Raw genomic sequence first — 59,954 nt, forward strand, 5'->3', positions numbered from 1 at the left:
TATTTATCTCAGTTGTTAAACAATCTGCAGCTTAGCTCATCTGGTTGTTTGGTATGTGAGTTCTCCAGTGAGCCGGCCAGGGGCGCAGGTTCGAGCCCTGGCAGCCCACTTTTGTCTTTCAAGTTTTTTGTTTGATTTAAGGTTTTATTAATTAAACTATAATTAATAATAAACATAAATTAATATTATTTTTATGTAACCGACACCTTATATTGACGTTTAGTCGTCTTTGTATTTTTAACTATTATATATGTAGGATTAGGTTCATTTCAGAAGTGTTTCTTGTTGCAAGAAGTGCGAGAAATGAGTCTGACCAATCATAATTTTTTCTTTTATTTTGTCATTTATTTAATAACAAGGGTGCTATAGTAAAATATGCATCTTTTCATATTTGGAAAGACATAATGTATGGAGAAGTTACAATTAATTTTTCTTTTTGGTTTTTAAAATATAGCCAAATCAACTTATATTAAATTATATTTTTTTTATTATTTTATCAAATTCAATTTTGTTGATTTATCAATATTTTTTTTTTCTCGTAATTTGAATTTCATACATTTATCCATATAATAGTTCTTAAATTCAATAGCGTCGATAAATTACACAATACATAAATGAACATACACATGAACCAAATTACACACACACAATTCGAAATATCACCTACATACTACATATACGAGCCTATATAGTACATAAATGAACCTATACACGATAAAAATTATACATACACCATTGGAATACCACCTGCACAGTAATATATGAACCTATATAATTCATAAATGAACCTGCACACGATAAAATTTATACATACACCATTGGAAATACCACATACACAGTAATATATGAACCTACACATTTCATAAATGAACCTACACACGATAAAAAATACGCATACACAATTCAAATACTAGATACACAATACATATATGAACCAACAACTTTTTTTTATTTTTCATATTATACAACATATAATAAATACCAAATTATATTAATAGCCTACAATTGTAAAATTTTCACATACGCATTCGTGATTCCATCTTCACAATATGCATGTGTTATAATACATAAATTTGTGTAGGCAATTTGAGAAATATGATTGAAGATATTATAGTATTTTATTAAAATTATATTTGTTTAACATTACTTTGATTAATAACATCAATTAAAAAATAACAATTAAAAAAATTTAAAGGAACTTTCAATTAGATAGTAATAATAACAAATTAATGTTATTAATGACTTAAATTTCAATTTGGAAAGTCAAAAAAACAAATACTAAACTACCCTTTTTAATTAAAATATTAGTAGATTAATATCTTCATAATTACAAGTTTGCCATAACTTTTCTAATCTATTGATTAAACATAATCAATGGTCCAGATTGATTTCTCGCACTTCTCGCTGTAACTTGACTTCTCGCAAGATCCATCCCCTATGTATGTATATGTATATATATATATAATATGTATATATATACACACACGTTTTTGTTATTAAATAAATGGTATAATAAATGTAAAAAAACGTTAACTATAATTTTCCGTAAACCGTTTTTTGTTAAAGATTCGAAATACGTTTTCATTTAGAATATTACATACTACATTTATATAGTCATTTAATATATTTATATAAACGTTATTATATCATATTATAATCAATTACTTAAACATTTATCTATTTAAACGTTTATATACTTGTATTTTCTTTATTCATAAGTATATTCAATTTTATATTAATCATAAGATTTATGTTATTTATTTAACTATATATTTATCTAAATATTATGTTAAGGATATTTGATATTAAATTTATTAATTTAAATTATTTAATTATTTGTTCTATCAAGTATAAAATTGATGGTATTTTGAAATTAATGAAAGTAATGATTTGTTCTTCAACCAAATGATAACACTAATATTGGTTTTGCAATAATAATCACTATAGGAATCTATCGTTCGAATTCATAATATTTTAATCCCAATCATAACTCAAATCACATCGAAATCTTAATTTAGTAAATCATGTTAAATCGTCATAAGTAATCTCATTACCATTAATAACTAGGAACCCTTGTCAATGCATCCGAGAAGCTCAGACTCATTTAACTTATTTTCTATCACCGTTTCATCTTTACTTGTTCTACTTTATTAGGTGAGTATTACACTCCCCCTTTAACTCATTTTTACTGTTTTGTCGACATATGCGTTTCTAATTATTTTATTATTATTTAATACTCAATTGCAACTGTTAATCATGTGTGTATACCAATTTACGCCTAACGTGTTATATGCTTATATGCTTATTTGGTTAAACTTCGTATACCGTCGTAGTAGCCATCGCTCAGTTCATCTGGCATCGAGCTTATCAACAACTTATTTACTTGCTTATTTGGTTAAACTTCTTATACCGCCGTAGTAGCCATCGCCCAGTTCATCTGGCATCGAGCTTACCGGCAACATATTTACTTGCTCATTTGGTTAAATTGCTTATCTCACTTGATACAATTTGCACATTTTTCTATACTTATTATATATTCACTTATATGGTGTTTTACTCACTCAACCTAGTGTTGACAAAATTATTGCATTTTTAACGCATATGCATGTCACCGTATGATATGATTATCAAGATTTGCTTGAAGAAACTTAGGGTTGCATGTTAGAGAAGAATATACAAGCTTTAAATTTGGATTATATTTTATTTGTTTTATTCATGAAATTTTGTACTTTGTTTATTTGAACCTTGTTGGATTATTTGAAATTGATTAATAGATATTATCATTTAAATATTACATGATAGTACCTTGAAAGCTGTGAGCAATCAGCTCACGCCCCGACATTTTCGCCTTAGGTTGGGGTGTGACCACTAACGTAACTAAATCCATATAGAGAATTAAATTAGTGTTTGATGATAAAAGAGTTTCGCAAATAAATAAGATATTATAACCTCTTTAAGGGCTATCAGAGTTTGGTGAGATTCATGACTCGCTCATGTTTTTTTACTATAAAATTATTTCTTAATTATAAATAATATTTTTTTTTTAAAAATGGGATATTAATTTTTAGTACATTGAAACCGTATTTATAGGATTTGCAAATCATATCTTTGGTGAGATTGGTTTTTAGTGTAACACTTGGCAAAAAATTTTTGCTAATGAATTATGATTAGCAATTAAATATCAATTTATGAATAAAATCTTTTCTCATTAAGATTCAAAATCTTGCAAAGTAAAAAAAGTCCAAATTTCGCCACATAACAAGCATTTTGTGAAATAACCTCGAGCAGCGGGCCATAAACTAAATAAATTATTAATATGACTAAATGGCCCCAAAATTTTAAAATATATGTTAAAACATTAAAGATAATGTATAAACATAATTTTAGAAGGCTCGAATCGCAAAAACTGAAAAAAAATAAGTAAACGAAAGCCAATACAGGAAACTGAAAGGACCCGGCACAAACTATTTTCAGAAATAGTTTTTATAGTCTATATTGTCAGAAAATTGATTTCGTTCAAAGCCTGACAAAAATTACTAAAAACGGGATCCGATTGATTATCTAAAACTCGCAATACGTTAAACCGATTAGCCAAACTAGATATTATTTAACCCAACCCTTTCACCTCTCCCCCCCACCCATTTGGCCGGCCACCCCTTGCCACCTTATCCTCTCCATCTCTCTTCTCCCCAATAGCCTTCCACCATTCCACCTATCCAATGATTGCCATCCTTCTAGAAGCAATGTGTTGTAAGTAATCTAATTAACCCACATTACCTCTAACAAATTACTCATCAATTCTACTTCTCCCTTTTCCTCTCTATATTACGGCACACACACACACATCGCCATCATCCCCAAATTCAAAATTCAAAATTCAAATCAACACACACACACATTCAAGCTTAGAACAAGAACAAGATGGTGATTAGCAACTAGGAAAGATGATTAAGAGGAAGGAACACCACACACATTCATCACATTCTTATCTTCATCCTAGGATCTTCAAAAACTCAAGTAAGTTATAATTATGAGTTGATTTCTATGATTGAATGGTTATATTATGTGTTATTGGTTGAGATTGATCTTGGAGATTGGAAATTATGGATACGTGTGTGTGTGTGTATGAGCCGCGTGTATGTGTGTATGTGTAAGGGGAAGTATTGAACCCACCCATACATGCATACATTCATCATGAAGATCATATTTGGATTGTTGAGACTGATTAGAAGTGTTGTTAAAATATTGGATATTTAGGTGAAATCATGGATGAATTTGATGTTTGAGTTCGATGTTAGGATGAATTTTGGTTAGTTAATGATCAATAGGATTAATGATATGAATATAAAACATTGAATTGCTTGTATTGAAATTGAATGTAGCAAGAACATGTTCATATTTTGCAATTTAGGGATTTTTGGATTACTTGGATAATTAATGATTTTGATGAATTGATGAAGTTAGAAAGTGATATGGATCGATGTTAATTGATATTGAGAATAAGATGTATGCTAGAGGATTCATAAACTATTAAATTAAATAACAATACTTGAAGATTATTGTTGAAATTGTTAGATTGCTAAATAAGGAAACTTTGTTAGATGCATAGTTGATTTTTTTTATTATGGCATTAATACTTAGCATATATGACTTTGATAAATAATAAGGTAATTACTTGGATTAGGATAAAATACACCATCAAAGTATACATTGGATTATTGTATGGATCATTTGTCACCTATTTGCTAGAAACAGAAGCTTTGTAACTTGAATAATGGAAGCATCAAAATCTAAATAGAACAATAAGTTGCATGAAACTTTGTCAAACTAGTTGAATGAGATAAGCAAGATTCATACTTGACCATCATTGAAAGATTGAATCATTAAAGATTAAAAGTTACTATTTTAGGAAACTTTGTTGATTGAACACTTAGAAAATTCATAAGTTGATTAGTTAATAATGAGATACTTGAACTTGTGCATAGATAATTAGATGATTTGATGATTTTATGATGATAGGAATAATCATATGATTGTTGAATTGATTAAAAAAGAACACAAATGATTAAGCATGCATGTTAGAACATTCTAAATAGGAATAAATAATATAGTTGAAAATTGTAAATTTGGCTTGTTGTGAGGACCATGATGATGATTCAAATATGGATTCTTAAGTGTTATAATGATGTTTGTTCATATATGTATTGCTAAGTTTGATTATTGCCATTATTAGTAAACTTAAAGTTATGAATTAGGAGCTTAAATTGTTTTAAATGTGCAACATGAAATTTTGTGATCAAATATGAAAATAATGGTAAATTATATGTTATAATGTGTATACTTAGTTTATAAGATAATTGGTATTAACTTATTTGGTTTATATTACATGTCCCTAAAGTTATCAAACTGAACTACTTTATTAACAAAACTAATCAAACCGAACGGCTTTTTAACAAAAAAAAATCGAACTGAACGACTTTTTCAACAAAAACTAATCGGACCGAACTACTTTTTAACAAAACTAATCGAATCGAACTACTTAGTTACAAAAACTTATCGAATCAAACAACCTTTTTATAATTATACTAACTGAATCGAACTATTTCTTTAACTAAAATAATCGAACCAAACTACTTTTTTTTAACAAAACTAATTAGTACGATTAGTTTGGTTAAAAAAATTCGGTTCAATTAGTTTAATTAAAATAAGTAGTTCGATTCGATTAACTTTTGTTAAAAAAGTAGTTTGGTTTGATTAGTATTTGTTGAAAAAGTCGCTCGATTCGATTAGTTTTGTTAAAAACATTCGTTCGATTAAATTATTTAACACAATAGTTTGGTTCGATTAGTATAGTTATAAAAAAGTAGTTCGGTTATATTAGTTTTTGTTAAAAATTAGTTCGGTTCGATTAGTTGTTTTTTAAAAAGTAGTTCGGTTCGATTTGTTTTTTGTTAAAAATGTAGTTCGGTTCGATTAGTTTTGCTAAAAAGTAGTTCGGTTCGATTAGTTTTGTTAAAAAGTAGTTCGGTTCGATTACTTTTTGTTCAAAAGTTTTAAAAAAAATAGTATAAAGGGAAATTTTTATTGAGGGACTATCACTGAGCACAACCACAAACCATATGGACTCATATGAATCTTATGAAATGGCATATTTGTAATTTTTACCTTTTCATGGATGGAAGCTTAACGATAGGGACTCGTACAGGGCACTTTCGAAACTACATGGACTCAATCAGTTCAATATTTTTCTAGGGACTCAATGTGACTCCGTCCTAAAACCACATGTCCGTCCTAAAACCACATGGACGCAAATCGTAATTTTCTCTAATAACAGAGTCAACCTAAAAACTTGAAAAGATACGTTACGTGGGGCATCCCCCGTGATCTCCTTTAATTTTGCACTTGACTAAACATGGTAAAGTTAAAATACAAAGTGAAATAAAAATGAGAAGTGTGAGAAGATTAATTTGTGACCACACAAAAAACCCTTTTATAAATAAATTCAAAAAAATAATAAAAAAATCATAACTCAAAATATAAATAAAAAATTGAAAAATGAAAATGTTTCCGCCATATTTCCTTATAAAAAAATATTAAAAAAATACAAAAAAAAATAAAAAAATTGACGAAAAGACACAATGCCTAGATCAAAGACACAATTATGAACATGAACAAAGACACAATTATAACTAAAAAAGACATAATATATCGCAAAATATAACACAATGCCAAACAAAATATAACGCAATGTTGAATAATATAACACAATATAAAGTAAAAAAAAAAACACAATATCAAGTAAAAAAGACGCAATCAATGACGAAACAAACACAAAACACAATGATTAAAAAAAGACACGACGAGTTTTTTTACTTTTTTTTTAATATCGAGAAAGACGGTGGAAACATTTTGTGTTTTTACTTTTTTCGTTTTTTCATTAAATTTTGAGTTATGAATTATATATATATATATATTTTTTACAACTTTTTAAGGGATTTTTTTCATGTGACTAGAAATCCTTCTCTTTTTTGTTTCCCAATAACTTGACCCTGACTAAACAAACAAACTAACATAATAATTTGAAAACAAAGAAGATGTTGAACTGATCCATGCATGCATTGCATAGGCTTATTTTTGTTCCTTGGATCCAACTTCTTCCTCCTAGGCCCTAGGCTGACTTCATGGACTTCGGGTTGAACAAATAACAATTACGTGTAAGCCTAATTTTGAGAAATGTTACGGAAAAACGGTCCGGATTGGGTTGAACACTCTTGCCTTCAAATTGGTTCCCCATGCTTATTTGGTTTGGCCAAATCGGTTTTGACCAAAATTTGACCAACCCGGATTAATTTACTGCCCGAACTAGTCTGGGTGAATGAAATGATTTGAACATGTCTACCATCACCCATGCTGTATGAATACACGCCAAAATAAAGTGGGTAACAAAACCAAAAGGTAAATAAAGAGTTATATTGGGAAGTTAAAAGTGAATAGTAGAGGTGAAAAAAACCCCGAACCCGGAACCGAACCCCAAAAGATTACCCGAAACTTGTTTTTTGATATCCAGGATTTTAGTACCCGAACCCGTACCCGACCCTACCCGTAGGGTATAGATTAGGTATGCATTTCAGTACCAAAACCTGTACCGGAACCGGACCCGATTTATACCCGTAATACCCGAAAACCGGACCTGTTCCATACCCAGAACCGGGTTTCTCCAATACCCGAAACCGGGTTTTTCAAATACCCGATCTATACTCGAAATTACCTGAAAAATACCCGAAAATCCCCCTAAAAAGTGTAAACCCTTAAAAAAATACAATCTATACCCGGAAAAAAGCCTGAAACCCCCGAAAATATGGTATTTTCAATACCTAGAAATATGGTATTCATATACTCGGTTTTAGAATACCAGGTTTTATACCCGACCCGAACCCGATGCATAGGGTATGGTTTTTAGAGACAATACCCGGGCTCGAACCCGACCCGGGTATTACCAATACTTGATTTTCCAATACCCGTTCATATCCGAACCCGATTCCATACCCGAAACCGGGTATTTGAAAAACCCGATTTGTGCACTTGTAGTGAAAACTACTAGAAGCCCCTGAAGTTCTTCGTATGGGTTGGGCCTAGTGGGCTTTCACTAATTCGCTTAGGAAAAAAAGATGTTACTAGTACTACGGTTGAACTTATAGATCTAACGATTGACTTTTTCTCAATACCGTTGAAATAGAAAAGTAACTTATACAAGAGTAACGAAGAACGCTAAAAAGGTGAGGAAACCCGTCTTTCTAAAAAAAGAAAATTTTCTATTTGTTTTACCAAGGTAATCAAACTTTTCCTGTCTCTTTAAAGTCACCAACCTTTATTTGTTGTTTTGTTTTTACGCATCTATCATGTTAGCAATTGTTAGATTATTTTTAAAAACACACTTATAGGATATATGAAACGGGATCAAATACATTTTATTCTTAACATGAAAACGGTGAGAATCAATTTGTTATGATTAAGTTTATTTTTATGGGTGTTTGCTACTATTTTTTGTTCGTATTTGCTAATTTTCAATTATGAGACGTTATAAGTATTTGCTTATTTATATTTTGTTGTTATTATTAGATGTTTTCTTTTGTTGTTATAAGTATTTGCTGGTATATGCTGTTATTATTTTGTTCTTGATTTTGATTCTTTTGTTGTAGTTTTTAGATTCTTTTCTTTGTTATTATAAGTCATTGTTTATGTAGATTGATATTGTAGTTGGTATTGTTTCTTACATTCGCATTTTTAAATAAATTGACATTACTTCCTACGTACTCATGTTAAGATCAAAATGTACATGAACCTTCTCTTAAGATATATTACATTGACAAGCATAATATAGTAAAACTAGGAAGGTGAAACACCAAGAGACACAAAGTTACAATAACGAAAGGAATCAAACAAAAGAAATACTAAGAGAAAAATATGCATAAACAACCCTGAAAATGGTTGTTCATCACAAAGATAACAAGAACTACATTGGAAAGATGTGAATAATGCGGTTGGAGTTCTAATTTACAAATCAGAACCTATAATTTGAAACTCAAGTCCAAAACACATGAGTCGAATTTGATGATGGTACTTGGTGATGGTGGTGGCTGGATTTTATCGTGGTGGTGGTGTTTTATTTATTATTAAAATTATAAAAACAAATCCAGCGTAATACGCAGGTTATAAAATGTAAATATGTATTGAACTCGTTGCTCATCTGTAAAACGAACTCAACACAACACATATAAAAACTCGTTAATAAATAAACACAAACAAATAATTTGAGACCTTAGCTAAAACAACTAAATACAAATTAATTCATAACATAATAAATGCACAAACAATGAATCCAAACAATATAAAACACTAAATAAAAAACCATGATCTAAGCGCACAATCAAAAACAATCTAAATATCAAACATGCATAAATGTGTACTCAAACACACACTTCTTTTTCTTTCTAAAACTCTAAATCCAAACTCATTTTATAATCAATATAGTTGAATTAGTAGTAAATAGGTTTGAGATTAAAATTGACGCTTTACATACTACAAATTTGCTCATAACTTTTTTTTCTTAAAAATCCTTCTTAAATAAAAAACGATTATTCTTTAGCACACTTTAGACAAATCTCAAATCATACGTTTGGACGCAATCGAGACTTGCGCATCTACTTACCGCACCAAGTCAGCCAAAAAGGTATGGACTTGCCACATACAAAAGCATAATGTATCCTTATTACCACTTTTGGCCAAGGATAAATACACTACCAATCAGTCCGTTACATGAACTATGATAGAGAAGTGAAAGTTATACTCCTAGCTCCATTTTGGGGGGACAAAATAATAACATTTATATACGCACATGAAATGATGAATCCAAATATATAAAATGAGTATCAATCTCCCCTTTCTTATGAGAGTATATTCAATACAATTTCAACCATCTCACATTCAATACATATACACTTCTATTTTTACAAACTCTACTTTTCAAATATTGTTGGAGGCTGATGAAGGAGATAGCACCCACTCTATGGCAAGGCTAACAAGTGTTTTTTTGTCTGCACCTAGCCAATTGATAAACCAGTTTGAGTATCCATCAATGATAACTACTGAAGATCCGTGTCCAGTTTGTCCTTTGTGACAAATGTTATGTTCAAACAAAAAATACTGAGTAATACGTAATGTTTATTCTTGATGACGGGGGTAGCCCAAAGTCTGATAAAATGGCTTTCACACATTAACGCTAAAATGGTTAAAAGGTTCGTTTTCCCGCTCAATTAAGGAAAACAAATACGTGAACAGTAAAAGCGCGTAACAGTAACACGTCAAATCACTGTTCACATCATCCCTTAGCCGTAAAAGAGGGGATATGCTCAGAAAAGTATTATTATTATTATATATCATTAACCGTATGGCAAAAACCTCCCGCGCATAAATGGGTCAACCCTCTACCAATCTGGAGGTTCATTAGTTTATCAATCGGACAAAAGGCTTGCATTCCTTTCTCTATAAAATGACATAACTCAGCCATAACAAGAACACACCAGATTTGAGGGTTAATATATACTCTCTGATCTTCTCTTCTTTCTGGAGAAACTTTACATGCTTCTTTCTTACTCCAAAAATTACATAGTTTCACTAAGAACTCGCATCCAAAACCAGTTCCAAACATCTCGATCTTGGATCCTTAGTGAAGAATAACAATAACAACTAAACTAGTGAACCTCTCTCTACGTTTTGCAAACATAGAGGGACACGACGACCTGCGTTAGGTTAACCAGAACCCTTGAAGCCTGTTAGCCTAACCAATCTATTCATTATCATTGGTCTTGTAATTGTTGTAGCAACAATTCTCAACCGACATTATAATATTTTGAGTGCATTGCCTGTGGATAAGAAAAAAAAACTATATATACAAAAAAGAAGTATCCGGTTAAACTTGTTTAAGTAGGAGTAATAATATAAGATGAATGACATCATATATGTATGATGATTTCACACAAGCCACTTTATAGTTAAAACGGACATTTATTTATTAATAGGATGATATATACTTCTGATGTTACATTTTAAGTCTCTTATATATATGAGAGTTTAAATAGGCATTGTCTCCTGTTTCACGAACATCATCCAAAGTCGATACGGTCCACCCATCGCCGATCAGCCAGACAGCCACAAGCCTACATAACAACTCTTATGACTCATCTTTTGCAGCTGGTTTCTGGTTATTATATTATTTATTTATTTTAGCATTATTATATGTTAGCTACTCATCAAACACGGAGTTCTATATATTAATTACTCATTTTGATTTGATATTGCAGTACGTTCTGTTCATAATTGCCATGATATAACGATTTGAGAAACACGAGAGACCCTTAAAATGAAATGAAATGAAATGAAATGAAATGTGGTAACGAATATTATATATAAACAGCAGACTGAAGACATGGTAAAATAAAGGGATTAGAAAAGATCCAAAATAATTTGTAGTTATTCAAGAAATCATAACTTCTTTTTACAAATTAAGAGTAATATGATCTATTATAAACACACCGTTTATTCATTAAAAATATACTCCGTTTTTTGGGTAACTTTAATTCGAATATCACTTGAAGAATTTTGTATCATTTTTTCTAACGTCAAGTTATTACCCTATTTTGTTCACTATACGTTTTGAACCCTTGTCATTTAGAAGCGACCCCACCTTAATAAACACATTGATATCATTGGACTACAAGCTCATTGATTTTTTAGCTAGTTTACTTTATTATGGAACTACGGTTAGAACGAAGATAAATCAAATAATGTATAGATACTGAGTACAATTAATATATCCAAAAATTTATAGAAAGCGGAGTTGTTTGTTACGTAGTCTACGTATACCCAAAACACATAACGCACGCTGAACGTACAAAGGAACACGTAATACACACACAACACATCGGTATACTTGAAAATAACATAGTATAGCGTCTTGAGGCTCTTATATAAGTGTAGTGTATACTTAGTATCACCATGCACATATCATCAACTATAAGTATTTAAATTATTTGTCGTAGTAGAAGGTTTGTGGACAATCTATCTAAAAAATGTTTGTTGGTGATTTATTGGAAAACGCCTAAATGAGACGTTTTTTTTAATCGCAATCATTCTAACTTTCAAATAAGGGTAATAAAATGATCCTACTACAGTAGAGAGACAGGTAAACGACTAAACGGGCAACAAGTTGCGTTGTCACCTCCTTTTGAATGGTAAATCCAATCGTACTGAAAACAAAGTTATCGTTCTTCAGATGAGTTACTGTGTACGACCCACTAAGACGTTGGAGGAATTATAAGTAATCGTCATTGTATATCTCGTCGATCGGTAATACCAGTCGTTGGTAATCTGTCAAAAATCAATCGTCCACCCCCAGATTTCCGACAAAATATCTTGGACGAAATATATATCACCAACGGATTACAGTTGATAATCACCTTCACTGACGGATCTAACTGTCAGTGAAAGTCATTCATTTTGTATATATGGTACAAGCCATGTTTTAAAAATCAGGCCATGTATACCGGTTAGTTAATAAAATAAATTTAACTAACCGATTTTGATTAGATCAGCAAAGCGGTGAAACCCACGGATTCTTATCGATCTTCTTAATTTGTCATCCGTACAGAAGCTGCCGGTTCGACTGTGGTGTAAGTGTAACTCTCAAGTCTCAAGATACTGGTATTAACTATCCATGTGACTAATATGATTTAGATGATTTTTAAATAGTTTATTATTTATAACGCCGTGCCTTGACAAATAGTTAACTTTAGGTGTATGTTAAATTGAAGATAGAACAATAAAAGCTCATTATTATTTTATTATACCTTAAGACTAGCAACGTAGATCCGACGGACTTTCAGGATTTTGCTCACATCCTTCATTCCTTTTCTTCTTTAAACATGGGACAGTATATTAAGGGAGAGTAAGACAGATTATAAATCTTTTTCTACTCATCTTATTTTACTTTCATTTGACCAACTTTATTATTAAGAGAAGTTTGATGTATAACCAAAATCAATAACACAGTCTGATGAATAAAACAATATTAAATTTATGAAACTATCATAGTTTTGTAACTTGTTTTTTTTTTTAAATAGTGCCACAATCATCATGCCGGTTTAAACTTTCGATAATCTATCGATGGTTGTAGTATTCACTAAAGATTAATAACGGATGAATAGACCCGTATAGATTTTCTAATGTAAGTTAATTAGTTTGAAATGAAACAATCAAGGTTACTTTTAGGTTTTTAGACATGTTCTTTTTTTTTAATTGATCCAATGATCCAAATTATAAAGATTGTTAACATCTTATCAAAATATGTCTGAAGATTTTAAGAGTTAATGATGCATAAAATAGCTTACACATATGATTATTGTTGTAAAAGTTGTTAGGCGCTGCTAGATCAATTATCTAGGGAATTGTGAATATATACCCGGCAAAGCAGGGAGTACCCGGGGATTATTCGCCTTGTAATCGGCCTAGGCGGGGACTGGGGAGTACTTAGGGTTACTCGTTGAGTACTCAGCCATCTAAACCGATTTCTACAACACTGCATATGACTAACTTTACTAATTAAAAAAGAATTAAAAAATATATATTTTACTTGTATCTAAGTGTAAAAAATTTGACAGAAGATTGTATGTGTTTAAACCATGTACAAAACCGTGCAATGATATATTTCATACATGTAATGTGTTTAAACTATGCCAGTTAATTAATAAATTATAAATCATTTTAAATTATAAGAATAACTTTACAGTCATCTTATAGTAATTTAATGCTTCCGAGTTAAACATCTATCATTCTCTGTGTGACTCTCTCTCTCTCTCTCTCTCTCTCTCTCAAAATTAATATATATGTCACTAACTGAAGCCTGGAGGATGATGATGGGCTAAAAGAAAAGTTGACAGTAAGAAAGTAAGTTGGCCAAGTTTATAAAAGAAAAAACAAACAGGAGGGAAGCAGGATCAAAGGAAGAAAAGTTAAGCATAAAAAATGAATCAAGGTAAATTAAGTGGTATTCTATAACTTTTTTTACGCATGTGTAAATGTATATATATCAATCAGATTCTTAATAGAGAATGAATGTTCAAAACATGTAATCACCATACGTTATAACATATAGAAGAAAAAAAAATATGTTCAATGGCCAGTTTGAGCTCATTTGTGTCAATGACAATATCCATATGGATTTTGTTGGAAAAAGAAGTCCACAAAACAAATCCTATATATATGTTACCAAAATCATGAATTATATTGTATTAACATGTGGTTTGGGAATGAGATTAGTACTTCAAGTGTTTTTTGAAACTTGTTTTTAGTGTGGTGAAAAAACTTTTAATTTTGTGAAAACACTATGAGTTTGCTTCATTCCTAAACTAACTCGATTCTTCAAAAGTATTAAATACCACACTAGACCGACCGGCCGACCATGATCCACAAGAATTATGCAACGAACGTTTACAAGAACATGAACTTTTTGTTTCTTGTTTCTGATAATTCACTAACACGCAACTAATTTCAGTATATTAATTATAACATTCTCAAGGTAGCTAAATTAGAGCATGATGAGTGCAGGCGACGGTCAACTGTCTGTTCCACCAGGATTCCGGTTCCACCCTACTGACGAGGAGTTACTCTACTATTACTTGCGGAAGAAGGTTTCTTACGAGGCTATTGACCTTGACGTTATAAGAGAAATAGACCTCAACAGACTTGAGCCATGGGACTTAAAAGGTATTACCAGGATTTTAAGATAAAGTTTAGGAAGATAAATCATTTGTATTCTCATAATTGACATAAAATATAGTAGAGTCTGTTTAACCTTTCGGTGATCTAAAGCGAATTTTAAGAATCAGGACTTTTTATGTAAATTTTCTTCTCTTTAGTAACATGCATTTTTTTAATACTATGTTTAAATTGCATATAACCGCATATGTTAGAGTTGTTATGAGCTCTTAAAAAAAGAATACTTTGTTCTTCTTGTCAACTCTTATAACTTAAAGAAAGTAAACACTAAAAATTTGAGGGCTCACAAAAATATAAAGACCCAAAGCTTCACCTTATCTTTTAGTAACAAGTCACCCTTGAAATATAATTCGTGTCGATTTATGCATGTTAGTTTTGCCAATATGTGATACTGCATTATTACTTGATTAGCGTACAATTAATCTAAGTAGTTGGCCTCCTTGAAATATAATTCGTGCCGACTTATGCATCACTTGATGAATTTTCATGTAGATAAATGTAGAATCGGGTCAGGTTCAGAAAACGAATGGTACTTCTTTAGCCACAAGGATAAAAAGTATCCAACTGGAACACGAACAAACCGGGCCACAACTGCTGGATTTTGGAAAGCAACCGGGAGAGACAAGACCATCCACCTTCATGGCAATTCCAAGAGAATCGGATTGCGGAAGACCCTAGTGTTTTACACAGGACGAGCCCCTCACGGCCAGAAGACCGATTGGATCATGCACGAGTATCGCTTAGACGATGAGTATTCCAATGCCGGGACACCATCAGAGGTAGAGGTCCAGGTACAATATACAACATAAATATCATATCATAAGCAATAATGTTAGTTTACACTAAAAGAAAAGTCATTTCCATAAACAAAAGGATCCGTTAATGACCAACGAATCATCATTGGATTGGTCAAAATCCAAATGAAATATAATTAAAGTTTTTAGAATCCGCCAGTTGGTGATTACCAAGGGATCTAAATAATAATGTATCTTTATTCTTAGAAAATTGTAAATTCTTTTTAACTTTTTTTTGTTATATTAAAACAAAAGATATAGACAGATTTCCGATGACAATCCATCAGTGAATGTATAGGTTGAGATTAACTAGTGACAGAAGTACATAGTCGTTTGTCAGTGAGGATGTCGTCTTCTTGATCCATCGGTGACCCGATTGGCGGTGATCTATCTGTGATAACCATCGTTGTTCTGACAACTAAAGATGGTCACTGGTCAGTGTATGCTAGTAACGTTTTTCAATGTAATTCGTTAGTGACATACGGGTGAACTATTCTGGTCTTTTTTCAATGTAATTCGTTAGTGTCATACGGGTGAACTATTCCGGACCGTTGCTATGGTTTTAAGTTTTAACAAGTGAACTATTAATATTGGAAACAGGAAGATGATGGTTGGGTTGTATGTCGAGTTTTCAAGAAAAAGAACCATAATCGAAGCCCGTTTCAAGCTGAAGATCACCAAGATCATACTCTTTATGCCGAAGAAGATCATCATCATCATCACTTCGTTGATCAAGACATGAACAAGCATGGTAGTAGTATGCACACTCTACATAGGTACAACTGCAACATTACTACTAGTAATCCACCATTATTCGATGGTTCCATGCATCTTCCTCAGCTCTTAACTTCCCCTCTCGAACACATCCCATATTTTCCAGCACAACATCTAGCCGACACATGGTCGACAACAACAACATCAACAACGAGATTGGTACTAGGATGGTAAATGATATGGATTGTTCTAAGAACTTGTTGAACTTAATGTCAATGAGCCATGGTGGTCGTGACAAACCGATTTTCACGACTAGTAATGTGACTGCCGATTGGTCTTTCTTGGACAAACTTCTAGCTTCAAGCCAACATCATCCAGGGTTTAGCTTTGATCATCACAATCAACAAGGAACATGTAATGATCCTTCATCATCTTCCCAACAAGATCATCCTCCTGATGTGAACCATCCATCTATTATATTTCCTATTCATAATTACCCTGGTTATGAAACCGATCTTTTGAAGTTCTCCAAGTAGATTGAGGAGGCTATAGCTACCATGGTTTCTTACAAAATATGAAATCAATGTAGTGTAATTTGTAATTCATATCAACAATCTTGTTAATTACTTGAGCTTTTCTGCCTAGCTAGGTATGAATCTACTTAAATTTTCAATCATATATGGTGATACATATTCATTTAGTAATTTTGGAATTTGATTTATGTTATAAAATAATACAAAATAAAACATTAGTATAATTTTAATAATTATTTAAACACACTCAAAATGACCTTTTAATTAATTTATTATATTTTAAGTAATAAATATTTGTAGAGTAAATAATAAGTGATGAGTTTGGTTGAAGCTATAATGAAATGGATGTACTAATGGTATGGTATAGATTAAACACTTACCCCAATTAGAACAAACCCGAGGATTTACATTTTATTGTTGGCATTTTATATGTATATGGTTACAATTCTCTCCCCTGCCAATGCACCTATGATATAGCATCGGGTGGACTATTAGATATTATATCATGTTACTAGAATAGAGTATGGCGTGGATCAACCAGAACATGCATACACGAAAGAGACAAGGGATCCTAGAATTCCGCGTGTTCTATGGGTTTGGGAAAGTGTGGATTTTCAAAAACGGTATGATAGTTGGGAATCCCTTAGGATAATCATCCACTACTGAAACGTATCTTAATGTCTGAAAGTTAGATATGGTGGCCTTTACGTACTTAAGGATTTTGCTCCAATCCATGTAATCTTATATTCTTATTTGTTTCTTATTTAAAAGATTTGAAATAATAATAATAATAATAATAATAATAATAATAATAATAATAATAATAATAATAATAATTGGGGTGGTTAAGGTAAGTTTCTATGTGGATAGCCAATAATGGCCGTTGATTGTCTAAATTTGAAAAATCGAATAGGATAAGTAACTTTAGACCTAATCACTAAATCTTTCTAGGGTTGGATTAGAATGCCTGAATGAGAAATTTTGGCATATGTGTTTTAAGGAGTAAGTCTAAGAATTGAAGAAATGTATATGCAATAAAGAGACATCTTAGTTGAATGTGAATACCAATTAATACTGATGGTGATTAATTACTTTTTCTTGTAGAGAGTTTTTGAACTAAGGATTCTTGACATTTGAGCATGAGTTAGATGCTAAATATTATGTGTTGGTTGATGTTAAACAAGTGTATAATATGATATATTGTTAAAAATGGATGAGTGCTTAACCTATGCAAATGGGAGTGAAACTTAATAACAAACCTTATTGGAGGATTCGGTTGTTAAAAAATTCCAACATGTAAATAGCAATTTATTTCCATGTGTCAAGTGTCATGTGATGAATGTATAGGCGACCAAAGAAACTTATAACTAGTATGTCAAATGAATTTAGTGTCCGTTGGCTTAGACGGATCAAACAATCATATCAAACGAACTTACCAAACAAATGAACACAAGATATTGAGGTGATAACCCATGACTCTTTTCATATAACCAAACGAACTTAACAAACGAACATAACTTCACGAAATGGAGAAGAGACCTCTCTTGACTCTCTCTAGGAGAAACAACTCTCTCTCTAAAAACAATAATCTAGACTAGGGGTGTTAATCAGGTAAATTCGATTGGGTTTCATTCGGGTCGGGTTAGTGGGGTTTTTAAAAAAAAAATATATAACCCGCAACCCGACCCTATTCAGGTTCGGGTTAGTCGGGTTTCGGGTTAGTCGGGTCGGGTTTGTCGGGTTAATCGGGTTACTCTATATTTTTATGTTAGTTATTGTGTTGGTAAATGGTGGGTTACAAAGAGAAGTATAAATTGTATAACCAATAATAAATGATCTAAAGAACCAATTATTCATACCAAGGGTTATTTAATTAATGTACTTAAAAGTATAAGCATGTGTCATGAATAAACATTGTGATACAACAGCCATACGATACAAAAGTGTAAAAAAAATAAAAATTATGTGTGTTATGTGAATGTTGGGAAATGGAAGGAAAAATAAGATTGTGACTTTTAACAACTTATGGTTATAATTCATTTGAGAAAATCATCACTGTATTTATTTACGATTAAACCGGTGCAATAACAAACCAATATCAGTCCATTTGTTACTTTTCAACAATTCAATCTAATCTAAATTACTTGGCCATGTTATATTTTAATTAAACCAAATATATATAGGGAAAAGTGAATATGGGGTTATTAAGCATTTAACCTTAGATGTGAAACCCCAAAAACTACGTAATTTTGATTAAGTATTTATATAAAAAAATATTTTATTTTATTTTGTGTTTGTTTCCTCTCCATTTATTTAGAATATCTCAACCAAATCCCTAATTCACCATTATCGTTCATATGTCCGAAAAATGCATTCTACATCATTCTGCCAAACACAATCGATAATAGTGCTTGTTCGTTAATTAACCATCTTTTCTAGGCCTAAAACCGATGGAATTTTATGATAGGCTTCCTTGATGGAATTTTAGATTTTTAGTTGATATGCACATAAGTTGGGAATCTGGGTTTATTTTTAATTTTTGTTTAGTTGATAAACTCCAACGTTTATCTCTATACGTCCCACTTCCCACAAATTCGTTCAAACCTCAACCAAGTCCACATAAGCTAACACAACATATATTGTTTAGGGACTTGGGTGTACCACTTGTGTTACTAACTTATTATTATTCAACACATGTACTGATGTACCATCATCCCTACAACTAACTAAAATTTGTAAATATATAAATTCTGATCCGACATAAAAACAGACTTTATTCAAATCATTGAGAGGGAGCAGTCACAGTCCCTCGGGAGTTGAGCAGATGCTTTACTCTTTTCTTGTTCCCCGTAAAGCAAATCAATAATAATCAAATCGTTGAATGATCAACACACAATCTCACATTTCACATTACAACTTCAGACCCAACACACATACAACATGGATGCTGCAACTAAATCAAACGAAAGAAGATCAACCCAACAACAGATACCAATACCCATACCACTGTCTCCCTTAACAGAATGGCCGCAGTACCGTAACCATCAGCCGCAGGAGGTTAAAAGAAAAGGCCGCCGGAGAAGGTTGTTAGGACTAGGAAAGACATCCAAAGTGAAGTGTCATGATTCGGACCATGAAGATGGTTTTGGTGTCAGTGAAAAGTACGAGAATGATAATGATCATAATATTAATCCAAGGGTTTTGTTGCTGGGAGTATTGGGATGCCCGCTTGCACCTATTTCAGTTGATAATAATGATTTTCAGTACAACATCAAAGATAATAATATTCCATTTGTATGTTCTATTCTATCTTTCTGACAAATATTACTCATTCCTTTATGCAAGTTAATTTATATAAATAAATAGTTTATTTTTTATATGACTGGTGTGTCGGTTAACATGTTAACTGATACTTGTTAGATAATTAGCTTATAATGTTTTTTTTTCAGTTGATGTAATAAACTTTAACCCATATACACATATACAGTTAAAATCATGTGACATGAATGTTATTTGTGTAACTCTTTAACAAGTTAAACGGATTGTAAATGGGTTGTTATGCGGTAAGCGGGTTGTAATATATGGTTAAAACGGGTCGTAAATGGGTTGTTGCATAGTAATAGAAGGAAACGGGTTGGTGGGTTGTGGTAAACGGGCTAAGTTGATTGTCTGGTTGTTTAAAATGGGGTTAAACGGTTGTCTTGTTGCAGTAGACGGGTTAAACGGGTTGTTGGATTGTAGTAAATGGGTTAGGTGGGTTGCCGGGTTGTTATAAATGAGTTAAACGGGTTGTCTAGTTGTAATGAAAGGGTTAAACTAGTTGACCCTGATAAAATATATTTGTTATTCTAGTTCTAAACTAGTTTACCAAGTTGGCCATATAAAACATAGTTTTTATTCTAATTTAAACAGGTTGACCTTGATAAAATGTATTTTCATTTTGGTTTTAAACTGGTTAAAGGGTTGACCGTGATAAACAGTGTTTATTACAATTTTAATTAGGTTGACAAGTCAATATTAGTACGTTTAATGAAACAGGTTAAACAGGCTAGCCTAAACATAACCGGTTCAATTAAATGGGTTAAACATATCAACTCGAAAACAACTTGTTTAATAAACTATTTTTCATTTCGGGTGTCATGTCCAAACTTCTAACCCAATATAATATATGGTTGTAGGAGAGGTCTACTGCACAATACATAATACAACAATACTTAGCAGCAACAGGGTGCTTAAAGATGATGTCAACCGGGGCCAACAATCATCCGCAGCAATCGGGTTACTATAAAAACATGTACACAACAGGGACCGTTAAAATGACATGTTGTGAAACCGAGATTTCATCAATACGAGGACACAGTGTCACCAAAAGTGGCAGCCGGTCACATGAAACCGACAATGTTAATGGTTGTTTTGTTCTGTGGCATATGGTGCCCGGAATGTGGTCTCTTGAGCTTGTACTTTCTTCGGGCAACAAGGTCTTGGCTGGCAGTGATGGGGATACTGTTTGGAGTCACACTCCTTCCCTTGGGAAACAGATCGCGAAAGGTCCAAAGCGCCCCTTACGACGGATTATTCAGGTCACTTCTTTACATAATTGAGATCATATTGTTATTCTAGATGCAAAAATAAATGTTTTCATGAATCATGACTGGACTGGTTATCCAACTAGCCGGTTTATAATATATATTTTTTCTACTCAAAATCTTATTTATGGGTTCATTTACTACTCCAGACTTCTTATTTTATTTATTTAAAAGTTAATATTTATTAACATTACAAATCTACAACAAAATATATGATTCCAAATCTATGTCAAAAGTGTAATATTTTATTAGATTATTTATGACTTCATCCGTAAGTCCGTCCGACCAGTGGACCTAGTAGTCTAGGGTGATTTTGAAAACATTAGAAAAATTATGTTTGCAGGCATTACTTGTGTTTTGTGTGAGTTAGATACGGGCTTGCATCGTTGGTCGTTTGACCCGATCATTGGGTCCAAATTTCATCATTTTGGGCTCCAATTTTGCCTTTTCCAAATTATAACATTCGCGGTTTTTTATTATTCCATTTTTAATGTAAATCACGTTGCGAACGATGTGAAACCTTTGCTATCTACATAATTTAAGTATATTTTATTTACTACCTTCCCAGCGGGTTCATAATAGCTAAATGTCAAGTTACCCTTCTGAAATGTCCTATACTCGACCTTCCTTGTATGCCATGACATAATTTTAAAAACACAATGTGCATGGTCTTGTGTGACAATAAGTTCGCTAACGAGTATAATGCAATTATGAAAACTTGTAGGGACTGGATCCAAAGAGCACGGCTATGTTATTTGCAAAAGCGGAACTCTTAGGGGACAAGAAAATAGGAGAAGAAGATTGTTTTGTTTTGAAAGTCTGTGCATCCACGGAGGATTTAATTGCACGAAACCACGAACCGGGCCCTATCATGGTTGAGGTGTTAAGACATGTACTTTATGGTTACTTTAGCCAAAAAAGCGGGCTTCTTGTATACATGGAGGACTCACAACTCACTCGAGCTATAGTCGGGCATGATAATATGAACAATGCTAATATCTTTTGTGACGATCAAATGATCGAAGAAGTAATGTATTGGGAAACGAGTATTGGTAGTAGTATTGGAGATTATAAGGCGGTCGAGGGTTTGATGGTGGCCCACCAAGGACGGTCTGTAGCCACGGTGTTTGGGTTTCCTGACTTATGCTTACAAGACCAACAACCGTATGTGTATAGGACTCGGTCTGAAGAGTTATGGAACATTGATGATATTGCGTTTAATATCCATGGTCTATCGCCTCATTCGTTCCTCCCGCCCTCCCAATAAATTGTATGAAACTCAGAATTTATATTCATCTGACTTTGTCTAATATATAGGGAATTTTATTATTTTCATTTTAAGTTAAGTTTAAGGAAATGTATCCAAATTTACATATATTGTTATCATTTTCAAAAGTTTAGTTGAAACCACCTAATTGTTAAAAATACTTTAAATGTCACTCAAGTACAGTTTAGTTTATTTTATGCTAATACGAAACGAGTTGCATTTGGATCCTTCGTCCGATGACAAGTCGCCCAGAACTTAAAATCTGCATTGAGATCAATTAAGCCTTTCTGATTGAATTTATTAACTGATTAAACAATTTCATTCAAACATATTGCGTATTTACAGCTACAGAAAACTGGCTATAATCCACCCACTTGGGTGTTAAATTATTTACAAACATGTTAAGACTGTATATCTTTATATTAATACCCTTTTCTATAAAACAAATCATCTTTTAGCAGCCATTGCTTCTTCAATGCTTCTAATAACTACACTCAAACTACTGCCATTTTCAAGAGCTTTTACAGCAGCTTTATGTGCATGTTTATGCCATTTCAACAGATTATACGACTGTAAAACCGACCACCTTGCTTGATTCGACATCTGTTTCAACACGATAACAAAGCCATAATCAATTATCATCAACATCTACAAAGAGCAAAAGGCCAAACAGATCAAACAGTTACCTCAGCAACAGATAATGGTGGTTCCAAAAGCAAACAAATGCTTCTAAATAAATTTTCATCATTTTCTCCACCCTCAGCTTCACCATAAACAAGAGCTTCGGCTGCTATCCCGCCAAATAGCACCATGCAGTATCTGAATAACATTTGCAAACATTAACAAATTATATTATTAGTCATTTGGTTTTAGCAAGCAAGTTACATCTTATTATGTATACATATATGCCTTGTGACATCTAATGTGGCATTTAATAATTCATTTTAAAATATGAACTTAAAAAAAAGATCATTTTTTCAAACTTGTAAATAAATTTGTTTTTAGATATTTTTCACTTATCCGTTCTTTGCACATGTGGCCTATAATATATGGCGTGTATGTGTATAATATATTGACGCGTGTATGTGGCTGCTTAATAAAGTTGGTGATAAATTATAAGTTGGTTCGCCCCTTTACATATATTGACGCGTGTATGTGTATAATATGTATATCTCTGTATATTTGAAAAGCTACTATTCACCCCCTATAAGTTTTTAATATACTTTGAAAGTGGTTGTGACTTGTGAGTGAAGGAAAGAGAAATGGTAATGATAAAGGTATAAGAAGTATTATTTAATTGAAAATGAGAGAGAAAATGTAGAGTGTTTTAGTGTAATTTTGGATTTAGGGATAGGGCATAAGATGGGAATACTCTAAGTAGAAAACAGCTTGAGCCGATGAACAGTTGTACCTATTGCGTTAACTATGATACTTAAAATGATTATATGTATGAGTGTGTGTGTGTGTCTCAATGTTGAAACATTAATTACATAAATAAAGAAGCACCTGTCAAAGGCAACACCGGTGAGTCGGCCCTCAGCAAGCTCGTTTTGAAGGTTCTCATCCCAAAACTGTGTTCCCGCCTGCACAGTTGAAATTAAAATAATGCCATCAGAGCTCCGATTAACTTTATACAAAACAAATTGCAGCTAAAATTCTAATATTAAAATACCTGCCCTTGAATCCCCATCTGCATCGCAACAATTGGATCTAAAATTACCCCTCGAATGGGGCATCCCATTAGGTAAGCTACAATTTCCAAAACAGGATATTAATCATTAATAATTAACATAACTCAGCTCTTTAACATAGAAAATAATAATATTACACATTAATACCAACAAGAAGATGTCCTGCTTCATGTACAAGAATACGCCGCTTGTAAGGAGGCCAATAACTTGTTATTTGGGCTAAACATGTGCCACCAAGAAATATGGAGTCGGCCATTGCAAAACCCAATATTACCGCCAGCTGTGGTCGGAGGTCAACTCCATGGTCAACCAGATATGATAATCCAGCAAAAAATGCAGCCAGAATAACACTAGAGCTTGTAGAAAGACCCCATTTCTTTGGTGAAAGTTTGGAAACTGTACCATCAAGTATAAAGTTTGTTTCAATTTATTGCAGTTATAAGATGAACAAACAAAAAGACAGATCATAATGTTACATTTCTTGCATAACAAGCATGATCATGCAAGTTTCAAAGGGATTGCATACCTTCTAAACCAGTTGACGACTTCAAAACAGTCGGAGTAACATCTCTTGGTCCCTCAAGAACTGCAAATTATAAACAACGATTCTCTCAGTTGTAAAACAAAATATTGAATTCTACCAGTAATTGAGATATGCATGATTGTATATAGAACACTCTAGAAAACTCTTTATAAAACAAGAGCTACAACTGGGAACTTGTTTAGAAGCTTAACTGCTAGACTAATTTATCTAACTCAATCTTATTCTGATATCAGTTGTAATAACATCCTATGCAAGAGAAAGCGTTTACATTTGCTTATGTTGTAACTTGTAACCAAACACACAGTAATCAGAACCGTATAAATATATGTGCTGTTTAAATTAAAAACTTTGAAATTGTTTAATTAGAGCTGCTTTTCCCCATTAAATAATTAGCAATGAGTTCATTATCTACCCATTTTAAAATAGACTAATAGAGAACCTTAAGAACTGTATAAGCACTTTCACGCCACTACGCCCTTCATCAAGGATTCACGTGAAGCCAGTTTCTTTTTACAGTATTAGATGAGTTGTCAAAGTCGATACAAAAGACAATCCCATGTGTGCGTATTTCACTGGTTTATTCGGTTACATAATCTCTTTAAACATAATGCGGTTCTCGTTCTCTCTACTTAAAATCGGTCTAGTAATAGTAATTATTTTTACAATCTAAGGTACTCGATAAAATTGGGCACATGTTTGCAGCAACAAAAACAGCAGATATATAATTTAGCAAATGTTACGAAATATTACCGATGCTGCGATACTTTGCGAATTGGTTTAAAAAGCCTTTATCCTTGAGGAAAGCATAAGCAGCAGCAACAAGCCTCAAATCATCAGCATTTAAGCAAGTATCCAGCACCTCCCAATCTCTCTGCAACTCCACCAATCCCAAGGGGTTATTATTATTATTATTATCATCATCATTAGGCTGTGGGATATCCTGGAGGAAACGAAGAGCTCTGCCCAGATCTTTCTCTTTAACGGCCTGTTCATACTCTCTCCATTCCGTTAGGGCTCTGGGGCGTGAAGAATGTTGCCGGATTTTCAACGGAAATTGATTGGAGTGGAAGGAGTTGGTTGATCGAGGTGAGTTGTGTGATGAAAATGGCGCCGGTGGAGTACACCGGAGGAGATAAATCGCCATTGAAGGAGCTGTGTGGTGGATGCTTGGTTGAACCACAAAAGGGGAGGTGTTAACCGACAGTTAAGTGAGAGAGTCGAGTCATAAAAACGGAACCTAAGTATTAACTGACGGTTAATATTTAAAGTTTTGAATGATTGATTTTTCGGTTCAGTTTAGGTTAACCATTTTTTAATAGACAAAAATAACTGAACCAATTAACCAATATTTTTTTATCCGTAACAATCATCTTCTTCTAAGGATATTATGTTAGAGTATTTTAAAATGATGTCTATCTAACTTTTTTTGACCGTTATATTCTTGATCTTAAATATTTCATTTCATTAGTAACATATATTTATTTGTTTCGAATGATGGTAACTTTATATTGCGTTTATTATGTGTATTTTGGAACTAATGTGTAATGTGTATAACCTAATTTTTTAAAATGTTAATGGTTTTAATTTTGTAAATTCTTAACAAAGTTAACAAAAATGTAGCATGTGTTAAAAGTTTAGGTTTAGCAGTTAATTAACCAAATTGAACCGAACCGAATCAACCGCTAATAACCAATTAACCAAAACCGAGCGGTTATTGTTTTTTAATAACTAGAGTGTTCGGTTATGGTTTCGGTTATTGTCATTAACCGAACCGATAAGAACCGTGCACAACCCTAATTTATGATGGATGTTTTTTACCCAAACTCAAACCCTGTTCAACATGAAACTTGAAACCCAAAGATATTAATCCGTTGGAAATTAGTTTAAACAAAAGTTAAACAGGTTAAACTGATTAATACAAATTTACATTAAAAAATGCCAATTTTAAATCTACATACATTATCAACTAATAATCATCATTGAAGTCCAGTTTTCCTCTCGTAAGTTTTGTTATTGTCGTGAACATGATGTTTTGTTTAGCTTTTTGTATGCATGTATATTTTGCTCTCGTCTTCCTCCCATAAAGATGACATATTTTTCAAGTTAGTATACAGATCGACTTCGTGCTTGTTTTATATGACTTTTTAGCTAATATGTGTTTATTGCATGAGTTTGAACGAAATTTCATATTGAGAAGGTTTTTATTTGACATTTTGGGCTTCTTACTTGATGAATGCCATGTTAACTTTAATTATAAAGTATGAATTGCAACTAGGGGTGTTAATCGGGTCAACCCGATCGGGTTTCGAATTATTCGGGTCGGGTTAGTCGGGTTTTTAAAAAAAAATATGTGACCCGTAACCCGACCTTATTAAGGTTCGGGTTTATCAGGTTCAGGTTAATTGGGTTTAGGGTTAGTTGGGTTAATCGGGTTATTCTATTGCTGGGTTACGATTTGATAAACTGACGCATATCAAAAGACCATGACATAATCAAGACAAAAGATTCTAGAGAGCATAATGTATATGACGATTTATTGATAATAGAATTGTATGCATTGAAACCAAATTATTGTGTTTATTATAATTATATTGTTCTTCTATCTCATTCTTGAATCACCACGGTGTTAGGATTCCGCACTAACATCGTGTCTGGGTTGATATCATATTGTAGTGATCCAGATTCAGGACTTACATCTATATTTTTAACTTAGTTATTGTGTTGGTAAATGGTGGGTTGCAAAGAGAGGTATAAGTTGTATAACCAATAATAAATGATCTAAAGAACCAATTGTTTATCCTAACATATACTTTTCTTTAACGTAATTAAAAGTATAAGCATAAGCAGGTGCCATGATATTGAAATATGTTAACTAAATATCATTAGGTTTAGTAACATGTGATATAGTAGCCTACTAGCCACATGAGGCAAACATGTAAAAAAGTAAAATAAAATTATGTGTTTGTGGCATAGTGGCTTATGTGAATGATGGGTAATGGGAGGAAAAACAAATACACTGAATTTAAGAACTTATGGTCATGCTTCGTTTGAGAAAATCAATATTGTATTTATTTGCAATTAAGTTGATACTAACAAACCAATATGTAGTCCATTTGTTACTTTTTAACCATTCAATTTGATTTAATTACTTGGTCATGTTATATTTTAATTATATATATATAAGTAACATAATGTATCTTAAAAACTAAAATATATCGTCACCACTAATCGGGTTATTCGGGTTAACCCGATTTTTTTCCAAAAACTAACCCGAAACCCGACCCTATTAACAATTCGGGTTATTCGGGTTAACCCGAATAACCCGATTAATACTTTTTGACCCTATTTAGCCCGACCCTAATTAGCTTATTCGGGTCGGGTCGGGTCGGGTCAGGTTAATCGGGTTTGGGTATTTTGTGTAACATCCTTAAAAGTTTGATCCAAATATGACAAGCTAATAGAAGTAAAGGAATTAAAAAAAAATCTGATTTATTAACCCATCGCAATACGCCATGGGCATAGCCAAGAAGACATCGCGATACGCGATGGGAACGTCACAGAAATCCAAAAAGGGCGTTGTCGCGATACGCTACTACCCAAGACATTAAGCCATCGCGATACACGATGACTAGGATAATATGAAAGTGACACGTGTACGACACGTGTCAACACGTGGCAGAAGGTGTCTTAGAAAATGACATGTGTCCGCCACGTGTCAACATGTGGCAGAGGGTGTTTAAGAAAGTAACGCGTGTCCGCCACGTGGCGACACGTGGCACTCTCTGAGTAACACGTGTTATCGCGATACGCGATGACCAAAAGATTGGTCATCGCGTATCGCGATGGGACCAATTTTCAGCTATAAATAGGAGGTGTGAGGCTAATTTCTCTTCACACAACTTCTCTCTATCTTTAAAAATATTTTCTCGCTCTAGAAATTACACTCTCTACCTCGGTTCTCGTGCCCCGACCCGACAAATTATAATTTTGTAATCCGTACCATATACCGACGACACCTCGAAGTTTGTACCGACAATCCCGACGACCGGCGCACCTCGTTTTGAGTATCGAACTCGTCACCTCGTAAACCGTGCCGACCCGGCGTCCCGCCTCGAAGTACGTGCACGACCCGGTGACCCCGAGCGTTGCCTCGATTTATGTGCCGAGGAGTTGTTGATCAAGATTCTCATTATACGTGCAAGCGTCGAAGTGCTGCCAGAGAATCTAGAAAATAATAAGCTAAGCAAGGTAGGGAACTGTTCCAATAAAATATTATTATTTCGAAGGCTTAGACCTTAGTCAGGGGTATAGCCTAAACCTTGATCAAATTAAAAGATAATAATAAAATAAGATTTCTTTATAATTAAAGAAATACAAAATTTTATATAAACAAATGTTATAACTAAAACATAAATTCTTTATGGTTAAGAAATATAAGTATTCATATACATGAGGAAATAGTTAAAATAATATTTCTTCAAGAGTAAGAAAGATAAGTTTTACCTACAAGATGTATAGTTAAAAATAGTGTTTCTTTATGATTAAGAAACATGAGATTTATATAAAGGTTATAGACAAATGCCGTTTCTTCTTGAAAAAGAAACATATCATAGGCATTTCTTCATGAAGAAGAAACATAGCACATGATTAGCAAATAAAGAGAAATGATTCATGTCCAAAGTATTTTATACAAACAAATGATCAATTAAGGTTTAAAGCTATCAAAACCAGACTAAAGGCCTGTAGCTGGATTAAAAGACGATCCGGGTATTTATATAAACCTATTTTATTATAGGTCAATCATTCAATCATTCACAAAGGTTTTCAAACGAGATCACCACATCATTCAGAACAGACAGTCACAGGTAAATACGTTAAACCTTTTTCAGTCAAGATAAACGGGTTGTTTATCTTAAACAAAGACAGTCAAATAAAGATTTGGGATTACATGATCCCTATTAAATACAAGATAGAGAATAAAAACAAAACTCAGACCGAGTTCACATGTATCTGGATTCAAACATAATTAATCTAGTCTATCAGTCAATACTACGTGGCCGCAGACTAGAGATCATAATAAAAGTTCTCCTATGGGCATCGGTTCCCAATGGGCGTCAGTTCCCGGAGAACCGTAATTGTGTGTGTATGGCAAGTGGTATAAATCCCAGAAATAAGAGACGTTTCTGCTGAGGGTTTTCCAGAAAACTATCTTGCCAGTCAAAGAAATATTTATAAAATGTTTTTAGAGTCAACGATTCACCAGCATATCGCTGACGTATTTTTCCCCTCCAACATTTCAGGAAATAAAGATAGTACGGGTAGCAAGGAATTATAGCCATCCAAGAAGATAGGCGCTCGCAAGGCAGAGATGGCTCAGTTTTAAATTATTAAAATATTGCAGACAATATTTAAACAAAGTTTTATAAAATCAAACAAAGATTTATAAATCAAACCCTCGAATATTTATTATTCGAGAAGCTTTCTAATAAATCAAATATTTTATTATATTAAATAAAAGTTTGCAAATAAACTAATGATTAAAAATATATAAAGACTTCCGCTAAAACTCTGATATATTTTCAAAACAGGTACCAACTATTAGTCACACGCCTAGGCACTAAGTCGGGGGTGTGACATTTTGGACACCCCTGATTGCAACTACTATTTAGAAACCCAAATATCGATTAACTCAACCCAAATAAACATGATATCTATCAATCTAGATCTTATTTGTGCTAGTAAACGAGTAGGATTCTATAAATCAACCTAAATAAAAAACAACTTGAACAACGCCCCTAGTGAAAACGGGCACATATATCGGATTTGGACCCATACAGGGTTGATTTAAGTCAAAGTTTATTATTGTTCAAAGTGATTTCCAAGTATAAAATATTAATTTACCTTGAGACCAGTTCGTTTCATTTTTAACTGGTTTCAACAAAGGAGTTCTCAAACAGACAGTCTCATTTGAAACCAGGACATTCGATTCAAGTTAATAAACAATTTGGTTCACAAACCAGATTAATAAACAATTTGTCTAGTGAAAACTAGCCATAATTATTCAGTCCATGAACCAATGGCATGGTACTAAAAGACTAATCTCCGCATAGGATGTTGCATTCCATTGCTTCAGTTGTGGATGTTTTTAATAATGGTGTATTCAGCAATGGACAACTACGAACTTAGGTGTGTTAGCTTTTTTATGTTTGGGATATAAATGGTGGTGATGTAGACATTGTAAGAATGTTTGTGGGAGGAATCAATACTTTGGAAAAGATTCTAAGGATCAGATGACTAGATTTGAGGACGTTTTAAATTTCATCACACTATCCTCTTTGTGTATCATTTTCTTTTTTTCTTTGCTTCAACCCTAGACCATGAATCAACGGTGATATCTGGACAACGCTAGTTTAACCACACCCGTACAACTTCTATAAGAGCTTTTTTAGGCAATTGTTGAAAAGTTCATGAACTTTTGTTGCATTTGTACATAATGTCTAGACTATATTGTTGTTTGATTGAAACACTTTACCTTCTTTAGTTAATAGTACAATTCTTGCACTTAATTATTAATTTAGGACCTTTTTTTTGTATTAAATCCCTAAACCTTTCAAAAGTTAATGAAAGTCTTTTGCATGCTGAAATCTTAGAACTTTACTAAGACGATTTTATTTTTAAGTTGTAGAAGTCTATGGATCTAATTTCGTATAAATAAAGTTTAAATGTGCTAATACAATGAAAGTTTATATCGTCCCCAAAACTTTTGAAAGTTGATTACCTATATACGGTCAAACTATGTTAGCATTTTTATTCAAGAGCACCTTTAAATGGTGAGATGTTAAGAGTAGATGTATATGTGAATTCGGGCAATCGCAATGAAGAGATGTTAACCAATAGATGCATATGTGAATTCCACCAATAGCAATGAAGCTAGCGACTCTTAACGCCAAGATGATGACATCCATCATTGGCAGCGGTGATTTCGACATATGCATGGATATACAATTTTGTTATCAGTAACTTTTGTTTAACATCATCATCATCATCATCATCATCATCATTGTACTCAGTATATCCACCAATAGCAAAGCTATGGTAGGGTCTGAGGAGGGTAAGATGTAGACAGCCTTACCTCTACCCTTTAAGAATAGAGAGACTGCTTCCGGTGAGACCCCCGGCTCGATAGTGGTTTTGCATCAAGCCTTGCATCAGTAACTTTTGTTTAACATATACATGGATATTGTCATGTAGTTATAACTTATAACTAGAAATCAATGTCTCGTGATTTTCTCTTGATCCAACCTCTATTACATACAAATATGATAGATATAATACATTTCGATCAGTTTGATTTATTTTGTGTTTAAACTCTCTCTCATCCAGTGTATGAAAATTCTTTATCAGCTACTTCAAAAGTAAAATATTAAATTTTGTCTATTACTAGTTCTTTTCCAGTTGTGCCCACTTTTAATTAATGAAACAGAATAAGTAAATAAAAAAGATCGCGTGGCCTAATGGATAAGGCGCTCGCCTCCGGAGCGGGAGATTGTGGGTTCGAGTCCCATCGTGATCGATTTTATTTTTTGTTTAATCGTTTTACTGATGCTTTGTTGTTAGTTAGTAAGTAATCATGTAATCTTAAAAGATAAAAAAAAAAGCGAGTTATAACTTCTAGGCCTTGAACTACTTATGCAAACGAATCTTAACACCATATTCACAAAATTACAGTTTATACCTACTTAAATATTATAATTTAGCGGATAAACACTAAGAAACCAACAATATTAGTATGAATCATCTCCATAACACGAAAAACAAGATCAATGATATAAACTTGTAAAAATTGACACATTACATAAATACATAATCAAGTAGCTTATCCAAAAAAGCGATGATTTTTCTGTAACTCAATTTCTGAAATATTTATCGAGTAGCTGACATTGACAATATATATGACTATTTCCACATGTGCCCTCTGCAATATCTTCAAAATAGAAGATTGGATTTCAAAACGCAGCTCTTGTAGCTCAGTTGGTTAGAGCACCCGTTTAGTAAGCGGGAGGTCTTGAGTTCGACTTTCCACTAGAGCACGAAATGATTTTTCCTTATTAGTTGCATTTTTTGGATATTAACCTTAACTTAAGGTGACAAACCAAATAGTAGTTGTAGCTCTAGCTCACCTTTGTGCATTCCATACTTCCAAGTTCCAATGTTTCCTATACTTTTCATGTACCATCTCTTTAATTTTCATGTTAATAAAATAAAACTAAAATAAGATACAATTAATTCTATTTAATGATTCTCTTTAAATCTTTAAATTATTCTCTTTAAATTTAATTATGTTTAATAATCATTTTTGTTATACTTGTTATTATTTATCAATCCACGATATAATTGTTATTATTTATCAATCAACGAGTTTTATTATTTATGTTATTTTTATTATTCTGTATACTATAATATAACTTAACCTAGCCTCTCAAATGAATTTTCCTCTTTAACTCCTTCATTCTCATTGACGGTTCCTTCATGTTCCACATATGACTACCTTCAACCCATTTATCTGTGAAATTTATGTTTCACCATCGATGAAGATGTTCACCATCAACGTTACCTCCGATTAGTTTAATCATCACGCTTCCTACTAGGTTTAATTTAATTTAAATAATTAATTGATATTTCATCCTTAATCAAAATTCAACTATGGAGTAAAAATTCAGATCCGTAATCAATAATTGTAAATATATGCAAATTAGGGATAGATGAATAAAATTTATTAACGAAAATTTTAATTACGGAATTTCTATATTTTAATATGTTATTATATATTATTATCGTTTGATTAATGTTTTGATTAAGCATCCTTAAGGGTTATCATAAATACGGATTTTGACCCATTTACTAATTCATAATTAGTCAATCAAGGATTTTAATATATGAGGGTCATTCTAATTTTAAGTATATGTTAATTTATAATTTATAATTACAATTATAATTTATAATATTACCACTTACCATATGTTATATCAATTAATGAGTTGTTACATTGTTGTTTAATGTTGTTTAATTATATTATATATACCGATTTTGAACCCATTGGGTAATTCAAAATTAGTCAATCAAGGATTCAAAGTTAGTCAATCGGATTTTGACCGATTCGGGAGATATTTTAATATGTTACTATATTATATATATATATATATATATATATATATATATATATATATATATATTATTTGATTAAGGTTTTGATTAAGCATCCTTAAGGGTTACTATAAATACGGATTTTGACCCATTTACTAATTCATAATTAGTCAATCAAGGATTTTAATATATGATGGTCATTATAATTTTAAGTATATGTTAATTTATAATTTATAATATTATCACTTACCATATGTTATATCAATTAGTGAGTAGTTAAATTGCTGTTTAATGATATTTAGTTATATAGGTACCGATTTTGAACCCATTGGGTATATTAAAATTAGTCAATCAAGGATTCAAAATTAGTCAATCGGATTTTGACCGATTCACTAATTTTTTTGGAAAGATTTGATAATCAATTCAAGATATACGATAATTATTTAAGGGATTAAATTGATGATTAATTATATTAATGTAAATAAATTAATTCTTAATAAGTTTATACCTTATATTTAAATATAGTCTAGATTTAAATTTTTAAAGATTTAAACATATGAATTGAATTATTTTGTATTTATTTGTATTTATAATATACTTTAATAACATTACAGTTTATTAATTCAAAATTTTAAAATCGGTTAATGCTCGTCCCATATTTTTAGTCCATGATTTGAAAGATAATTCAAATTCCCTAAATTTATGTTTTTAATTAATTCCGTATATACATTCATTTCTTATTCAAATCTTTCAAAATTTAATCCTTTACACTATCACACCCCATGACTTATATAAATATCTCACTTTCACACCCCATGACTTACACTATCACACCAAATATAGCTTAAACGACTTATTTTTTGTCTCTAAGGTTTATATTTTCTGTTGTTTATATCACTCATTTTGTTTTTTAGTTTTTTTGTTAAAAGTATTATTGTTCATTAACAAATGTTTTATTTATTTTTATATTTTCACCACCAGAAAGATGGAGCCAACAAACATCATCATGTTGAACCAATTGGATGTTCTTAACAATGACTGTATTCTCAAGCTTCGTATTCTAAAACTTTGGCGTCTCAATGATAATTCAAAGCCCGGAGAAGATTGATCCATTGAAATGATCGTGCAAGATGAAATGGTAGTGTTACACATTCATTAATTTTACTATATTTTTCATACAATTTTCTATTAATGTTAATAATAATGTTTCAGGATAATAGAATGCAAGCATATGTAAGGAAGCCATGCATCCCGAAACATGATGCATGACTTGGTGAGAATTGATATTTGATTGTGAAGAAGGCTTCTCTTTGAGCCAATATGTCGACTTACAAATACATTGACTGTCCACACAAGCTTTGTTTCACAGCCGAAACCCATCTGTCAAATTCCTATGAATTTGAAGGTCACTTGTATGGATTGAAGTTTGTTAGTTTTGATGACATAAAAGCCAAAAACATTTCCCAGAATGGAACTATTGGTTAGTCGTGGCTTGAGTCAATATGTGGAGTTTGTGACTGAGCTACTATCGCATTATTATTTATAGTTTTGTTTTTAGGTCTTATAGAATTTATTATATTTTAGTTTTTTTTAATGGCCAACAAGTTATATTGTAGCTTTTAAACTTTCAATCAATTATTCAAAGTATTACCATAATTATATAGTTATTTATTGGTATATAGATGTATAATTAATATAACTATGACAAACATTTAATAGTTGATTTGCCTAACAATAATGAGTTCCTTAATTACATATCAATATCAATATTTGAATAATTGTATTTTAATACGTTTATACACTTCTTATATAATATTATTGTTACGAGATTTTAATACTTTCAGACAAATTAAACTTAATCAAATTACTAAGTCATTTTAAGATTTCTCAAATTTTGACACATATATATTTTTTATTTCTAATTTTATTTTTTACTTTGTGATTGATTTTTTCTTTTTATGGTAATGGTGTCAACAAGTGGATTCATAAACATTCAATTGAGTATCTTTATATTATTTTATGCGATTGTATTTAAATGTGATAGGCTAAAACAAGAAGAGTTTAAGGATCATAATAATACTTGCATTCTTATTTGATCATTCTCAAAGAAAGTTTAGTGAGTAGTTAAGTAAATGAAATAGTTTCATAAGATTATAATTATTAGGTATGGCTTTTACACATTCCAGCTTTGGATACATTTCAAAACATAACATTTATATAAAATTATTCGTTCATATAAATACAAAATTTACAATATATTAACATATATTTATAATTGACGTTTTTTTATATAATTTTCTCTTGTTTAGTACACGAGTCACTAACCTATAACCTATTAAAACATATATTTTCAAATGTTTTTCTTAATTTTACAAGGTTTTTGGGCATGTAACATATGAATTAAATAGATTTTGCATCTTTTTTTCTTAATGTATTATTTTGGTTCATGGTTTAAATTAAAAAGATGATATATTGAACTTGTAATTTTACTCTTATAAATACCTTATAATTCATATAGAGTTATATTTTTTCTTAGAAATACAACTTTTTACAATTAATTATAGTGTATAACATATGCATATATATGACATATTATATGTTTTTCACCTGTGTGGTAAACGGTTCTTTGATTTACTAACCCGTGTTGAACATTTCTATTTTTATTTTAAGATAATTTATTTTTTACAACCAAATCTTAGTCTTTGTAAATTTATATATTAAATCCGTGACAATGTTTATTTTCCTAAATATCTTTTTTATACACACAAAATGTAATATAATAATATCGATATGAATGTTTTATTTTTAAAATAAATCATACCAAATTTTGGTTAGCCACTTTGAATTAATAGTGCATAAATATATAAAACCTTATTAAAAAAGTCATAAATAAATATTATTATATGAAATAACTGGATTCGCGTATTATATATCATAATTGTCATGACTCGAGGGGGATCATTAAAACATCATTGATTATTTTTAATATTTTTTTATGAACAATCTAAATTATGATTAATTTAATTAAATTATTTTTAACACATAACCATTTTCTTACGAAACAACACAAAAATAAGTTCGGAAATGTTAGATAAAGAAATAATGAATTACTTGAAGACAATGTTGGATTCTCAAAATCCTTTGATTCAAGGATATTGGATGGTAAGTGATTGTTTTAAAAATGATCCCGATATGGATTTAAAGTTGTGCATTATTGGAACAAGGCAAAAAGATGCAAGGACTTAGCCAAAAACTTCTAAGTTATAGCGTTAATCGTTGATGATATTGGTGACATAAAAATAAGCGCGATATAATTGTAACAACTCAAAGCAGATCTCTAGCAAAAGTTGGAATATATATGAGAGACCAGTTTTACTTACGCTCAACTATATGTTGCTTTTTCAATAGTGAAGAGTAGAGATTGTATTAAAATGCATATTTTGGATAAACAATGTACAGTTATAAACAAGACAACAAATACGGTTTATAAGAAAATATTTAGCAACTTATGAATTTGTAATTTTTAAAGTTTTAAATTATGTTTCCAAACAATGTACTATAAATCTTTTGTTTTAGTAAGTTTATGTTTTTAAGTACTTTGTTTACATACAAATATGAATTGCAAATATATCAAATAATTCTCCACATAAGCATATGAAACAAACTTTTATCATCTTAAATATGTCTTTTGTTGACGATTTCTATATTTCCACCCGTGTACGACCAGCCGTGTCGTACACGGGTCAATAACCTAGTTAACTATAATCAAAATCTTATAATGAATCAACAATGCTTATACGATGCAAGTATGTATGAAGAGGAACATATAAGAAAAGTTCGTCTCTATATAAGTAAATTCTCATTGTTTAGATACGGTTCATTTCATGAACACTACTTGAATGGCTTTTTTAATTTTCAAAATGGAAGTTTATTTCATGAACAAGTTGTTTCAAGTGCATTGTATTTTGTAATTATTCATTCAGCTTACCACGTGTCTTTCTGATTTACACGTATTCATTCAAGCTCTTATGGCTCTGATACTAATCCCACTACTTGAATGGCTTTTTTAATTTGTAAACTGGAAGTTGTCAGCATCATTTACAGGAATATGTCTCATTGTGACCACCATTCGGCATTGAAATAATATTACAACGTACATCAATTTCATCAACCAAATGATATTGTGCTGACTATTTCAATTCAGTTCAACTCAACTCAACTCAACTCAAAGTAACCCAATTTGAGGGAGGGGCACCCACCACCCTCATATCTTCCAACTTACCTATGAGTAGTAGACCTCGCCATCCAACCTAGCTCTTCTAGCTTGCTTCACCAGAGGCACCTTTCTAGCACTTCTACTTGTTTCACCACGTAACGCGCAAAACTTGCGCCTGGTATGAGCTTAACCTAGCGCTCTGCAAAGTAGCCTACATTGGTTACACGTGTATAATGTCTGTTACGCACATTCCAATGTCGATTACCCGTGCTGAATTTGTTACACATGTTTAATGTCAATTACACACTTTTAAGCTTAAGTTAGCTTAAATGTCGGTTACGTTCATTCTGGTGTTGGTTATGCCTAGTGAGCCGGGTAGCACGCGTCAAGAGCCACGTAAAATGCGTAGCTCGACCTCGGTACTGTAACATTCTAGCTACCGCCGCACCATAATATTGTCTGCTTTGGCCGGGACGTACCACCATCGCCTCATCACGGATTTGCTTTTGGTTGAACAGGTAGAGACTTCTCGATCAAGACTCCCATCTGAGCACTTAACTGTGGAGTTCTCCCCTCATTCACTACCATTAAGCGTCCAAAACGCGTTATGATGACTTATGAGGATGGTATCTACCTCCTTATAAAGAAGACTTTGTTCACCTTCCCAACCGATATGAGATGTTACAAGTATGCACTTAACTCGGCGCTTGACGCATAACCGGCTCCACGCCTCCACATTAGTAAACAATGCAGGTTACACATGCACGCCGGTTACACGTGACAACGTTGCTATGTGCTTGTTTTTTATACGTTTTGATCAAATTTTATTCAAGATCGATAATATGATTTATAATGTAAAAATCATTCACGCATCAATGTATAACTCTTTTAAAAATGAATACCTTTATAGTTTTATTAAAAGTTCATCATTTAAGCTATTTGCACACTAAACATCTTTCCTTTATTTTTCTTCAACACATTTTATCTTCAAATATTTCATTTCCTTAAAATACATTTTCTAGTCCAAAGTCTCCTAAATGTCGTATAAGATAGTCCATAGTCTCCTAATGTCGTATAAGAAACTCCTGTATTGATTTTTTTATGTGAACCTTTAAAGTGTAACTTGGACCCCCAAAAAATGTATTTAATAACACCACTACTCTGGTCTATGGACAAGATAATTGATAGACATTGAATAGGGTTGATGATTGAGTATTTGTTTAACACAAGGTAAAACTTGTTAATCAAAAAAGCGTGGTTTGTTATTTTTTTTAAATAATTGAAATTAGTACGGCAGACTCTATCATTTTCCATTATTAGTACATGAAACTTAAGATTGTCTTATAGTCGTGACATATAAAGTAGTTAAACGAGTCGTATTTATGTTTAATACATGTGTTAATCGCGTCGTTTCTAACATGTTAAACTCATTAAGACACGAATTATTGTCCCTACCTATGGTGTAGGTTACAAATCACATTATTTGTTGTTTACATTGCTGCTAATTTCAATATATTAATAACTTCAAGTAATTATTATGCTTTCGGTGCAATACAATGACACATCCATTGAAAGTGAGAGCTTGATGTTAATTGTTAAATAGGGAGCTTTGGGTACAACATAAAACACCTCATTAGCACATGTTTCTTCCCTATCTCTTCTCTAATGAATAACCTTTGAGCCCCCGTCAAACCAATTACTCTTTCGCTATGTAGTTTGACCTGTGGTGGTCTTCATCCGGAAGCCACCACGCACTCGCTAGTATAGAAGCTCCTATGTCGCCCCCATTATTTGTTTAGATCGATTCCAACACCAAAGTTGTACTTACAAGTTACAACTTGGTACTATTCATCCGTTGCACCTATTATTGTGCTTTGGTTCTAGTCTATGGTTAACGAATTACATTAACGCATTGCATCACACAAGTAAAAACACTAGTTCTGCTAAGATTCCAAAAGTTATTAGGGCATGTGACCTCTTGTCTCGAAGGTAGATCCGCCCATGATATTATATTAATTACAGTATGTACACATGAATTAACTTAGAATGTAAATAACAAGGCTCGAGCCTGGCTCGTTTAGCAAACAAGAGCACAAGATCAACTCTTTTTTAGCTCTTTTTATAAAGCTCGAGCTCGGTTTGTGAGTAATTTTTTAAGTTTGGGCTACACAGGCTCGACTCGTTTATTATTTATTAATTATATATACGTATACACACACATGTGTGTATATATTATTTTTATTATAGTTTTTATATTATAAAAATTATTATATACGTATTTGTTTTTATAATACTAAAAAATAGATAATAGGCTCATTGGGCCTTGAGAGCTAGCTCAAGCTTAATTTTAGGCTTAAATTTATATAGGTCGGTTGGACTTAAATTTACGAGCTGGTCTCAAATAGCCTATGAGCGGGTTAACTCGTTTACGCATTGTATCTCATACTAAACACCTTTATTATATGATGACGTGGGTACCCTTATCCACCCTCAAACTTAATAATAGAGAAGCAGCGCACAAGCTAGGAAGCTTAGGAACAAAAGAGCAGCAAGCATAAGCTGCCAGATGGGGAAGCTTGACACTCGCCCAACAAGTTTTCTAAATTGACCAAGAAGCTCATGCTACAGTAATTTCAACTTACCAAAATCTGACAATGGCCATAAAGTAAAAGCAAATACAAGAAAAAATTAAAGTTAAGCGCATGTTACACAGAAATGGCATATGTTCGGTCTGCATGAGCTAAAAGGAGAGCTGACATTTTCTTCTTAAGAAGTTTCAGCTTCCCCGAAGAAGCTTCGAAACTGCCTATAAATAGTACACTCCACCAAAGGTATTATTCACTCTCATTCACTTTGTTCTCTCTATACTCTCTCCTACAATCTCTTTATTGTATCTGTTGGGAGCAGATTTTTTATCCGCGGGATTGATCATGACTTAAGGATTTCGACCTATCCTGCCGGTGCAAGTATTCTGAGGATTACACTTTGCTAATTCAATTGCCCTTTATTGTTTTGTTTGTTTTGCAGATAAGACCACATGTTTAATATGCTAATAAGAACGTGGGTTTGTAACGGCTATTCATAAGGCTTCGTCAACTCGAACGTGGGAAGAAACGGATAGTGTAGGACTCAGTCTAGGGTTTATTCCTGGTTTCTCAGAATTTCAGTTGTATTCTTTTGTTTATTTAAACGAGCTGATATGATTATTTAGAACACACACTTCACATACTTAGCTACCAACACTCATTGTAACACTTAGTATACGATCGTTTATCAGCTCCACCACTTGTAATCACCTTTTTTGTTATTAATAAATAGACGGTGATAGTTTTCACCGTCCGGGGTTTTTTTATGCCGGAGATCCTTATGATCAAGGGCTTTTTCCCTCGAAATCAAATCGTTGTGTTCACCATATTTTTGATCAAGCACTCTACCTCACATACGAATTTGATCACAAAATTACCTTGTTAATTTTTGACCGAAACAATTTGGCGCCCACCATGGGGCAAACAGTGCTTTGATCATTATTAACTCTCAAACTAAACCCTACTTTCAATATCCACAACATGTCTTCCCAACCGAAGAATGTTTCCCCTTCTGCCGCAACTTCAGATTCCTCTGTGAGGCCGCCTATGCCTCCTCCTCCTGCTGGTGGTATCCCGAAGAAACCTGATAACATTCAGAAGAAGCCTGCTACTCCTGTGTTCTCAGGATTGAGGCCGTCTCCCCAGGATCCCATCATGGTGTCCAACAACAACCTTATATCTATGTATAGACGATTACAGGAATAGATGGAACGCCATAACAAGACCAACCAGATGCTCGTGAGGGAACTGGAAGACATCAGGAAAGACAAGAAGCCGGCGGAAGAATTTACGCCACTAATCCCGAGATCTCTGGATTTCACTCCTTAAGGATCCTCAGGATTGGTGCGTCCGGAGTCGACCATGACGTACAACTCTGGATCCTCATCCTTCCAGCACTCAGGATTTGTGAGATTGCATTCATCTGGATCCCAAGGATATTTGCATGCATCCTCTGCTGGGCCTCTTCAACATGCAGGATCCTCATGATTGTCGCAGCAGAGAGGATCCTCAGGATTGTTTCAACAATCCGGGTCCTCTGTATTGTTCCGTCAGACGGGATCCTCAGGTCCTTATCAGCAAGCGGTATCCTCAGGATTTCAGCAACAAGTAGGATCCTTAGGAGTACCTTCACCAGGATTCCCTAATCCTCAGCAATCATTTGCTCAGAATCTGCAGTTTGTAGGATCCTCTGAGGTGCACCATGGAGACTTTATTCCGATGCAGGCTAACACTTCGACCACTCCATTTGCTACTCCTGGAAATACTATGTTTGGGAATGCAAGCTACAACACCCAGACTGTTCCTCAGAATATTAATCAGGGTAACACTTTCAATACAACTCCCTTTAATGCTAATGAAGGATTTTTGCAGGATGCAGACATAAGTTCAAGTTTAGCCCGGGAATTACAGAAGCTTAAGGACATGATCTCAAATGTTCCTGGTGTAATCCGTCCCATAGCTGAAGTTCCCACGGATAGTCACAGAATATCCCGATTTGTGCCGTCAATTAGTGACGTGCAGATCCCAAAGCGGTTTCAAACCCGAAATATGAAACTGTATGATGGTTCAACGGACCCTGAAGAACATGTTGCACAGTATAGGGAGCGTATGGAGATTAACCCAATCCCTATGGAAATCAAGGAAGAATGTCTTTGCAAGGGATTTGGGTCTACTTTGACTAGAGCAGCCATGAAATGGCTACTGAGTATTCCTCCTAACACCGTCACCTCCTTTTCTCATTTAGTTAACTTTTTCAATAACCAGTTTTCTTGCAGTAGAACGTTTGAGAAGATGACAGGTGATCTTTATAGGGTTACCCAGAATCCTTGGGAATCCTTGAGAGATTTTATTACCGGATTTAGCAAGGAGTCGCTAGAGATTCCAAATCTAAATCCTGCTTCGGCAGTGGAAGCTCTTAAGTTGGGATTAGAGAAATACTCCTCTTTCTATGATGATCTTGTTATGACTCCATGCAGGTCGTTGGATGAAGCAAGAAGCAGAGCTCTGAGGTTTATCAGGCTAGCAGACGATAAGAAAAACTTTAAAAAGATCGATATCCCAAAGTATGATCAGACGAACAGGAAAGCCGAATCCTCGGGAAAATCATATCGATCAAAACCTTACTATAAGCCTGATAACCCCAGGATTAATGCAGTAGATGATGAAGAATATTCTAAGATCTCTGAATATTGTTTTTCTGTTGATATTGGTGGATTATCGTGTGCCATGCAGGATTTAGGTGAGAAAGCCAGGTGGCCAAAGAAGATGGAGAAACAAAGAGCCTGGAAAGACAAATCAAAATGGTGTGCCTTCCACGAGGATTTTGGGCACTTGACTGAGGATTGCATTGCACTCAGAAATGAGATTAGCTATCTTCCCAGTAAGGGCCACTTGAAAGAGATACTTGACCGGAAGAAGGGAAAAGAACAAAATCCTGAAGAAGTTCCTGAGAAGGCAACTCCTCCACCAACAAATGCAAAAACAATCCTGTTCATATCCGGAGGATCTGACCTTTGTGGAACCTCTTATTCTGCTGCGAAAAGAAATGCTGATCAAAGGAAGTTAGAAGTGGTTGATAGGCCGACAAAGACATCCATTCTCACTCAAGAAAAGACCATATCCTTTGATGAAAGCGATAGACTCAATATTCAGGATTCTCATCACAATAGTTTGGTAATAACATTATATGTGGCTAACCATTATGTGCGCAGGATCCTCATTGATGGTGGAAGCTATGTCAACATTATTCAACTAGATGTGCTGAAAAAGATGAATATTCCTGAAGATGAGATTATCCCCAGTTCCTCAGTATTGGTTGGATTCAGTGGAGAGACTAAGAACACTATTGGGGATATAAAGCTCCCTGTATATGTTGAGGGGGTAAATAAAATGCAAAAATTTTGTGTTATTGACTGTTTGTCTTGTTGCAATATTAAATTAGGCAGGCCCTGGATACACGACATGGAAGCAGTCCCCTCCACTTATCACCAATGTGTGAAACTCCCAAGTCCGTGGGGAGTTATCAAAATCATCAGTGATCAACAAGATGCAAAGAACTGCTACACCTCTTCTATGAAGTGTACTGTCAAATCCCAGCAGGCGTAGCAATTACAGAAGCCGGCACGAGACGTAATGGAGGCCAGGGAACAAGAAATTAAAGAAGTACTTCCTTATCCCGAGGATCCTGAAGTCAAAGTGCTGATAGGAACGAGCATTCTTGAGGATATTGAGTCAAAAATGCTCGATTTCCTCAAGTCAAGACTGTCAACATTTGCATGGAAACATGAAGATATGACAGGTATTTCTAAAGATATTATAACACATAAACTTGGAATTGATAATTCTTTCAGGCCAATCCATCAAAAGAGAAGAAAGTTTGCACCTGAGAGAAACATAATCATCCAAGAAGAAGTTGAAAGACTCTTGAAGGCAAATATGATTAGGGAAGTTCAATATCCCCGATGGTTAGCAAATGTGGTGGTTGTACAGAAAAAGAATGGCAAATGGAGAGTTTGTGTAGATTTTACAGACTTGAATAAGGCCTGCCCTAAAGATCTGTTCCCTCTACGACATATAGATTCAATGGTAGACGCTACAGCCGGCCACGAAATGCTGACATTTTTGGATGCATCCTCAGGATTTCAGCAAATCCAAATGGAACCTTCAGATCAAGAAGATACAGCCTTAATGACTCTCGCATGTATTTATTGTTATATTGTTATGCCCTTTGGACTTAGAAATGCAGGTGCGACCTATCAGAGGTTAGTTAACATGATGTTCAAAGAGCAACTGGGGGACACGATGGAAGTTTATATCGATGATATGGTGGTGAAGTCCAAGAAAGCTGAGGATCACCTCTGGGATCTCAAGTCCGCATTTGATATTCTCGACAAATACAACATGAAGCCGAATCCTTCAAAGTGTTATTTCGGAGTGAAGGCTGGAAAATTCTTGGGATACATGGTCACCAACAGGGGAATAGAGGCGAGTCCAAAGCAGATACAAGCTATCCTGAATCTAAAATCCCCAACATCAGTCAAGGATGTTCAAAGGCTAACTGGCAGGATAGCGGCGCTCAATAGATTCATATCCAGATCCTCAGAAAAGTGCAAGAATTTTATGATATCCTGAGGAAAAACAAGAAGTTCTAATGGACCAGTAAGCATGAGAAAGCTTTAATGTCCTTAAAAGCTTATCTTTCTTCTACTCCTCTGCTGGTAAAACCCGAGGAAGGTGAACCTCTATCTCTATATCTAGCTGTATCAAATAATGCTATAAGTGCAGTTTTATCCATGGATCACGAAGGTCAACAGCATCCCATCTATTATGTAAGTAAAAGTCTTTTGGATGCTGAAACCAGGTATTCTTATCTTGAGAAATTAATTTTTGCACTTATTATGGCATCTACTAAACTTAGACACTATTTTGAAACTCACCCTATATGTGTTAAAACTAATTATCCTATTAAGTCTGTTTTGAGAAAACCAGAAATGTCAGGTAGGATGGCAAAATGGGCTGTGAAGCTGAGTGCGTATGATATAACATATGTACCCAGGACTGCCATCAAATCCCAGGCATTAGCAGACTTTGTGGCTGATTTCACCAGTGAACTTAAAGAAGGGGCAGACTTGGAAGTCCGACAACTTGAAGAAACCAAAGATAAGTGGACTTTATACACTGATGGTGCTTCAAATGTTAGAGGAACAGGTCTCGGGATCCTATTGAAAGTGCCATAGGGGGATATTATACATCAATCCATATCCTGCGGATTTCAAGCCACAAATAATGAGGCAGAATATGAAGCCTTGATAGCAGGATTACAATTAGCAATCACCATGAAAATAAGGTTTATTCAAGTACATGTTGATTCATTATTATTAACTAATCATTTTAATGATTCATATACTATTAGAGGAGAAAAACTAATGAAATATTTAGAGCTAGTCAAAAAACTTGCAAAGTGTTTCGAAATGTTTGATATTTCACAGGTACCTAGAGAAGAGAATGTCGAAGCAGATGTCCTAGCATATTTAGCTTCATCCTTCAGGATACCGGAAGGTGTCAAGATTCTTATCATACATATCCTTAGCCCAACAATAGGAGAGCAGGGTGTCAATAAAATATCAGATGATGCTGAAGATATGGGAGTCAAGAATCCTGAGAATAATGAAAATTCTTGGATTATCCCGATCAGGATATATATTCAGGATGGGGTTATCCCCAATGATGAAAACCCAAGAGCTTTTCGCACAAGGTAATCCCATATACTATAATGAATGATATATTATACAGAAAATCTCTTGCAGGACCATATCTTATGTGCTTGGAGAAGGCAAAAGCTCAAGAAGTTTTTCAGGATATCCATGAAGGAGACTGTGGGAATCACATTGGGGGCAGAGCACTATTCTCTAAAATTCTGAGGACATGATACTTTTGGCCAACGATGAAGAGGGATGCTATGAATTATACTCATAAATGTGATGCATGCCAAAGACATAGCAACATTTTGCACCAGCCAGCAGAACCCTTGTATCCTGTTATATTCCCTTGGCCTTTCATGAAGTGGGGAATGGATATTGTGGGAAAACTACCAAGAGCTCCAGGAGGAAAAAGTCTTTATGCTGGATATGACAGATTATTTCTCGAAGTGGATTGAAGCGGAAGCTTTTGTTCAAGTCAGAGAAAAAGAGGTTATCTCATTCATCAAGCGCAATATCCTGACAAGATTTGGAATCCCAGCAGAGATAGTTGTGACAATGGCTCACAATTCATTGGCAAGAGAACAACTAACTTCTGTGCCAGTTGGGGAATCAATATGACCACTTCAACACATGTCCATCCTCAGGCTAATGGACAGGCCGAATCAAGCAACAAGATCATTATCAATAACCTGAAGAAAAAGTTGGGGTCTAAGAAAGGAAAGTGGGCCGAAGAACTACCTTTTGTTCTTTGGGCAGATAGGACCACTTCAAAGAATGCTACTGGTCGAACTCCTTTGTCATTGGTATTTGGAGCTGAAACAGTTATCCCTACAGAGATGGTTATCCCTACAGTTAGGGTCAGTCATCAAAATCCCGATGGTAATATTCAAAGTCTACTTGAAGATCTGGATGCAGTAGAAGAACTCAGGGATTTAGCAAAGATCAGAATGGCATCTTATCAGCAGAAGATAGCAAAGTCCTACAACAAGAATATCAGGGTTCAAAGATTTCAAGAAGGGGATTTGGTTCTCCGAAAAACTTTTCAGAATACTACAAGTCCTACGGATTGGAAGCTTGCACCGAAGTGGTAAGGTACTTACTTGATTGACTCAGAAGCAAAAAAGGGGACATACAAATTGTCTACTTTGGATGGTGACTTGTTACCAAGGGGTTGGAACACTATGCACCTCAAAACATATTTTATGTAAGACTTCTATCCCAAGGATAATTGTTATCCTAAGAAACTTAACGGTGATATTAAACAACTAAATTATGTATTCGAATTTATATTTTTATTCATTTTCAATATTATTATTCTTCTATCATGATACTAACTTAGGCATCGGAGGGGGGTTAGCAAGGATAACACCCACCCCTCACCTAGATCTGACTATTTTGTAGCCTAAAGATATGTGATATTCCACATGGGATGAAGTTAGTTTAGGCCTTGTCGCAGGTTAATTTGGGCCTTGTCGCCAGTTAATTTGGGCCTTGTCCCCGGTTTCTTTGAGCCTTGTCGCCAGATAAGGTATTATTTGATGCCTTATAAGGTTTAAGGGGTTTTCACCTCTTCTTAAGATCGCCTGTAGTGCATGTTTATTCAGCCGTAGTTCAAGAGGCGGGACCAACACATGAAATATAGTGACTTGTTACCTCGCATCCTCAGCTATTGGTTTGAATCTCGAGTTAATGGTAGACGTACCATCCCTAAGGTTTAAGGGGTTTTCACCTCTTCTAAGGGCCTTGTCGCCAGTTTATTTATTCCTATGGTTCAAGGGGTTTTCACCTCTTCTAAGGGCCTTGTCGCCAGTTTATTTATTCATAAGGTTTAAGGGGTTTTCACATCTTCTAAGGTGTCGCCAGTTTATTTGGGCCTTGTCACCAAAATTTCTGAATTTATTTTCAGGATAATGTTAATAGTGCAGGTCTATCAGTATATCCCTAGAATCGAACGAACATCCTGAAAAAAGATCTTATTACTAGGATGAAGTGGTCTAGACATTATCAGAGTTAGTTGCTATATGATTATGGTATGATTTCCTATTTGTGAATATTCTATATTTCGTATTACTTGTTTTATTTATAGGATGGATTTTATGACTTGGTGTTGGTTTATTGAATTAAACCTAAACTGTTATTAAAGAATTTCATTCCTAATAAACTCAATTTTTTCTCTAAAGATTTAATAACAGAAATAGGGATAAAATACCAACATAAGTCATAAAAAGTTGTTATACTAATATTAAAGTGCAGGAAAAGATGATTCAGGTTTCACTCAAAACAGAGCCCATCCACCTGAACCATCTGATTGTTCAAAATCATGAAATAAAAGATAGTTTGGGCTTCGTCCTGAACCAGGATCCCTCCACCCAAACCATTATCCTAAGCATATTATATTATCCATACACAACCAAAATAGAAACTGTTCAAACAAGCAACCATCATAAACACATCAAGCAACCTAAAAAATCGGGCTCAAGCCTTTTCTTCATCGCCCTCATTGCCCGCCTTCTTTTCCGCCTCCGCCATCTCGTCAGCACCTGTCTCCTTTATCACCCCAGAAGTACCTGCATCTTCAACCTCTTCAACCTTCTCACCCCTCAACATCTTCAGCTTCTTTGTCCAAGCTGCGGAATTCTAGGAATCCATCACATAGCCCTTTGCCTTCACCTCCTCTGACATCTTGAGCATTGACTCCAGGATACTTGTAGCGGCAGACCTTTGGGCATCTTCAATAAGTTCGGCTTTCTCCAGCTCGAATGAAGCTTTAAGATCCACAATATCTTTTTCCTTCTTTATGTGAAGCTTGATCCTTGTGTCTGCTGCGTGTTGGAGATCTGCAATCTTGCCTTCAGCCTCTCTTAGAGCCAATTCGGCATCTTGGAGCCTTTTTTGGTAATTCTCAATTCCATGTTATCCTCAGGTTAACATAATTTTTTTGCAGATTATTATTCTCAGGATAAATAAGGATACTTGTTGTTCCAAGAAGACTGGCAAGAGCTTGTAATTTCTCTCCAGCTTCGGCAATGCTCATATCAGCAAATGGCTCAGTCACGGCTGAAGTGGTGACCTTCCTTTTCTTCTGGGCAGTGCTCTTCTGGCGAGTGGTTGGAATCCTCGGCTTTAGGGAGAGAGTCTTGGAGTGCTCTTGTTTCACCACAGTTTTGTCCTCGATGAAGTCGTCTAAGTCGATCAAGCTGAAGGAAGATTTCGATTTCGGCATTTCTGGGCAATAATTTATCAAGTTATATTCGAGAAAGCGAAATCCTAAGGGTTCTATGAAATACCCAGGATACTTACCAGAAGACATACTTTCAGAAGACCTTGCGGCAGTTGCGCTGGTGTCGCCTATTTCTCCTTCAAACTGAAATTCTCTTTCTTGTGCCGGAATTTTGAACAAAGCCTTAAGCCTTCGATTTGTATCTTTCCTATACCTTATCAAATCCTCAAAAACAACTGCAAAAAAGAATACGTATTAACACAAACTATTTGCAGAAAGAAATTCTATCCTAAGGATTTCCTACCCTTATGAACCCATTCAACAGGCAAGTTTACTCCATCGGGAATTGAGTCACGGCGTACAAAGAAGAATTTCTTCTTCCAATCGTGGTCATTAACAGACACTTTGGGGATCATATAGAGGAGGCTGGTTTTGGATTGGAGGCAATAACGCCGGTGAGATCCTTGTGTACGAAGGTTATAGGTTGCGGCTATCTCAGGGATACCTATGGACAGTTCATGGGTTCTATTCAAACGATCTATTGTAGATAAGACTCTCCACATCATTGGCATAACTTGGGAGTAGGAGAAACCGGTAATATCAAAAAAATCCTTAATGAGCGGGGAAAATGGATACGAGAGGTCGATTGAAAAAAGGGTAGTAGAAAACACAAACCTAGGTTTCGGACAAAAAGTCAGCTTTGGCTTGGGGTCGTATGGTCTAATGACGGCCTTAGCGAGTAGCAAGCCAGAATTTTTTAGAAATTTGATGTCGAGATCGTTGAAGAGACACTGATCTTCATCAGTAGCAGGGATGTGACCCTGATCAATGAAATCCTCTGAGGTTGCGAAAGAGTAAGGGTTAAGCGTGTTGGGTTTTATACAAGTTTATCAAAGTCAAGTTAACCATATTTAACTAGAAAACACAACGGAAGCTTAGATTTTAAATCTTGTTATGAACATACCAATATGTTAAAACTAAAAACCCAATGAACAAGGATCAATATTACAAGAACAATATACTTATGAAATGTAAAAGTACCTCCTTATACCTTATAAGAAGATGTAGGTTGTTGAAGGGGATGGTGGATGAATGGCAAGCCTCCAAAGAAGAAGACCTCAAGAGTGTGATACCCCAAGCTATTTGTGACAACACCAACTTGATTGCTAGGAATTATGAACACTTAAACAAGCTCACCAAGCTCTCCCAAAACCCCAAATGAGCCGTGAGTTTTTTTTTGGAAGAAAAGAGAGAGGATTTTTTGATTCAACTCTTGAATTCAAAATGGGGACAAGATCAAAAATGCATGTCTTGTGAATGGTGGAGTATAAAGAGATGGTCCACACAAAAGGACAAAACATTTGGTTGAACCAAAACCACCACCCACATGGGGTGGCCGGTTTTCCTTTTTTTTTTTTTTTTTTTTGTTGTTTTGTTTTAACCATTTAAAACATCTCCTTTTATTTTATAAAACTCATTTTTATAAAATGCACATACATTTATGTAATTATTTAACCAATTAAATAATTAATTTATATAAACAAATTATCCAGATAATTTATTTAAATCCTCAAGTGTGTTTGTTTAGAAAACCAATTTTCTACACACGTAGTGTTCGGTATTCGTTTAAATGATCAAATCATTAAAAGAATACATTTGGTGTCGTCTAGCTTGTTATTGGGTATGACCCGACTTGGATCAAACACAGTTAGCCACATTAGTATAATTATGTGTCTCGGGCATACGTAATTCCAACAATCTCCCACTTGCACGAGATACATAGAAAATTAATGCAAGTGGTGAATACCGCCTAACAACAGTTCACCACCCCTAATGTGTTTGACGAAGTGCCATTCAATAACATCATCCCTTCAAGTCCCTTACTTGATATGATTTAGGTGAATCTATCATTATATCCCTTTGTTACTAGATGTCATGTTGAATCTAAGAGACATAGGTGATCATTCTCTTTACAATTCAACTTTATCAGGCCTTAGACATCTAAACTCTCAACACATAAGAGGAACAAATTCCGTCTTGACTGTATACGCCTCTCACTATCACTTTATACTCCACCCGAGCTCATCCTTATGTACCATCTTTTACGAATAGCGAAGGGGAGAGTCAAAGTGTAATACTCGGTGAAAATCAAGACCCAATATACATCTCAGGTCTAAGGATAATATGAAATTCTCCTTTACTCAAGATTACTAATGATCAAGTCAATCGACTCCATGTAGTAATATTGAGAGCGGGTCAGTCCAATATTTGTATCCCACAAATATCTATGAACTTTGGCAGCAAACCTATGCTCCATATTCATTTCTTATGAATATCCACCAAACCTAGTTCATAATAGTCTTGCTTCATATTTGTTCCCACAAATGTGATCGACTACGGACTTTTAGAATAAGATAACTTATTCATGGATTAAACATGCAAAATTAGAATTTAACTCAAGATTCCATAATCATATAAAAGAGTTAAATTACAAAAGTCTTTTAAACTTTAATACAAAATAGATCAAATCCAATTACTAGAATATCGAAGTCCTAAGCCACTCGCATGACGCTCATGTTTCGGTCTTTCTAGGAGCTTCGTGAATGGATCCGCAAGATTTTGATCAGTTCCAACTTTGCGAATACATATCTTTCCTTTTTCAACTTCATCCCTTATGTAGTTGAATCTCCGCTCTATGTGCCTTGTCTTTTGGTGTGAACGAGGTTCCTTGATTTGTGCAATCGCACCCTCGTTGTCACAAAAGATTTCTAGGGGGTCTTGAATGGAAGAGACCACCCCTAGATCAGTAATGAATTTCTTCAACCATGCAGCTTCCTGAGCTGCCAATGAAGCGGCGATGTATTCTGATTCTGTAGTGGACAATGCTACCACTTCCTGTTTTGAGCTCTTCCAAGAGACAGCTCCTCCATTAAGAGTGAACACATACCCAGATTGTGATCGAGAATCATCTCGATCAGTTTGGAAGCTCGCATCTGTGTAACCTTTTATAGCGAGTTCCTCTTCACCAGATCCATATATCAGAAACATATCCTTAGTTCTCCTAAGGTATTTCAATATGCTCTTAACAGCCATCCAATGACTGTCTCCTGGATTCTGTTGGTATCTGCTTGTCATGCTCAAAGCGCATGACACATCCGGTCTAGTACATATCATCGCATACATGATGGATCCTATAGCAGAAGCATATGGGATTTGTTTCATCATGTCTTGCTCACCCTTTGAGCTTGGACATTGAGCTGAACTCAATATGGTCCCTCTTTGAATAGGTACAAAACCTTTCTTGGAGTTTTCCATCTTGAACCTTTTCAAGATCTTATCAATGTATGTACTTTGGTTCAAACCTATCAAGCGCCTTGACCTATCCCTATAGATCTTTATTCCCAAAATATAGGCAGCTTCACCAAGATCCTTGATGGAAAATCTACTTCCAAGCCAAGCCTTAACGCTTTCCATGGTTGGAATGTCATTTCCAAATAGTAGAATGTCATCGACATACAATACTAAGAAGGTAATTATACTCCCACTAGCTTTCTTATACACACAAGCCTCATCAGCGTTCTTGATGAATCCAAAACTTTTGATTTCTTCATCAAAACGATGATTCCAAGTTCTAGATGCTTGTTTCAATCCATAGATTGATTTCTTTAACTTGCATACTTTATTAGGATGTTTTGGATCGACAAAACCTTCAGGCTGAACCATATAGACATCTTCCTCAAGATATCCATTTAGGAAAGCGGTCTTGACATCCATTTGCCAGATTTCATAATCATAATGTGCAGCTATGGCAAATAATATCCTAATAGACTTTAGCATTGCCACAGGCGAAAAAGTTTCATCATAATCAACCCCTTGAGTTTGAGTGAAACCTTTAGCTACAAGTCTTGCTTTATAAGTATCCAAGTTTCCATGCATATCAGTTTTCCTTTTGAAAACCCACTTACTTCCAACAGCTTTGGAGTTGAGTGGTGGTTCAACCAATTCCCAAACTTGGTTGTCATACATGGATTGCATCTCAACGTTCATGGCTTCAAGCCATTTGTCACAATCATTCTTGGACATTGCATCACGGTATGTGGTCGGTTCATCCGAATCTACCACGTAGCAACCTTCTACAAAAAATCCATATTTTTCAGGTGGATTGCTAATTCTACCAGATCTGCGAACGTTTTGTGTGTTTTGATCAACCACTTGATCACTTTCAACAACCTCTTGTTGAGTGCTAGTATCAACCAATTGTGTATCATCTTGTGATTCTTGATCCTCATCAAATTTCACTGTTCTACTATTAGTTCCTTCCTCAAGGAACTTAGTTTCCAAGAACTTACCCTTTCGAGCAATAATAACATTTTGCTCACTAGGATCGTAAAAGTAATATCCTAAATCATCTTTAGGATAACCTATAAAGATACACTTAGTGGATCGGACTTCTAATTTGTTTGGGGTGTATTGCTTTACATAAGCTTCACAACCTCAAACTTTTAAGAATGATAGCGATGGAGCCTTTCCATGCCATACTTCAAAAGGTGTCTTCTCCACTTTCTTGGTTGGAGCCATATTCAATATGCGAACAGCGGAAAGTAAAGCATAGCCCCAAAATGATAGAGGTAAAGTGCTTCTAGCCATCATCGATCGAACCATATCTAATAGGGTACGATTTCTCCTTTCAGACACACCATTATGTTGTGGTGTTCCAGGTGGAGTAAGTTGTGAAATAATTCCACAACTCTTAAGATGATCTTGAAAAACACCACTTAGGTATTCACCTCCTCTATCACTACGAAGTACTTTGATTGTTGTCTTAAGTTGTCTTTCTACTTCAGTTTTGAAGTCTTTGAACATTTCAAAAGCTTCATCTTTGTGTTTCATTAAGTACACATAACCATATCGACTATAATCGTCAATAAAGGTAATGAAGTATCTTTCACCATTCCTAGTCATTGGTCTAAAAGGACCACATACATCCGAATGTATGATACCCAATAATTCTTTTGACCTTTCAAAAGTCTTATTAAAGGGTTGCTTTGTCATTTTGCCTTGTAAACAAGATTCACATACATCAAATGAATCAAACTCATTGGTTTCTAGAATACCACTCTTGCGAAGAGTTTGCATGCGATTCTTGCTTATATGTCCAAGGCGACAATGCCAAAGATAGGAATCACCCAAGTCTTTCTTGAGTTTCTTGGTGTTGACATTATACATTGAACTACTATGTGACATACCACTTTGATCTATTTCATATATACCATTCATGGGTATAGCTTTAAATAAAATATGCCATTCATCAAAACATGAATATCATAATCAATAAACTTAAGATCAAAGCCACATTGTTTTAAAAGGGACACGGAAATAATGTTTCTCCTTAACTTAGGAGCATACAAAACATTTTTCAAAATTACTTCCAAACCACTTGGAAGCTTTAACATGTAGTCTCCTTGAGCTTGGACTTCAACTCTTGCTCCATTGCCCATAAAGAGACTAATGTCCCCTTTGTTGAGTTGCTTACTTCTTTTGAACCCCTGCAACAAATTGCAAATGTGAGTTCCACATCCGGTATCAAGTACCCATGTATTTGAAGAAATAACATTTAGTTCAACATATATAGTAAAGATAATACCTGAGGTTTGCTCCGCATCCCTCTTATCTTTTAACGCTTTGAGATAGGTCGGACAATTTCTTTTCCAATGACCTATCTCTCCACACTCAAAGCATGGATCTTGCGTCGCAACCTTTTGCTTCTTTTCCTTCGGTTTGTAGGGCGTGATGGCTTTCCTCTTTCCCTTTCCTTGGACGTGGCCCTTGCCCTTAGCAACACTTGCTTTGGGGTTGGAGTTATGTCCCCTTTTGCCTTCATTGATTGTTAGAACGGGTAAAACCCTTTTACCCATTCCGCTTCGGCCGTTCTTAGCATTGCGTGAAGCTCTCCAATGCTTTTGTCCCACCCATTCATGTTATAGTTCATGACAAAGGTTTCAAACCTTTTGGTCAAAGAGTTGAGGATCAAATCCGTAGCCAACTCATTAGAGACGGGACAATTCAACCTACGAAGCTTTTCAATGTAGCTTTTCATCTTTAGGACATAAGATGAGACGCTTTGGGTTTCCTCCATACGACATGCATGAAACGCTCGAACCGTTTCGAAACGTTCCGCTCTAGCTTGTTGAAGGAACATTTCCTTCAATTGAGTTATCATGTCGTATGCCCCATGATGCTCGAAATCCTTTTGGATTTCGGGAATCATAGTTCCCAACATGAGGCAAGAGGCTTGCACCGAATCTTTGGTGTACTTAACCCAATCGTAATAAGCCTCCTCATCTTCCACGTTAGGCTCGTCGGGAATGGGATCGTCTAAGACATATGATATCTCTTCTTGCTTGAGAACTATTCTCAAGTTGCGATACCAATCCATAAAGTTATTATGGTTTAGACGATCCTTTTCAAGGATGGTTCTTAAGGATAGGTTACGGGTGTTATGGGTAGAGGTGTTTGCATTGTTAGCGGCCATCTACAAAATTTAACAAAGTTTTATTTTAGTATTATAAACAATTTAATTATTAATACCCTTTTATTCCAAATTTTAAAATAATAATTAAATTCTAGAATCCAACGATAAATCAAATTTCGGTTAGGTGACCTTTATCCCGTTATTTGATTTAACAAGGTAGTCAACCTTGACAATTGCAACCCTTTGCAACTTCTAGAGGTATGGGACCATTCGAAATCCTTATTTCGTGTTGGCATGTTTATCCCATCAACACCATTGGACCCCATGCTTAGGTGACCTTTATCACATGGTTTCCAATTCAAGTCGTCCTACTTGTATAAACATGTAAGATTAACATACAAGTGGTTAGGTGACCTTTATCCCACAAATATGTTAATATTACCTTAAGTATATTAGTTTGCTCTAAAATGGTTAGGTGACCTTTATCCCATTTAAAGTTTCCTAATACGTTAAGTGTCTTACAAAAGGATGGTGTTAGACTTGTTTCCTTGGTAATTATGAAAAAGGGATTTTTAAGTTTTCCAATATTCTAGTATGAAAAACATATGCCATATCCTAACATGCATTTAGAAATATGGCGATTTTGAAAACCAATTTTCAAGGTTCTAGTTATAATAAAACCAATTTTATTATATGTGAGTAATCGCTTAGTTTTAATAAACCCATTTAATTTAAACTAATTGACGCGATATTACCAAATATATATTAGAACCCGTTTTATGCTTGTTGTCGTTCCTATGTGACGGTTTGGATATCCTAATATCTATCAACCACAACATCTACCATAAAGTAAAACAAACAACCAAGCATACACATGCAAAATATAGTCATAACCGAGAACCGCTAAGTTTGACCATACTTGTTAGCCGAAACAAGTATAGGTCATAAGTCTCACCTAAGGGACAAAACAAGACACAAGGATGGAATGTTGACTCCCACTTGACCTTGCATCCAAATGCTTCAAGTATCCTTTCCAAGTTGTTGTGTTCTTGTTGGGCTTGTAAATGGGCTCCAAACTTCCAAAAGTCTTCTTGGGCCCAAGAGTGAAATTTATGGGCCTAATGGGCTTGAATCCCATGATGGGCCGGTGAGGCCCAACAAGCCCAAAATTTCGGTCCAAGGCCCAAATCCACCAATTCTTGCATCTTCAATTTTTACAAAATGTATCCTAATACATATTTTTCTAAAAAAGGAAAATGCAACTAATCTATTTATTACAAACCAATTTATGAATAAATAAATTACACAAGCCTAAGATTATGAATTATTACAACCATATTGAATAATAAACATAATCAACATACAAAAAAAAACAACAATCAACACATCCAAGGTCTCGGTTTCGGTTATGACACAATCAAACATACCAAATGTTCTAAGCATGCAACCTAAGCAACCAATGCCCAAAATCACCAAAAGGAATCGGCCCCCCCCCCCCCCCAAGAGGCTACGGCCCATCCCCCCCCCCCAAAAATTTTGCAATTTTGATATTTCAACATCCAAATGTTAAATGGTTTCCTAAGATCTTTGCATGCATGTCAAGATCTTACAAAACCATGAGGGGTAAAATCCACCGAAATTTCGGACCCCTTTTTCACCCATGAAAAAACCGAAATCTATGAACACAAAAGAAGCATAAGTCCTTGTAACCGGCTCTTGATGCCATTGTTGGGTTTTATACAAGTTTATCAAAGTCAAGTTAACCATATTTAACTAGAAAACACAACGGAAGCTTAGATTTTAAATCTTGTTATGAACATACCAATATGTTAAAACTAAAAACCCAATGAACAAGGATCAATATTACAAGAACAATATACTTATGAAATGTAAAAGTACCTCCTTATACCTTATAAGAAGATGTAGGTTGTTGAAGGGGATGGTGGATGAATGGCAAGCCTCCAAAGAAGAAGACCTCAAGAGTGTGATACCCCAAGCTATTTGTGACAACACCAACTTGATTGCTAGGAATTATGAACACTTAAACAAGCTCACCAAGCTCTCCCAAAACCCCAAATGAGCCGTGAGTTTTTTTTTGGAAGAAAAGAGAGAGGATTTTTTGATTCAACTCTTGAATTCAAAATGGGGACAAGATCAAAAATGCATGTCTTGTGAATGGTGGAGTATAAAGAGATGGTCCACACAAAAGGACAAAACATTTGGTTGAACCAAAACCACCACCCACATGGGGTGGCCGGTTTTCCTTTTTTTTTTTTTTTTTTTTTTGTTGTTTTGTTTTAACCATTTAAAACATCTCCTTTTATTTTATAAAACTCATTTTTATAAAATGCACATACATTTATGTAATTATTTAACCAATTAAATAATTAATTTATATAAACAAATTATCCAGATAATTTATTTAAATCCTCAAGTGTGTTTGTTTAGAAAACCAATTTTCTACACACGTAGTGTTCGGTATTCGTTTAAATGATCAAATCATTAAAAGAATACATTTGGTGTCGTCTAGCTTGTTATTGGGTATGACCCGACTTGGATCAAACACAGTTAGCCACATTAGTATAATTATGTGTCTCGGGCATACGTAATTCCAACAAAGCGATCAAGGGGTTCTTTTTCTCATTGTTCGAATTAAACAAGAAGCTTTAGAATATTAAAAGATGAGAGAGAGAGAGAGAGAGAGAGAGAAACTGACCTGGTTATGAAGCGATGAAGAGATTATTGTGATTTTGAGATTTAGGGATGGATTAATTATAACCTAAAAGAATAGTTATAGGGTCTTCTCAATTCGCGTGCCTGTCCTTTCAAGTCGCAGAGATATTTTCATTTTTAAAATTTAAAATTTTTACAGCTGTCATGCAATAACTGTAAAAATTGGGGGCAATTGTTAGGAGCAGATTTTTTATCCTTGGGATTGATCATGACTTAAGGATTTTGACCTATCCTGCCGGTGCAAGTATTCTGAGGATTACACTTTGCTAATTCAATTGTCGTTTATTGTTTTGTTTGTTTTGCAGATAAGACCACGTGTTTAATATGCTAATAAGAACGTGGGTTTGTAACGGCTATTCATAAGGCTTCGTCAACTCGAACGTGGGAAGCAACGGATAGTGTAGGACTCAGTCTAGGGTTATTCCGGGTTTCTCGAAATTTCAGTTGTATTCTTTTGTTTATTTAAACGAGCTAATATGATCATTTAGAACACACACTTCACATACTTAGCTACCAACACTCATTGTAACACTTAGTATACGATCGTTTATCAGCTCCACCACTTGTAATCACCTTTTTTGTTATTAATAAATAGACGGTGATAGTTTTCACCGTCCGGGGTTTTTTATGCGGAGATCCTTACGATCAAATGCTTTTTCCCTCGAAATCAAATCGTTGTGTTCACCTTATTTTTGATCAAGCACTCTACCTCACATACGAATTTGATAACAAAATTACGTTGTTAATTTTTGACCGAAACAGTATCATATCACTGATTTTCACGTCAGAGGTTGATCGTAGGAGCCCCTTCCTACGGTGATACTAACCGGTCGTGTTTTTTTTATTCTTTGCAGGTTAGAAAGCTTCGATAGGACCACACACTTGAACCGTCATACTCTCATTTTTTGCTATATTCGTTGT

The 59,954-nt window shown here is 34.1% G+C and overlaps 2 protein-coding genes, 2 non-coding genes and 1 pseudogene across 4 annotated transcripts; 4 read left to right on the forward strand and 1 right to left on the reverse strand.

The window, feature by feature from the left end:
* The first annotated feature begins 14,498 nt into the window (after nucleotides 1–14,498).
* Nucleotides 14,499–16,936, forward strand: LOC143597928 (protein SOMBRERO-like; annotated as a pseudogene).
* Nucleotides 16,937–19,662: 2,726 nt separating this feature from the next.
* LOC143597929 (uncharacterized) lies at nucleotides 19,663–22,922 on the forward strand. Its single transcript, XM_077076296.1, has 3 exons — nucleotides 19,663–20,167; nucleotides 21,052–21,453; nucleotides 22,184–22,922. The coding sequence occupies exons 1-3, from the start codon at nucleotides 19,814–19,816 to the stop codon at nucleotides 22,724–22,726; spliced, it is 1,299 nt and encodes a 432-aa protein (XP_076932411.1). The 5' UTR covers nucleotides 19,663–19,813; the 3' UTR covers nucleotides 22,727–22,922.
* Nucleotides 22,923–23,038: 116 nt separating this feature from the next.
* On the reverse strand, nucleotides 23,039–26,153 carry LOC143597930 (uncharacterized). Its single transcript, XM_077076297.1, has 7 exons — nucleotides 25,712–26,153; nucleotides 24,944–25,003; nucleotides 24,565–24,813; nucleotides 24,399–24,475; nucleotides 24,233–24,309; nucleotides 23,413–23,545; nucleotides 23,039–23,329 (listed from the first exon to the last, which is right to left on the reverse strand). Exons 1-7 carry the CDS (start codon nucleotides 26,103–26,105, stop codon nucleotides 23,174–23,176), a joined length of 1,146 nt encoding a protein of 381 aa, XP_076932412.1. The 5' UTR covers nucleotides 26,106–26,153; the 3' UTR covers nucleotides 23,039–23,173.
* Nucleotides 26,154–32,461: 6,308 nt separating this feature from the next.
* Nucleotides 32,462–32,534, forward strand: TRNAR-CCG (transfer RNA arginine (anticodon CCG)). Its single transcript has one exon. It is a non-coding gene; the product is annotated as a tRNA-Arg (tRNA).
* A 443-nt stretch (nucleotides 32,535–32,977) lies between these two features.
* Nucleotides 32,978–33,051, forward strand: TRNAT-AGU (transfer RNA threonine (anticodon AGU)). The gene has a single exon. It is a non-coding gene; the product is annotated as a tRNA-Thr (tRNA).
* The last annotated feature ends 26,903 nt before the right edge of the window (nucleotides 33,052–59,954 follow it).

This window comes from Bidens hawaiensis, unplaced genomic scaffold, assembly GCF_021521415.1.
Source record: "Bidens hawaiensis isolate Kalapana, Puna unplaced genomic scaffold, B.hawaiensis_p1.1 tig00049258_1, whole genome shotgun sequence".
Taxonomy (NCBI): domain Eukaryota; kingdom Viridiplantae; phylum Streptophyta; class Magnoliopsida; order Asterales; family Asteraceae; genus Bidens; species Bidens hawaiensis.

Coding starts and splice junctions, on each gene's coding strand:
- LOC143597929 (XM_077076296.1), top strand. CDS start 19,814: ATGGATGCTGCAACTAAATCAAACGAAAGAAGATCAACCCAACAACAG. Junction 20,168..21,051: donor AAGATAATAATATTCCATTT/GTATGTTCTATT, acceptor ATATGGTTGTAG/GAGAGGTCTACTGCACAATA. Junction 21,454..22,183: donor CCTTACGACGGATTATTCAG/GTCACTTCTTTA, acceptor GAAAACTTGTAG/GGACTGGATCCAAAGAGCAC.
- LOC143597930 (XM_077076297.1), bottom strand. CDS start 26,105: ATGGCGATTTATCTCCTCCGGTGTACTCCACCGGCGCCATTTTCATCA. Junction 24,814..24,943: donor GTCGTCAACTGGTTTAGAAG/GTATGCAATCCC, acceptor TTGATGGTACAG/TTTCCAAACTTTCACCAAAG. Junction 23,330..23,412: donor CACCATTATCTGTTGCTGAG/GTAACTGTTTGA, acceptor GTGTTGAAACAG/ATGTCGAATCAAGCAAGGTG.